Source organism: Rissa tridactyla, chromosome 1 (assembly GCF_028500815.1).
Source record: "Rissa tridactyla isolate bRisTri1 chromosome 1, bRisTri1.patW.cur.20221130, whole genome shotgun sequence".
In the NCBI taxonomy this organism is placed as follows: Eukaryota; Metazoa; Chordata; class Aves; order Charadriiformes; family Laridae; genus Rissa; species Rissa tridactyla.
The window spans coordinates 9,285,833-9,345,499 of NC_071466.1; the positions used below are offsets into that span (position 1 = coordinate 9,285,833).

At 64.1% G+C, this 59,667-nt stretch overlaps 2 protein-coding genes across 2 annotated transcripts in view; both read right to left on the bottom strand.

Moving 5' to 3' along the window:
• The window catches only part of ARRB1 (arrestin beta 1), an 8,278-nt gene extending 7,859 nt beyond the window's left edge, over positions 1 to 419 (bottom strand). Inside the window, exons 1-2 of the mRNA XM_054224832.1 lie at positions 394 to 419; positions 228 to 289 (exon numbers count right to left, since the gene is read on the bottom strand). Of these exons, the coding sequence (XP_054080807.1) occupies positions 228 to 289; positions 394 to 419 (88 nt within the window). The remainder of the gene's footprint in view (positions 1 to 227; positions 290 to 393) is intronic.
• Positions 420 to 21,775: 21,356 nt separating this feature from the next.
• Positions 21,776 to 59,420, bottom strand: PDE2A (phosphodiesterase 2A). Its single transcript, XM_054223046.1, is given in 31 exon segments — positions 21,776 to 22,011; positions 22,236 to 22,342; positions 23,082 to 23,120; positions 23,407 to 23,519; positions 23,703 to 23,802; positions 23,966 to 24,040; positions 24,168 to 24,215; positions 24,332 to 24,419; positions 24,524 to 24,612; positions 24,614 to 24,647; positions 24,754 to 24,824; positions 25,026 to 25,148; positions 25,376 to 25,453; positions 25,977 to 26,089; positions 27,960 to 28,137; positions 28,263 to 28,341; positions 28,476 to 28,539; positions 31,625 to 31,664; positions 31,750 to 31,861; positions 32,086 to 32,216; positions 32,364 to 32,432; positions 32,532 to 32,573; positions 32,708 to 32,782; positions 33,336 to 33,388; positions 33,488 to 33,647; positions 33,737 to 33,796; positions 33,881 to 33,936; positions 35,802 to 35,911; positions 36,619 to 36,707; positions 40,545 to 40,634; positions 59,273 to 59,420. Coding segments are annotated over 31 exon segments (2,820 nt in total). The 5' UTR covers positions 59,384 to 59,420; the 3' UTR covers positions 21,776 to 21,788.
• Between the last annotated feature and the right edge of the window lie 247 nt (positions 59,421 to 59,667).

Below are 59,667 nucleotides of genomic sequence, written 5' to 3' on the forward strand. Positions count from 1 at the left end.
GGGGGACAGGACATGCCAGCGGGGTGAAGGGGATGTGGCAGCAGGACAGGGGCGGGGGGACAACCAGCGGATAGGGACATCCCCGGAGCATCTCCCGGCGGCCCCCTGCCCCCCCAAAACCCCTTCCTCCTGCGGCCTCGAGCTACTCCACCCACCCCAGCACCTGTGTGTCCGTGTCCCCCCCCCCGAGATTGTGTCATCGTCGTCCCCACCCCGACCCCACGTACCCACGGGGTCCACCACGTCGATGTGATCCACGAAATCCCTCTTCCCCAGGTAGACGGTGGAGCTGTGGGGAGGGACCAGGGTGGCGGGGGGTCAGGGATACCCCAGAGCCCTCCCCCCCCGCCAGGCTCCGAGCTCAGGGTGGGGGGTGTCCTGGGGTCCCCCCACCCGGTCCCCACCCCCACCGTCCCCATGTGCCACCCCCATCACTGCGGCACCCAAAAGCCAGTGGCAGCCCAAAAAGCCTGGACCGCCCCCCACCCCGCCACACCCCCCTCCCAAAGACATTTGGGTCCAGGTGCAGCCCCAGCTGTGCCCCCCCCCCCCGCCATGGGCTTGTCCCCGTGGGTCTTAGCGGTGGGGCAGGGCTGAGCCCCACGGCGTCACGCTCCCGGCTGTCTCCCGCTGGGGAAACTGAGGCACGGGGCGCAGGAGCGTCACCTAAGGGTGAGCGGGAGCACCCTCCCTGGGCGGAGAGGGACACCAGTTCCAAACTGGGAGCCAGCCCCGGTGGCGGTGCACGCTGCCACCGGCTGGGACGGTCACCGGGTCCTGAGACACCGAATGGGACTTGCCCCCCCGGCCCATCCCCAACCCTGCTGTGGCCTCAGTTTCCCCTCCTGCTGGCGTGGCAGGACGCTCAGGCAGCTCGCAGGGCATCTCTGGGGTCTCCTAAGAGTCTGTGTGTGTCCCCCCCCCCAGCTGTGATGGTGGGATTTGGGGGGGTGGTGGCCGGTGGGTCACCCCAAGAAGTACCATCTCCCCCCCACTCTCCCCCCCCCTGCCATCTCCCCGGCCGCCCCCTTACCTTCCCGTTGGGGCTGGCTTTCTTAAACACCCTGCAAAAGAGCAAAGGGGGGGGGGGGGGGGGTGGGATTAGCGGCTGGGGCACCCATGGGTGCTGCAGGATGCGTTTGCACTGCGCCAGGGCAGCACCGGGCAGCTGATGGGACCAGACCCCTGTACGGCACGGGACCCACGGTGCCCAGCCCCATACAGCGCTGTGGGGCACAGACTGAAGGCACCTGACCCTGTAGAACACGGGGGGGCACAGAGACCCTATTCCTCGCCCCCTATGGCACTGGGGAGCACAGATATTGCACCCTGACTCCGTAACGCAGCAGCAGCCCCAGCCCCGTGCCTCAGTTTCCCCCCATCCCAGGCGGCACGTTGGGGCTGGGAGGGGGCCGGATCCCTGCCCGCGGCACCGTTACGCCCGGGAGGGGTTTGACCCTTGCTGCGGTCCCAGCGGCTCCGAGCCGGGGTGGGTCGGCCATGGGGGGGCTGCGCGTGCAAGGTGCCGGGTCCACGTCCGTGCAAGGCGCCCGTGCGAAGGTTTGCCACGCAAAGTGCCATGCAAGGTGTCACGCAAGGCGCCGTTGCGAGGTGCCGGTGTCGTGCGAGGTGCCACACGAAGGGCCCCGGCATGCAACAGGCAACGCAGCGTTCCGCGCGAGGCGTCGCGCGAGGTGCCACGCAAAGGCCGTGCCATGCAAAGTGCCATGCAAGGTGTCGCGCGAGGTGCCGTGCAAAGGTCCTGCTGCGCGAGGCGTCGCGCAAGGTTCTGGTGCAAGATGCTGTGCCAGGTTCCGTGCAAGGCGCCGTGCAAGGCCCTGCCGCGCAAAGTGCCGTGCCAGGTGCCACGCAAAGTGCCGTGCAAAGGCCCCGCTGCGCGAAGCCAGGCTGTCTGCAGGCCAGGGACCAGCGTAGCAGAGGGGTAGCCCCTGGCACACGGCACAGACACACCCCCCCCCACCACCACCAAAGCACATGGCACAGCCCCCGGCACCCCGTACAGCCCCCCCAGCCCCACATACAGCCCCCCTGGCACCTCATACAGCCCCTGGCACATGGCACAGCCCCCTGGCACAAAGCACAGCCCCCATACAGCACACTCTACAGCCTCCCCGGCCCCCCATACAGCCCCCCTGGCACCCCATACAGCCCCCTTGGCTCCTCATACAGCCCCCTGGCACCCCATACAGCCCCCATACAGCACACTATACAGCCCCCCCAGTTCCCCATACAGCCCCCTTGGCTCCACATACAGCCCCCCGGCACCCCATACGTCCCCCTGGTACACGGCACAGCCCCCCCGGCACCCCATACAGCCCCAAAACCCCTCCGCGAGATCCCACAGGGGAAGGACGTGGGTCCAACACTCCACCGAGGTGATGTGAGTGCTGGGAAAGTTGGAGCATCCCCGGTCCCCCCCGCTGCAGGCAGGGACAGGCAGAGAGGAGGCAGGGACAGGCAGGGAGGAGGCAGGGAGAGGCAGGGACGGGCAGGGAGGAGGCAGGGACAGGCAGGGACAAGCAAGGAGGAGGCAGGGAGGAGGCAGGATGGGCAGGGAGAAGGCAGGAGGAGGGCCAGGGAGAAGGCAGGGACAGGCAGGGAGGAGGCAGGAGGAGGCAGGGACAAGCAAGGAGAAGGCAGGAGGAGGCAGGGGAGAAGGCAGGGACAGGCAGGGAGGAGGCAGGGAGGAGGCAGCGCAGGCAGGGAGCAGGCAGGAGCAGGCAGGGCTCCCTCGCCCGGCGCTGCCTGCTTTCGGCGGCTGCTCAGAGCCTGCCCTGGCCCGAAGCCACCCGTAATGGGCTCTCCGCGGATAATCCCTCCGTGCCTTTAAATTCCATTAAAACCATCCGGGAAGATTAGCGCCGGGGCGGCTTCGGGAGCCGGGAAAAACAATTCCCGAGGCGGTTGCTGGGCTCTGCCGAAACCGACCCTCGTCCCATGGCCAAGAGGAGCTGCCTGCATCCCTGCCTGCATCCCTGCCTGCACCCTGCTGCCTGCATCCCCTGCCTGCACCCCGCTGCCTGCACCCCGCTGCCTGCACCTGCCTGCACCCTTCCAGCGAGGGAAGGAAACCGGAGCCAGGTCCAAGGGACGGTGCCCGGGATGGGGGTGACCGCAGCCTTGGTGACAGGGTGGGACGCAGGTGGCAGCGTCCCAGCGCGCTGGGGGACACGCGGGCACATGCCAGGGAGGGACCTGGCACGGCCACCACCGCTGGCTCGGTCCCCACACCGGGCACAGCCTTGATGGGAGCATCCGGGGACCTGCTGCGTGTGCCAGGGTGTCCCTTGTCCCCATTGCCCATGTGCCTGGGCCATCCTGACACCTACACCATGGTCACCCCTCACCCCCTGTGCCAGGGTGACGGTCACCTCTGGGCCTGGGGGCTGGGGGGACCCTCAGCCATGCCCATGTGCCATTATGACCCTCAGTCGCGTGCCCAGGGGCCAACAATGGCCCTCACCCCCATGTCCCCATGCCTGGGTGACCCACACAGCCATGCTGGGGTGACCCTCACCCCCGTGCCCATGTGCCAGGATGACCCTCAGCCCTGTGCCCGTGCGTTGGGGTGACCCTCACCCCCATGTCCACAAGCCAGGGTGACTGTCACCTCTGAGCCTGGGTGCTGGGGTGACCCCCACCACTGTGCCCGTATGCCTTGGCGACCCTCAGCCATGCCCACGTGCCATGGTGACCCTCAACCTGTGCCCACGTGCCGGGGTGACCCTCAGCCATGCCCACGTGCCATTCTGACCCTCAGCCGCCTGCCCACGTGCCACAAGGACCCTCACCCTTATGTCCCCATGCCTGGGTGACCCTCACCCCCATGTCCCCAGGCCTGGGTGACCCACACAGCCATGCTGGGGTGACCCTCACCCCCGTGCCCATGTGCCAGGATGACCTTCACCCCCTGTGCCCATGCGTTGGGGTGACCCTCCATCCCATGTCCACAAGCCAGGGTGACTCTCAACCCCATGCCCACATGCCATGGTGACCCTCAGCCCTGTACCAGGGTGACCCTCAGCCCCGTGCCCACGCACCAGGGTGGGCATCACCCCCATCCTTGCATGCCATGGTGGCCCTCACCCCTGTGCCCATGTGCCAGGGTGACCCTCGTCCCCATGCCCACATGCCTGGTGACCCTCAACCTGTGCCCACAGACCAGGGTGACCCTCAGCCGCGTGCCCACGTGCCACAATGTCCCTCACCCCCATGTCCCCATGCCTGGGTGACCCTCATAGACATGCTGGCATGACCATCACCCCTGTGCCCATGTGCCAGGGTGACCCTCGCCCACATGTAGCCCTGGCAGAAGGGACAGCAGTGCCGGGAGCGCTCCCCAGTGCCACCAAGCCCCAGCACCGGCCTCACTGGCCCAGCCCAGTGCCAGCGCTTGCCACGGCACAGCCCTGGGCTACAGAGGGACATCCAACCCCCTGCTCCCACCGTGCCGTGTCACCCAGCAGCCATCACCGCCAGCTCCCTGGGGACCCGAGCACCCCCATGGGAAAATGTGTGGGGAAAAAGGGGGATTGCTAAAATCCAGCATTTCCTGCGAGTGAAAACACCCGGATCTGTCAGGAAAGGGCCCTTCCTTCATCTGCTTCCAGCCCGGCTCCCACGGGCAGGAGGAGGAGGAGGGCAGGGTGCTGAGCGGGGCTGGAGGAAGGCAGGCGCTGAGCTGCTCCGCCAAACCCCCGGCATCACCCACCCCAGAAGCAGGAAGACGCTCCTCAGCCCCCTCGCCTTGCTGTGCCTCAGTTTCCCCATGTCCCCTGCTGCGGAAAAAAAGGTGGGAGTTACACCTGGAGGGGGCACGGGGAGAGCGCATGGACACCCCGGCGTGGAAAACCAGTGAGCAGAGGACATCGGGTCCCCCCAGGCCCCAGCAGGGCCCATGGCGGGGGAGGGGGGGGGGGGCAGCACAAGTGTCCCCACATCCCCATGTCCCAACGGCCCTGCGTCCCTGTGTCCCAGCATCGCTGCATCCCTGTATCCCCGTATCGCTGTGCCCCTGCATCCCCACATCTCTGCATCCCTGTGGTCCCTGCATCCCCACGTCTCTGCACCCTTGTCCCTGCATCCCTGTTGTCCCTGTATCCCTGCCTCCCTGTGTCCCCCACATCCCTGCATCTTTGCATCCCTGTGTCCCCGCATCCCCGTGTCCCCGCATCCCCGCATCTCTACATCCCTGTGTCCCCACATCCCCCATGTCATTGCATCCCTGTGTCTCCGCATCCCCACATCTCTGTGTCCCTGCATCCCTGCGTCCCACGTCTCTGCACCCTTGTCCCTGCATCCCTGTGTCCCCACATCTCTACATCCCTGTGTCCCTGCATCTCTACATCCTTATGTCCCTACATCCTTATGTCCCTACATCCTTGCATCCCTGCCTCCCTGTATCCCCACATCTCTGCATCCTGTGTCCCCGCATCCCTGTGTCATTGCATCCCTGTTTTCCTGCATCCCTGCATCTTTGCATCCCTGTGTCCCTGTATCCCACCCCTCAGACCCATGGGGCCCAGCCTGGCCTGCCCGAGCTCTGGCCAGGGACCGCAGCAGGATCGGGTCCGGCCATGGGGCGGCTGCCAAGGGGGGACCCGGGGGCGGGGGACCTGGAGGGGACCCAGCCTGCGCCACCACACTTATTCCCCTGCCCCCTAGATGAGCCCCAGGGTTTGCTGCCACCGCGGTCCCCGGGGTCAGAGCCGGCATTAACGAGAACGCTGCTGCGGCTTAATTAATTGGGGGGGGGGGGGGGAATAAAGGGTTAATCAGGGAAGGGCATGGCACCGTTATTCAGCATTTCCCCTTCCCCACAATTAATTAATTAATCGGTTTTTAAGGCCAAGGGGGTGAGCGAGGCATCCAGTCAGGGATGCGGGGGGGGGTGATGCCACCCACCCCCCCGCCCCGAGAGCCCGCAGGAGCCCCACAGAACCCCGTGCTATGGGTGCAGAAGCCTGGGGTGCCCCACAGTATGGGTGAAGGAGCCCCACACAGCCCCACAGCGGGTGGGCAGAAGCCTGGGGTGACCCCCCACGCCATGGGGACAGGAGCCCCACAGAGCCCGAGAGCCACTGCGCCCCCACACCATGAGTGCAGGAGCCCTACACACCCCATGCTATGGGTGCAGGAGCCCCACAGACCCCCATGCTGTGGGTGCAGGAGCCCCATAGAACCCCCACACCATGGGTGCAGGAGGCCCCACGCACACCCATGCTATGGGTGCAGAAGCCCCTAGAGTGCCACACTATGGGTGCAGGAGCCCCCCATAACAGCCCCACACAGCCCAAAACCCACACGGCCCCACACTATGGGTGCAGGAGCCCCATAGAGCCCCGCACACCCCCACGCTATGGGTGCAGAAGCCCCATAGAGCCCCACACTATGGATGCAGGAGCCCCATTAGAGTCCCACACAGCCAAAGACCCACATGGCTCCATGCTATGGGTCCAGGAGCCCTGTAGAGCCCCACAGCACGGGTGTAGGAGCCCCACACCCCCCATGCCATGGGTGCAGAAGCCCCACACACTCCCACGCTATGGGTGCAGGAGCCCTATAGAGCCCCACAGCACGGGTGCAGGAGCCCGGCTGCCCCCTAAACACCTCCACGGACGCCCATCCCTCCATCCAGCCCCATTCCAAAGCCCCCACGGGAGCAGGGCAGGGACAGGCGGGGACACGGTGGCCCCTGGATGCCGGCGGGGTTGCCGGGGGTGGGGGGGACACACGGGACCCTCGTCCCTCACCCCTCGCCGCTGCCGGATCCGGAGGGAGGGAAGGAGGAAGCGCGGAGCCTTCCCTCCCCCTCCAGCCCTTCCTGGTGGCGAAAGGCAGGAAACCACCACCGCTGCTGCCCATGGGTCATTGCCAACCCCCACGCCATGGGTCTGCAGCCCCACTGCCCCCCCCCTCACCCACGAGCCCCCCCCCCCAACATGCTCTTTGCCTTGGTACTCTCCATCCAGTACCTTAATGAGCTCGTTAGCCACACGTCGGGGGGTTAATGAGCTTTATTTGCTGGCTGATAATTGAGTGGGGTCCCTTTCGATCTCCCCGGGGGGCAGATTTATGAGGATTTGATTTGTGTGTCGTCGTCCCCCCCCCCCCTCCGGGGACATGGGAGCGGGGGGGTGACGGCCACCGCCAGCCATGGATGGCCTTTTGGACGTGGGGGTTCCGGGGTTTTGACGGGTTTTCTCCCCGCTAACGAGGCCGGCAGGCAGCTGGAATTAGCCAGCGGCGCGTTAGAAGGGAGCTGCAGGGATGACAGAGCCGCCGGGATAACGGAGCCGCTGGCAACCACATCACCCACTCCAGCGGGAACCCCCCGCGGTGGCGGCTGGTGGCTCCCGCCAGCCCCCGCCGGGATGAGCCCGCAGCAGCCGGCTGGCCGATCCCTAAAGCTGGAGCAGCCCACGGGCCGAACGCTGCATCCCGCATCCCCGCTGCATCCCTGCATCACATCCCCACTGCATCCTTGCATCCCCACTGCATCCTTGCATCCTCATGCATCCCTGCATCCTCATGCATCCCTGCATCCCACATCCCCCCATCCCCATGCATCCTGCATTCCCATGGTATCCCTGCATCCTGCATCCCGCATCCCTGCTGCATCCTGCATCCCGCATCCCACTGCATCTCTGCATCTCCCCATCCCTGCTGCATCCTCGCATACCCACTGCATCCCTGCATCCCGCATCCCAGCTGTATTCCTGCATCCCACATCCCCATTATATCCCTGCAGCATGCCTGTATCCTGCATCCCTACTGCATTCCTCGCATCCCGCATTCCCATTGCATCCCTGCATCATCCCTGCATCCCGCATCCCCACTGCATCCTGCATCCCTGCTGTATCCCTGCATCCCACATCCCCACTGCATCCCTGCATCTCCGCTGCATCTTGCATCCCATATCCCCACTGCACCCTGCATCTCTATTGCATCCCTGCATTCCGCATCCCCGCTGCATCCCTGCATCCCACATCCCCACTGGATCCCTGTATCCTCACTGCATCCCGCATTCCCATTGCATGCCTGCATCCCCACATCCCTGCTGCATCCCCGCATCCTGGCTGCATCGCTGCATCCTTGCATCCCCACTGCATCCCTGCATCTCGCATCCCTACTGCATCCCACATCCCAGTTGCATCCCGGCTGCATCCCCGGCATCCCCTGCCAGGCTCGACAGCAGCATCCCCCGGCCGGGTGGGAGCTTCGCCGGTTCCCTTGGCAAGGAAAGGCCTTGGCAGTGGGATGCGGGATGTGGCTGGATCCTGCCAGAGTTTGTTCTCCAAACCCCATGCAGGAAACGGGGAGTCTCCCCCTCCCGGGCCACCTTCCAAGGTTCTTCCCAGCGGAGATCCCTGCCCCGCTCCCGGAGCCTCCGGCTTCATCCGGAGGGATGCGGGGGATGCCGGGAGGATGCTGCGAGAGGGGCAGGATGGGCCCGTGGGGCCAGGGGAAGGGGTGGGCTCTGCCATACTGGGACCACCACGGCGCTTCCCCAGTCGCTCCAGTTGATCACTGGGAAAACCCCCCCCTCCCTGCTGCGTCTCTAAACCGCGGGCCACCTGCCAAGCATCCCACTGGCCCACGGAGGCACCCAGAAGCCACCCTGCCTGGGTGCTGGCGGGGGGGGGATGGGGGAGCTGGGGGGGGTGATGGATTTTTTTTTGGAGAAGCTGCAAATAATTAGGGCATGTGTTGGGCTGGGGAGGACCGAGACACCCCCCCAACCCCAGCACCAAACCCCGCGCGGGGGGGAGCACCCAGGGCCCCGCCAGGAGCAGGGTGACCCCAAACCTCACCACACCCAGGATGGTCGGACGTGGGGCAGTGACACCTCCCCCCCCCCCCCCCCCCCCAAAAAAAAAAAAGTGGGGGTGGCCCCACGCGGGCACTGGCGGAATCGGCACAAATGATGCTTTTGGGGTACCCAACGGTCCACAGCCGAACACCCCCCCCCAATCCCTCTCTGGTGGATCCAGGATGAATCCAAGAGGGTTTGGGGCTAAAAGGGAGATGGGGGGGGGGATTTGAAAGCCTAACTCCCGCCCGCCCCCCCCCCCCCCCCCCGGCTCCCTCCGTACGCGCTGCGTGGGCAGGGAGACGATCAGCTCCTGCCTCCCGCGGTGGCTGCCAGCCCACGGGCTCGCCCGCGCCCCTCCCCAGGCACCCAAAAATCCCCCCCCGAGGTGTGGGGGGGACACTCAATGGGTGCTCCAGCCCCGCAGTCCAAAAGTGGGGGATTTCCTCCCTCCCCAACCCCTCGATTCTGGGGGGCCTCCTCGCCCGCTCCGGGGGTGCCAAGCAGACGGTTGGCGAGAATTCGGGATGCTGAGCCAGGGGGATGTGGGTGCTGGTGGCCATGGCGGTCCCCCCGACACCAACACCCCCCCCCAGTGCTGGGGGGGGGGGGTCAGCGGGAGCCCCCAAATCCCATCCTGCCACCCCAAAACGCCACGGGGTTTCTGGAAGGTTCTGCCCAAAGCAGGGCCGGACCCCTACGTCCCCCTCTCCTGCCGTGGGGCACGGCGGTGGCATCGCCCGCACTGGGGACACCCAGCCCCAAAACCCCATGCTGGGGGGGGCCAAGGGGAGGGTAACGCCACACCCCCCACCTGCCTGCCGGTTTTGGGGGGGCAAGCGGGAGCGCCCCTCATTACTTGGGCCTAATTAATGAATGACGGGGAGCGTTAACCCCTTGGCCACCCTGCGGTGACAGCCAGGGGGTGTCACAGGACGGGGTGTCACGGGAGACACCCCCAGACACCCCCATGCATGGGCTGGCGGGGAGGGCGAGGGGCGGCTTTCCCGAGGTAGGCACAGCGGCGGGTCCATGGATTCGCCTCTGGGAAACGCCGGGTGGGGGGAGTCCCCCGTCCCCACGGCACTGGGGTCCCCGGGGGGGTGACAGCCACGGGAGCAGGACGTCGCGCGCCGTCATCGTCCCCACGTGCGCCCTGCCACCCCCCAAAGGCCACGAGGCGGGGGCCAGGGCCTGGGCCCCCGCGGTTGCTCCAGGCTCCCTCCCCTGTCACCAGCGGGGAAGAGCCGGGGTGACCCTCCCACCCCCACCCCCCCCCCCCCAAAAACCACCCAGGCTCTGGACGGGGTGGGAAGAGAGATGTAACGCTGCCAGCACCACGCTCGGACCCACGGCGGGGCTGTGGGGCGGGCAGGGGGCAGGCAGGGTTGTGGGCAGCGGTGAGGGCAGGGTACAGCCTGGGGTGAGGGCAAGGGGGCAGGCAGTGGTGAGGGCAGGGGGCAGGCAGGGGTGTGGGCAGCAGTGAGGGCAGGGGGCAGGCAGGGTGTGGGCAGGATGCAGAGGGGCGTGGGCAGGATGCAGGCAGCGGTGAGGGCAGGGAGCAGGCAGGGTGCAAACATGGGTGCGGGCAGGGGGGTGCAGGCAGGGGGCAGGCAGGGGTGAGGGCGGGGGACGCAGGCAGGGGGCAGAAACAGGTGTGGGCAGGGAGCAGGCAGGGTGAAGGCCGGGAGCAGGCAGGGGGTCAGACAGGGTGCAGGCAGGGCTGTGGGCCGGGGTGCAGGCAGGGTGTGCAAGTAGGATGAGGGCAGGGAGCAGGCAGGAGTGCAGGCAGGGGGGCAGACAGGATGCAGGCAGGGGTGAAGGTAAGGGGGCAGACAGGGTGCAAGCAGGGCTGTGGGCAGGGGGGCAGGCAGAGTGTGCAGGCAGGATGAGGGCAGGGAGCAGGCAGGGGTGAGGGCAGGGTGTGCAGGCAGGGAGCAGGCAGGGGTGCGAGCAGGGTGCAAGACATGGCTGCGGGCAAGGGGCTGCAGGCAGGGTGCAGGCAGGGTGAGGGCAGGGAGCAGGCAGGGGGGTAGACAAGCTGCAGGCAGGGCTGTGGGCAGGGGTGCAGGCAGGGGGGCAGACGAGGGCAGAAGAGGTGTGGGCAGGGGGGCAGGCGGGGTGTGGGCAGGGTGAGGCAGGGTGCAGGCAGGGGTGAGGGCTGGGGGGCAGGCAGGGGTGAGGCAAGGAGCAGGCAGGGTGCAGGCAGGCAGGGTGCAGGCAGGGTGCAGGCAGGGTGCAGGCAGGGTGCAGGCAGGGTGCAGGCAGGGGGGGTCAAGACCCGCTCCCCAAGGCCCCCCCCCACGTCCCCCTGGACCCCACCGGCCTCAAGCCCCGGGCCTGGCTGCAGACCCGCCCCCAACACCGAGGGGACCCGGGTGGCGACCCAGGGGACCCCCCCCCCCCCGCCAGCCCCGGGCAGCGGTGGCGAGATGTTGTACATCCCCCCCCCACCACCCCCCAACTTCTCCCGGGGGGGGTGGGCAGCCCCGGAGGGCTCGGTACCGGCAGCGCCGAGACGGGCAGCGGAGGCGTTCCGGGATCCCCCACCCCCACCCCCTCCGCCATCCCCGGGGCTGCCACCCCTGGGATGTCCCCGTGTCCCCCCTCCCCGCGGTCTCCAAACTCACCGGGTGCCTTTGTCTCCCATGGCCCCGCCGATCCTCCGGGGCGGCTCAACCGGGAAGCGCCGGGCGGGCTTGGAAAATTACTGGCTGGATGGCGGAGGGGAAAGGCGGCGGCGGGGCGGGCTCTGGGCTCGGTACGGCCCGGTACGGCCCGGTAAGGCTCCCTGCGGCTCCCTATAGACCCGCCCGGTACGGGTCGGTGCGGCCCGGTGCGATCCGGTAGGGCTCAATGTGGCTCGGTACCGCCCGGTAAAGCCCGGTAGGGCTCGGTATGGCCCGGTAAGGCTCCGTAAGGCTCGGTACGATACGGCTCGGTAATGCACGAACCGGGTCGGTGCAGCCCGATACAGCTCCGTACGGCCCGGTCCGGTCCGGTAGGGCTCGGTATGTCCCGGTAGGGCTCGTCCCGGCCCGTCTGGGCTCCGTTGCGGGCGCTGCCGAGCGCAGCCCCGCGGCGCCGCCGCTGCCGCCGCCGCCTCCGCCCGCCCCCGAGCGGCCCCGGGGCGGGGGGCGGTGGCACCAGCGGGGCCACACGCGGCGGAGGGGAAGGGGGGGTGGGGGGGGGGACGGGGACCGGCGGGGGGGAGGGGGGGGGGGGCGGACCGGGGAACCGGGGGGGGTGGTGATGGGGGGGGGGGGGGGGCGGGGGTGTGTGTGTGTGCACCGCCCTGCGCGCGCGCGGGGCCGCGGGAGGGGGAGGTGCGCCCCCCCGCGCATGCACGCGCAGTTGCACGAGGGGAGGGAGGGGTCGTGTGTGTGTGTGTGTGTGTGTGTCCCGTGTGCACACGCGTGTGAACACACGCACGTGAACACGCACGTGCGCGCACACACGTGAACACACGAGCACACACAAACATGTGAACACACACGAACACACGCGCGTGAGCGCACACGCGTGAACACGCACGTGTGAACACACAAAGGCCGACGAACACACGCACGCGCACGTGAGCACACACGCGTGAACACACACGCAGATGCACACACGTGTGAAAACACACACGTACGCACGCACGCAAACACACACACGCACACGTGTGCACACGCATGTGAACATACACGTGCACACACATGAGCACGCACGTGCGCGCACACACATGCACACACACGAGCACTCACACGTGAACACACATGTGCAAACACGCCCCCACTGCGCGTGCATCCTACGTGCGAACACCCCCCCATGTGTACACGCCCCCCCCGTGTGTAAACACCCCCATGTGTACACACACCCCCGTGTGTAAACACACCCCCCCATCTGCACGCTCACATCCATGTGCACACACCCCCATGTGTAAACACCCCCCCCTGTGCACACACAACCCCCTTGTGTGCACACCTGCATCCATGTGCACACACACACGTACACCCCCCCCATGTGCACACACACACGTACACCCGCCCATGTGCACACCCCCATGTGCACACGCACATGCACAACCCCCCCCCCATATGCACACACACACACCCCCCATGGCACACACCTGATGTGCGCACACCCCCCCCCCCCGCCGTGTGCACCCCCCCTCCACGTGCACACACCCCACATGCACACGTGCACGCACCCCCCCCCCATGTGCACACACCCCACGTGCACACGAACACACGTGTGCACACCCTCCCATGTGCACTCCCCCCCCCCTCCCCCCCCCCCCGAGCCCTGGCTGCCCCCCACCCCTGCACCGCTGGCCGCTGGCTCTGCGGTGGGGTCCCAACCTCCCCCTGGCGTCCCGCTATGGGGACCTGGGACCCCCCCCCCCCCCAGTGCTGGGCAGGGACTGGGGACACCCCGACATGGGACCTCAGGGGGAGGAGCAGGCAGGGACAGGCAGGAGGAGGCAGGGACAGGCAGGAGCAGGCAGGGCCCCACGGTGGGGGTGTGACATTTCCCACCTGCAGCTTCGCAACCCCGAGGTCCCCTGCGGGCAGGAGCGGGCAGGAGCGGGCAGGAGAGTGGGACCATGGGGCCAGCGGGGCCACGGGGGGCTGGCAGTGAGCTGCGGGGCAGTGCTGCGCGGTGGGGCGCGGTGTGGGGCGGTGCAGCGCGGCGCTGTGCAGGTGCAGTGTGGTGCACCGATGCTGTGCGGTGGGACGCGGTGCAGTGCTGTGCAGTGCTGTGCAGTGCGGTCCAGTGAGGTGCAGCGTGGTTGGGTACGGCGCGGTGCGGTGCAGTGCGGCCCTGCGCAGTGCAGTGCGGTGCAGTGGGGCGCTGTGGCGTGGCGTGGTTTGGTGCAGTGCGGTGCTGTGCAGTGCCGTGCGGTGCAGTGTGGTGCCGCGCCGTTCAGTGGGGCGCAGTGCGGTGCAGCGCTGTCATCTGTGGTGCTGCGGGGCGCCGGGCAGTGAGGTGCGGCGCTGTGCAGTGCATGGCTGCGCCGTGCAGCGTGGTTTGCTGCGGTGCTGCGCAGTGTGGTGCGGTGCTGTGCGATGTGATACGGTGCGGTGCAGCGCGGTGCAGTGCAATGTGGTGCGGTGCGGTGCGGTGCAGTGCGATGCGGTACTGTGCAGTGCAGTGCAGTGCAGTGTGACACGGTGCGGTGCAGCGCGGTGCGGTGCAGTGTGGTGCGCTGTGGTGCTGTGCAGTGCGGTGTGGTGCTGTGCAATGTGGTACTGTGCAGTGCGGTGCGGTGCAGTGCAGTGTGATGTGGTGCCATGCAGTGCTGTGTAGTGCAGTGTGCTGCGGTGCGGTGCGGTGCAGTGCAGCGCAGTGCGATGTGGTACTGTGCAGTGCAGTGCAGTGCGTTGTGGTGCTGTGCAGCGTGGTGCAGTGCACTGTGGTACTGTGCACTGCGGTGTAGTGCAGTGCAATGCGGTACTGTGCAGTGCTGTGCAGTGCAGTGCGGTGCGGTGCGGTGCTGTGCAATGCAGTACTGTGCAGCGCGGTGCAGTGCGGTGTGATGCGGTGCGATGCGGTGCTGTGTGGTGCGATGCGGTGCTGTGCAGTGCAGTGCTGTGCGGCGGGACGTGGTGCTGTGCACTGTTGTGCAGTGCAGTGCGGTGCTGTGCGGTGCGCTGTGGTGCTGTGCAGTGCGGTGCAGTGCGGAGCCAGTTGCTGGAACTGGACCCGAGTCGCACAGCTCGGCACAGGGCCAGGGCGCAGCAGCCCCGGGACACTGCACCTGCGCGTGGGCAGGCTCCAGTGCTGCCTGCCCCACTGCCTGCCCCACTGCCCGCCCCGCTGCCTGCCCAGTGCCAGGCAGAGCCCCGGGTCAAACGAGGACCCCGGGGACCCCCTGCTGCCCCCATGGGTGCCCAGCACCTCGCTGCCAGGCTGCTTTGATGGGGTGACCCCAATCCGTGGGGCAAACCCCACGGGTGCTGTTTGGTGAGGGGGATGCTGAGGCTGCCCGGTCGGGGGGCACCCAGCGGCCAGCCACCCCCCCCCAAACCCCCCACCCACCCAAACGCACCCAAACTCCTGTGGGGAGTCCAGCACTAGAGGCACTGGGGGCACTGGGGGCACTGGTTTTGCCCCCAGCGTGGCCACTGTACAGGCAGCAGGTGCCATCTAGTGCCGGTGGCCACCCAAAGCTGCCCGCTGTAGGCAGGGACCCCCCCACCTGCCCGGGGACCCAGGGCTGGGGCTGGGGACACCACAGGGGACCGGACTGGCACGGGGCAGTGGGACAGGGACGGGGACGGGGACAGGGACGGGTCCCAAAACCCATGCTGGCTCCGGGGGGGGGGGGGCTGACCTGAAGGTGGGGGACGCGCTGGACCCTTACTTGGGGGACACTCAAGTGGGGTGCCCAAGGGACACTCGCACCCAGCCCAGAGGACACCTGCACCGCATGGGGACACCTGCACCCCACACAAGGGACACCTACACCTATCCCAGGGGACACCTGCACCCCATGGGGACACCTATGCCCCATGGGGACACCTGCACCCATCCCAGGGAACACCTGCACCCCATGGGGACACCTGCACCCCACAAAAGGGACACCTGCACCTATCCCAGGGGACACCTGCACCCCATGGGGACACCTACGCCCCATGGGGACACCTGCACCCATCCCAGGGGACACCTGCACCCCATGGGGACAATGCTGCGTGGGGCACGGGCACCCACCCCAGCACCCTCCTGAGGCCACCCAGGCAGCGGGGACAGGGTGGTGACAGCTGGAGGGACAGACGGGGACAGAGGGACAGACAGAACGCGCTGGCTGAGACACACAGAGGGACAGGCCCGAGGCCGGGGTGAGGGGCAAGACAGGTGGCACGTAGCCGTGGCACCCCACATGTCCCCCCCAGGATGGCAAAGGGACGTCACCAAGGGCACGGGAGCCATCGGTGGGGCTGGGGGCCCCCAAATGCTGCTGGTGTCCCCTGGGTGGGGGTGTAGGTGTCCCCTGAGCTCTGGAGACTTGCTGGGATTTAATCCCGGGATTCCTCCCCGTGGCCGGGAGCAGCGCGGGATGGGGTGGGATGGTGGCAGCTGGGGGGGGGGAGGCACTTGGCAGTTTTTGCAGTTTTTCCCCCCAATTTTCGGCAGCTCGCCCAGGGTCGGCGCTTGCCAGCGGCCAGGTCCCCGGGGATTTTCCCTCCGGCATCAAAGGCCGCTGGCTGGGATGAAGCCCTCAGCTCCGGCCGGGATGAAAGCGTTGCATTGATCCCGGGTAATAAATTGCTCGTTAGCGGCGGGGGCTCGTTAGGCCGGGAGCTGGAGTGAAGCCCCAGCCCTGATGCCAAGGGGATGGGCAGAGCCAAGCTGCTCGGATCCTGCACCCCCGGGTGACTTGGAGCATCACGGCGTGACCCACGGCTATGGCGGGGGGGTGGGGGGGGTCCTGGTCTGGCTGGATCCTGCCCCCACCCCCCAGGCTGAGGGATCCCAGTAGCGGTGGGATCCTGGGTGGTGGGAGGGCTGGGAATCGTGTCCTAGTGGGGTCCATTGTATCCCGGGATGGGTACGGAGGGATCCCAACTGGGGCCAGATCATGACCCAGTATCAGTCATGGGGGGGGGGTCCCAGCCAGTCCTGCCCCCCAGTCCCAGCACAGCTGGGGGGAGGTCTTGTCCCGGGCCAGATCCTGCTCTAATCCCAGTCCAGATGTGGAGGGGGCGGTTTTATTATGGGCCAGATCCTGCCCCCAGCCCAGCCCAGGTGTGGAGGGATCCCGGCACGGGCCTTATCCTGCATCCCAGCCCAGGATCCCGCTGCTGTCCCAGTCTAGGATGGATCCTGCCCTGGCCCAGCTCCAGCTGGATGGGGCGGGGGGTTTCCCAATGCAGCCCCTTCCTGGGCACATGGGGGGCCCCCCTGACACATGGGGCTTGGGGCTGGGGCCGGGGGGGTGGGGGTTGGAGCATTCCTAGGGGCTGGAGCATCCCGGGATGGGGCAAAGCATCCTTGGGGGGCTGGAGAATTCCAGAGGTTGGAGTATCCGACCAGGGATTGGTGCATCTGGGGAGGTCCGGAGCACCCCAGGGGATCAGAGCATTCTGGGATATCCTCCCCCTCCTTCAGCATCACTGCGTGACTGGGGCATCCCAGGGGTCTGGAGCATCCCAGGGGACTGGAGTCTGGAACATTCCGGGAGAGAACAAGGCACTGGGGGGAACCGGAGCATCCTGAGGGACTGGAGCATCCCAGGGGACTGAAGCAGAGTTGGGGGTCGGAGCATCTCGGGAGGGGGGGACTGGAGCATCCTGGGGGGCTGGAGCATCCCAGGGGACTGAAGCAGAGTTGGGGTCGGAGCATCTCGGGGGGGGACTGGAGCATCCCAGGGGGCTGGAGCATCCCAGGGCACTGGAGCATCCCAGGGGACTGAAGCTTAGTGGGGGATCAGAGCATTTGGGGGGGGTTGGAGGGGTCTGGAGCATCCTGGGGGGCTGGAACACCCTAGGGGGGTCAGAGCCTCCTGGCCTGACCCGGAGTCCCCCCCGGAGGGCAGTTTTGGGGTGTGTAGGTCTCAGCTGGAGCCACCCAGTCCCCAGCGGAGCCATGAAGGGGGTTGGGGGGGCAGGAACACCCCCCCCCTCCCCGCACCCCCAAACCGTGCTGTCCCCATGCCGGCCGTGCCAGCTGCACCCACCTCGCACAGCTCACGCACGGGCAGGGTCCTCCCCAAACACAAGTTGTCCCTCCCTGGTGCCACTGCGCATCCTTGGGGACCCCCCTCCTGCTTTGGAGCATCCTCCAGGAGACCTGACACGAGGCACCCACTGACCCTCCGCGGGGAGATCGACGTATGAAATTTATTTAGGAAAACCAAACCCACCAGAAAAAAAAATAATAAAGAAGGAGAAGAAGGAGGAGTAGAAGAAGAAGATGGAGGAGGAGGACGAGGAGGAGGAGAACAAGAAGAAGAAGAAGAAGGAGGAGAAGGAGGAGGAGAAGAAGAAGAGGGAGAAGGAGAAGAAAAAGAAGGAGAAGAGAAAGGAGAAGAAGAAGAAGGAGGAGGAGAAGAAGAAGGAGGAGAAGAAGAAGAGGAAGAAGGAGAAGAAAAAAGGAGAAGGAGGAGGAGAAGATGAAGAAAGAAGAGGAAGAAGAAAAAGGAGAAGAAGGAGGAGGGGGAGGAGAAGCAGGAGAAGGAGAAGGGAAAAAGGTGAAGAAGAAAGGAGAAGAAGGAGAAGAAGAAGGAGGAGGAGGAGAAGAAGGAGGAGGAGAAGGAGAAGAAGAAGGAGGAGGAGAAGGAGAAGAAGAAGAGGAAGAAGAAGGAGAAGAAGAAGAGGAAGAAGAAGAAGAAAAGGGAGAAGAAGGAGAAGGAGAAGCAGAAGAGGAGGAGGAGGAAGAAGAAGAAGAAGAAGAAGAAGAAGAGGAAGAAGAAGAAGAAGAAGAAGAAGAGGAAGAAGAAGAAGAAGAAGAAGAAGAAGAAGAAGAAGAAGAAGAAGAAGAAGAAGAAGAAGAAGAAGAAGGAGAAGAAGAAGAAGAAGAAGGAGAAGAGTTGTCTCCTCCTTGGGCTCTGACGGAGCCCAGAACAACCAGCGTGGCGAGAGGGGGAGACAGAGAAGCCGGAGGAGGTTTTGCACGGCCGCGCACGCCCGGGCACCCGCGTGGGCGAGCGGGGCTGGGTGCCGGCCGCGCTCCCCAGTATCCATGGGGGTATGTACAGGGGCGGGAGCCGGGAAAGCATTGACCACCTACTCACACCAGCGGCGGGGGCTGGAAAAGTGGGATACAGCTGGGAAACGGGCATCCCTGCGTGGTACCCTGTACGCGGCACCCCAGTGCAGGACCCAACCCGCATTCATCGGCACCAGCGAGACCCCCACATGGCCAGGCCCCCCCCCCCCAGCTTGGCACCAGGCTACAGGTACCAGTTGGGAGTGGTGGAGCCCAATGGCACGTTGGTGGCATGGCCAGCATCACGCCGGGGATGGAGCCCATTGGCACGGTGGTGGCACGGCCAGCATCACGCCGGGGATGGAGTGATGCAGTTTCTCCCCTGATGGAATGATGCAGATCCTCCTCTCGCAGTTTGGGGGTTTGCTGCCTTCTGGGACCGTCCCTGCCCCACCTCGTGGCATGGGGAGGGGGGAGAAGGGTTTGAAGGCGGGGGGGGGGGGTGTCTCATAGGCGAAGCCATGGGCCAGCAGCCAGACACGGTCACCAGGCGCATCCTACCGGGGTTTGGGCAAAGCGTCTCGCTAAAGGCATCTCCGAGTAGGTAAGGCAAAAGGAATTCAGTTCACTTCGTCCTGGGGAGCAGCTTGGCTTTGGGGTGTCCCCGTTGCTCCCGCAGACACACGTGCTCCGCGTACCCCGAGAAGTGTCGCTTCCAGACGAGACGACGAGAGGAGCGGCTGCCCTGTAGCCCAGATCCGGGAGGGAGCCATCGCGCCATGCTGTGGGGACCCGATGCGGCATCGCCAGGGCTCGGCGCAGGGATGGTGCCGTGGGATGCTGTGGTGGAGCGGGGATGGGGTGGTGAATGGCCCCATGGCTGCACCCGGGCTGCCCTTGACCCTGGTGGGACCAACTCTGGTGGGACCAACCCCAATGGGACTGACCCCAGTGGGACCGATGCTGGTAGGGCTGACACTGGTGGGACTGACCTTGGTGGGACCAACCCCAACAGAACCAACCCTGGTGGGACCAACCCCAATGGGACCGACCCTGGTGGGACCGACCCTGGTGGGACCAACCCTGGTGGCATCGACCCCAGTGGGACCAACCTTGGCAGCACCAGGATTTCACCGTGCCACTTCCATCACCTTCCCCTGCCGTGATGGTGAACCCACCAGCTCCCATGAGCCAGGTGATGCAGCCAGGGGGGGCTCAGCACCCACCCTCATCCCCGAACCACTCCCTTCGGCTCAACCCCGGCAAGGCGAGCTGCTCACCAGGGCTCACCCTGCCCTGGTCCCCCTGCTTATGGGTGTTTCGGGTGGCTTTGTTTGGGGTGACAAAGACCTGGGTCATGCACAGCTGGAAGGACCATGCTCGTTGAGCAGAGTCCCCGGGGCTGAGGGGGTCCACACATGTTGGGTTGTGAGACTGGAGGGACCATGGGGAGTCCGGCATAGTCCATGCATGGTGGTCTGTATGACCAGAGGGACCATGGGAGGATGGCAGGGTCCATGAATGGTGGTCGGTAGGACAAGAGGGACCACAGGCGGCCATCACCATCCATGCATGGTGGTCAGTAGGATCAGAAGGACCACAGGAGGATGTCAGGGTCTATGCACGGTGGTTGGTAAAACAGGATAGACCACAGGTGGCCATCACCAGCCATGCATGGTGGTCTGTAGGACCAGAGGGACCATAGGAGGATGGCAGGGTCCATGCGTGGCAGTCAGCAGGGCAGGAAGGATGGTGGGAAACCAGCAGGGTCCATGCATGGACAGAGGGACTGCAGAGAGGCCAGTGGGATCCATGCATGGTGCTCAGTAGGACCGGAGGGACTGCAGGAGGCCATCACTGTCCATGCATGGTGGTCTGTAGGACCAGAGGAACTACAGGAGGCCATCACAGGAGGTCCATGGGAGGATGGTGAGATCCATGCATGGCAGTCAGCGGGACAAGAGGGACCACAGGAGGATGGCAGGATCCATGCATGGCAGTTGATGGGACCAGAAGGACCACAAGAGATCATCAGGGTTCATGCATGGTGCACTGGAGGACCAGAGGGACCACAGGAGACCATCAAGGTCTATGCATGGTGGCCTGCAGGATCAGAGGGGCCATGGGACACTGTTAGGGTCAATGCATGGCAGTCAACAGGATTGGAGGGACCACAGGAGACCATCAGGGTCCATGCATGGTGGTCTGTAGGACCAGAGGGACCACAGGAGACCATCAGGGTCCACGCAGGTTGGTCAGTATGGCAGACATCATGAAGCCACTGCAAGCTGGGGATGCTCATGGACAAGTTGGTCACCGGTGCAGCCGCTGGCAGAGAGGAGGCTCCTGGGTGGACACCACAGTACCAAGCCAGAGAAACACCCATGTGCTGGGGACAAGGTGGGGACACGGTGGGGACCGGACTCGCTGCAGTGTCCCTGTGGGAGCGCAGCCCCCCCGGTACGTGCAAGCCAGGAGCAGGACACCCCCCCGGCCCTGGCGCTCGTGTAGCCCTTGCAGGGGACGTGGCCTCGTGGGACAGGGCTGGGACGAGGGACACGAGTCCTTCATGTCTGGGGGTCCCGGAGGGGGACATTTAACCAAGGGGTGCTGGGCGGGAGCTGGTTCTCCAGCGTGGGTGGGGTCCAGTCTGGTGGGATCCAGCAGAGCATCCCCGTGGCCATCCCGCTCCGGGTGCCTCTTCCCTTCTCCAGCCGGGGCCTCCTTCCGTGGGCCTGATCCTGACCCCTCTGTCCTCAGCCTCCTCTCCCACAGCCCCATGTCCCCCTCTGAGGTCCCCACGCACCCCCTGCAGCCCACCCCCACCAGCACTCCCACTGCCCCTCGCCGTCCTGCCCCACGCCGTCCCGCTCCGTGCTGCTGACCCCACCAGACCCAGTTCAGGGGGACGACCCCTCTGGGGGTGCTTCCACCAAGGACACCGTCCCCATTGTCACCCCGCGGGGACAGGACCTGCAGCCTTAAGGCAATTTAAAGCACATCCATCCCCCCAGCCCCGTGGTGGCCCTCCCCACTCCCTGGTGACCCTGGCCACCAAGGCAAGAGTCCCAGCAAAGAGGGGTCTGGGGGCCACCGGGTGGAGGGGACACCCGAATCCCTGCCCTGGAAGGAGGGGACAGTCACCCACCGGTGGGGGAAGGACCGACAGCGGGTGCTGGCAGGGCGCAGACCTCACCGCGGTGGTCCAGAGTCACTGATGTCCCCCCAAACCTCCTCCCGAGGGGCTGGGGGGGACAAGGGTTGGGGATGCTCCTGGTCCCCATGGCCCTCCCCCCCCCGCCTCCCCACCTCATGGCCCCCATCACTCGGCCCCCGCCTCAGGCTGCCCCCCCTCGGGCTCCAGGCAGCCGTTGAGCTGGGGGTCGGGGGCCTGTGGGTCGTATTCTTCATCCAGAAAGTCCAGGGAGTTGTTACTGGGCAAACCCCGGATGGTGAATTTGTGGGAGACCTTGGTCCACTGCTCCCGGTTACTGGCCACCCTCTCGTAGAGCTCCGCCGCTTTGGGGAAGAGGTCCTGCAGCAACCTGGCGGGGGGGGGGGGGGGGGGAGACCCCATCAGCACCCCCTTAGTTGGGTGCAATCCTGCTCCCCACCTCCCCGCTGCTTGGAAACCCACCACCACCACCACCACCATCTACAAGACCCCCCAGCCCTGCACCCCCCCATCCCACCCTGGCATGGTAAAGTGTGGGGGGGTGGGGGGGTGATGGGAGAGCCCCCCCCACCGATGCCAGCCCTGGGGGCTCACTTGTAGATGGGCATGGCGATGTGCTCCATGAAGCTGATCTGCAGCTCGGGGATGTAGGCTTTCTCCCGGTCCATCATCTCCAGCGGGCGGTTGCCCATGGCCTTCTCCTGTGGCAGTGGCAAGTGGGGGGGTCAATGCTGGTGGCCATCCCCATCCCACCCCATCTCCATCCCCATCCCATCCCCATCCCATCCCATCCCCATCCCATCTCCACCCTATCCCTTCCTCTTCCCCATCCCCATCCCCTTGCCCATCCCCATCTCCATCCCATCCCCATCCTATCCCCATCTCCATCCCCATCTCCATCCCATCCCCATCTCCATCCCATCCCCATCCTACCCTTCCTCTTCCCCATCCCATCCCCACCCCACCCCATTCCCATCCCCATCTCCATCCCATCCCATCCTCATCCCATCCCATCTCCATCCCCATCTCTATCCCATCCTGATCTTCATCCCTTCCTCATCCCCATCCCATCCCCATCCTGCTCCATCCCCATCCCATCCCCATCCCATCCCCATCCCACCCCATTCTAATCCCATCTCCATCCCATCCCATCTCCATCCACATCCCCATCCCCATCTCCATCCCATCCCAGTCTTCATCCCTTCCTCATCCCCATCCCATCCCATCCCATATCTATCCCATCCCCATCCCACCCCCATCTCTATCCCATCCCCATCCCATCCCCATCCCTTCCTCATCCCCATCCCATCCCACCTCCATCCCATCCCCATTCCCAGGCCAAACCTCCCTGCCTATGTCCCCCTCCCCACCAACCTCATCCAAGCCCTCCCAAGAGTGTTGGCCAAGCCCAACCTTGCACCAAGCCCTGGGGCTACCTACCAGGTCACCCTGGGAGAAGAACTCCTTGTAGATCAGCTCCTGCAAGGGACAGGCTGTCAGTGAGGGGGGGGTGCATGCCTGGGGTGACCCCCCCCCACGCCCCACCTGCCCTCCAGGCCCCTCTCAACGGCTGCAGGAGAATGGCTCTACATGGGGAGCTGCTGGGTGGTCTGGGGGGTCCCTGCGTGGAGGGACCACCTCCATGGGGCACAATGCCACTGCAGGATGCTGGTCCCCGGCACCTGGGGACACAGGGGTGTCCCAGGGGGGGCGGTGGGTGGTGGGGTGGCATTCGGGGGGGTTAGCCCCACGGCGTGGCACTCACCGCGATCTTCCTGGTGGTCTTCCAGCCCTTGGTCTGGTCGGAGAGGTCGCAGGACGTCATGAGCAGGCAGAGCAAAAGGCTGCGGTGCTGCTTGTTCTTGGGGTCGTAGCCCACTGCCGGGCAAGGAGGGGGGCAGGAGTTGGGGTGGGGGGGCTCGGGAAGGAGCCCCACAACCCCCATCACCCCCCAACACGAGGACTTTGAGGACATCCAGGACCTGCCATGCCACCTCCCAGCTTTGGCGGGATGAGTTCCCACCACCCCACCACCCCCACCCCCAAGGGCAGGAGCTTCACCTTCTGCCATCTTCTGGAGGTCCTTGAAGATACGCAAGTGGTGGGCCAGGTCGGTGGCCAAGATGATGTCCCTCATGAGGTCCAGCATGCGCTGGTAGTCCTGCAGCGGGGGGGTGGTGTCATCAGCTCCGTGCCCCTGCCAAGCCCTGCATCCCAAGGGCCGGAACCAGGGATGGGGAGTTGGGGGTCCAAGAGGGGATGAAGGGGCTCAGCCCGGGCATGGAGGGGGTGGCATGGGAGAGGTACCAAGGCTGGGGGCTCACCTTGCGGGAGAAGTGGTCAAAGATGTTGCAGCCCTGGCTGTTGAGGATGGCGATGGCTTGGGCGAAGTGGTGCCTCTGCGGGAGACGCCGGGGACCGTGGGTGCAGGCAGGGTGCAGGCAGGGGGCAGGCAGGGGTGCTGCCCCCCAGGCCGAGGACCGGCGAGATGGACAGGGGGAGGTTTTGGAAGGGTGGGGATCTTACCTCCATGACGGAACCCTCCGAGCTGTACAGCGCGGCCAGGACTGATTTCTGCAAGGCAGAGCGGCCGGAGTCACGGAGTTATGGTGGTGAAGACCCTCCCCCCGGCGCCATCCCAGTGCCCGTCCCCCCCACCCATACACATCCCAGCGCTGGGCTCGGCTCACCGAGGCCACCTGGAAGGAGTTATTAGTGCCTCTGTGGTCCAGGTCGTGGCACATGCAGGAGATGAAGAGGGCAAAGATCTCGATGTCCCTGGCGGGGGGAAAGGAGGGAAACTGAGGCAGGCAGGAGGGCAGGGAGCACCCCGGTGGGGCCGGGGGGATGGGGACAGGGACAGGGATGGTGCCTGGCCTTACTCCAGGTAGTTGACCAGCTCCAGGTTCTTGTAGAGCAAGTAGCAGAAGTGGGAGACGGAGAAGGCATGCATCCAGTTGTGGTAGGGGGGGGTCGCGGTAGCCCTTCTTCACCATCAGGCAGAACCTGGCGGGGGTGACGGGGACATGAGTAGGGGGGTTTTGCCCCTCCGGGGACCCCCACTTACCCAGGGGTCCCATAGGTGACCATGGGGACAGGGACGGGGACCCACCTGGTGAGCGTCTGGCGGTCCATCTTGTAGTTGTTGATGAAGTTCATGTCCTGCAGCATGCTCAGGATGGCCTGCAGAGGGGACAGGGTGGGTGGCAGGGGGGTGACAATGCCCAGCAGGGTCCTCCCTGTGCCACCCCTGCCTGGGTGATGCTCGGGGTGCAGCCACATCCCCCCATCCTAGCCCCCCACCACCCTGGGGTTGGGGTAGACAACCTGACCGAGGGCAGGTAGGGGACAGTCGCAGTTGGGGACCGTCCCCGTCATCCTCACCATGGAGGTGTCGTCCTCGGGCAGCGAGCGCGGGGTGTAGGTGAAGCTGGCGAAGTTGGGGTCGATGGTTGACACGGGCTGGATGCCCTCGCTCAGCAGCTTGGTGTACTCGTCGTCCGACACCTGCGGGAGCCATTGCCAGTGGCCCACGCTGTGACCAGGTTCCCAGTGTGTCCCCAAGCTGTCCCCTGGGCCACATCAGCTCCATGGAGAGCAGAGAGCCCCGGGGTGTCACCGCCACCCCACCACGCCACCACCACGGGGTGGAGTGTGGGGGCACCATGCTGGCAGTGGGGGTGCCAGCTCATGTCCCTGTCCCTGTCCCTGTCACCGTCTCCATGCCACCTCACCTTCATGTGGTACATCATCATCTCGTTGGCCAGGTGGCTGCGGTACTGCGCCTCATTCACCTTCTTGTAGAGCAGCGACTGCGGGGCAGGATGGGGGTATGGGAGTGCCGGGGGTGGGCAGACCCCTCCCAAACCCCGAAACATCCCTGCTCCCCGTGTGTGCCCTCCCCATCCCATCCCATCCCATCCCCTTCTCCATCCCCATCTCATCCCATCTCCATCCCATCTCCATCCCATCCCCATCCCATCTCCATCCCATCTCCATCTCCATGCCATCCCATCTCCATCCCGTCCCCATCTCCATCCCCATCCCATCCCTTCCTCATTCCCATCCCCATCCCACCCCCATCCCAATCCCCACCCTCATCCTCATCCCATCCCATCCCCATCCCATTGTATCCTATCCCATCCCCATCCCATCCCTATCCCATTGCATCCCATCCCATCCCTATTCCCCATCCCATTGCCACCACCGCTTGTCCCCAAGGAACAGGGACCGCATACACGTCCCTCCGTCCCTCTGTGCTGTGGCCAGCTGTGGGGCAGAGTGGTGGGGTCCCCCTCGCCCCCCCACCCCGGGTTGGGCCCCCCGGGTGCATACGTGGGCGATGCTGATGCCGCAGTAGATGGAGAAGGCGGTGGCCAAGTCCTCGTCGAACTTGCTGAACCAGGGGCCGTTGATCTTGTTGACAAGCTCCGCCACCCCGATGACCTCTGGGAGCAGAGTTGGGGGGACAGGGGACAGGATCAGGCCCCTGTGCTGGGGACAGGATCGTGCCTATGTGCTGGGGACAGTGCTGTGTCCGTCCATGGGGGGACAGGAGCATGCCCAGGGACAGTGCTGTGCCTGTGTGTTGGGGACAGGATTGTGCCCATGTGCTGGGGACAGTGCTGTGCCCATGTAGTGAGGGACAGGATCGTGCCCACGTGCTGGGGACAGCAGTGTGCCTGTGTGCTGGGGACAGGATGGTGCCCAGATGCTGGGGACAGGATTGTGCCTGTGTTCTACGGCCATACCACCCTGAGAACGCCCCATCTCGTCTGATCTTGGAAGCTGTGATTCTGGGGACAGGGTCGTGCCCACATAACAGGGACAGCATCATGCCCATGGGATGGGGACAGGATTGTGCCCATGTACTGGGGACATCGCTGTGTCTGTCTGCAGTGGGACAGGATCACACCCAGGGACAGTGCTGTGCCCCTGTGCTGGGGACAGGATGGTGCCCAGATGCTGGGGACAGTATCATGCCCATGTTCTGGGGACAGGATGGTGCCCACATGCTGGGGACAGTGCTGTGTCTGTCTGTGGGGGGACAGGATCGGGCCCAGGCACCCAGGGACAGTGCTGTGCCTGTGTGCTGGGGACAGGATGGTGCCCAGATGCTGGGGACAGGATTGCGCCTGTGTTCTGGGGACAGGATCGTGCCCACGTACTGGGGACATCACTGTGTCTGCCTGCGGTGGGACAGGATCACACCCAGGGACAGCGCTGTGCCCCTGTGCTGGGGACAGGATGGTGCCCAGATGCTGGGGACAGGATTGTGCCCGTGTGCTGGGAACCGGATCGTGCCCATGTGCTGGGGACAGGGTTGTGCCCACATAACAGGGACAGTATTGTGCCCATGTTCTGGGGACAGGATGGTGCCCACGTGCTGGGGACAGTGCTGTGTCTGTCTGTGGGGGAACAGGATCGTGCCCAAGTGCCCAGGGACAATGCTGTGCCTGTGTGCTGGGGACAGGATGGTGCCCATGTGCTGGGGACACTATCATGCCCATGTTCTGGGGACAGGATGGTGCCCACGTGCTGGGGACAGTGCTGTGTTTGTCTGTGGGGGGACAGGATCGGGCCCAGGTGCCCAGGGACAGCGCTGTGCCCCTGTGCTGGGGACAGGATGGTGCCCAGATGCTGGGGACAGGATCGTGCCCACATGCTGGGGACAGTGCTGGGTCTGTCTGTGGGGGGACAGGATCGCGCCCAAGTGCCCAGGGACAATGCTGTGCCTGTGTGCTGGGGACAGGATGGTGCCCAGATGCTGGGGACAGGATTGTGCCCGTGTTCTGGGAACCGGATCGTGCCCACGTACTGGGGACATCGCTGTGTCTGCCTGCGGTGGGACAGGATCACACCCAGGGACAGTGCTGTGCCCCTGTGCTGGGGACAGGATGGTGCCCACATGCTGGGGACAGTGCTGTGTCTGTCTGGGGGAGGGGACAGGATCGGGCCCAGGTGCCCAGGGACGGCGCTGTGCCTGTGTGCTGGGGACAGGATGGTGCCCAGATGCTGGGGACAGGATTGTGCCCGTGTGCTGGGGACAGGGTCGTGCCCACATAACAGGGACAGGATCGTGCCCATGGGACGGGGACAGGATTGTGCCCATGTACTGGGGACATCGCTGTGTCTGCCTGCAGTGGGACAGGATCACACCCAGGGACAGCGCTGTGCCCCCGTGCTGGGGTCAGGATGGTGCCCGAGTACCAGGAACAGGCTTCCCGTCGGAAGGACACCAAGTTTTGGGACCCGGTGCCACCTCCACGCGCTGGGGGACAGCGTGGCCCGTTGGGTGACAACCCCGCGTCCCCTCACCCTGGCTCTCGTTCTTGATGGGGAAGCAGAGGATGTTGCGGGTGCGGAAGCCGGTGCTGTCGTCCACCCCGCGGTAGAAGAGCGGGTGGGAGTAGGCGTCCTTGATGTTCAGGATCTTGCCCGTGGTGGCCACATGCCCAGCGATGCCTTGGTCCGCGGGGATGCGGATCTCGTAGCTCTGGGGGCAAGAAAGGATGGCGGGGGGGGGGGGGGGGGGGTGTCACCCCCATGTGTGTCATCCCCCCCCCACTTAGGATTCTCCCCCAAAACTCCTTCCTCTCGCCCCCCCCCGCCCGCGCTCACCTCGTCGTCCACCACGCCGCCATCGAAGACCTTGGCCACCAGCTCGTGGCTGAGGCGGTCCAGCAGGAAGACGGAGCAGCTGCAAGAGATGCCACCACCCCGCTCGCACCCACGGGGGTCCCACCACCCCCTCAGCACCCCCCCACCCCCGGTGCACACTTATGTGTCGTCGTGTCCCCCATCCACCCGCCCACGCCGGGGTCACCCACTCACATCTCGGCGTTGCTGAGGTTTCGGGCCTCGGTGATGATCTCCTGCAGCAGGACCGAGACGTCGTCTGGGGAGGGGGGGGAGAGGGTGAGGGACCCCCCCCCCGCGACCGCCCGCCTGGGCTGCCCCACTCGTGCGATGAAAGCAGGGGGGGCTCAGCCGGCAGCGCACGGCAAGGCGGGGGCGGGGGGGTGAGCACAACGGGCTGGGGAGCGCAGGGGGAGCGGGCTGCACGGAGCGTGGGCATGCGTGTGCAGGCGTGTGCGTACGCACGTGTGCATCCACATGTGTGCATGCGTGTGCAGGCATGCAGGCGTGTGTGTATGCACATGTGCGTGTGTGTGCAGGCATGCATGTGTGTGTATGCACATGTACATGCGTGTGCGGGCATGTGTGTATTCACATGTGCATATATGTGCAGGCGTGCAGGCGCGTGTGTATGCACATGTGCATGTGTGTGCAGGCATGCAGGATTGTATGCACATGTGCATGTGTGTGCAGGTGTGCGTCGTGTGTGCATGCACGTGCAGGCATGCAGGATTGTATGCACATGTGCAGGCATGTGTATGTACTTGTGCATGCATGTGCAGGCATGCAGGCACGTATCTATGCACATGTGCATGTGTGTGCAGGCGTGCATGTGTGTGTATGCACATGTGCATGCGTGTCCAGGCGTGCAGGCAAGTGTGTATGCACACGTGCATGTGTGTGCAGGCGTGCATGTGCATACAATTGTGTGCATGCATGTGCAGGTGTGCAGGCATGTGTATGCACATGTGCATGTGTGTGCAGGCGTGCATGTGTGTGTATGCACATGTGCATGCGTGTTCAGACGTGCATGTGTGTGCATGTGTGTACAGGCATGCATGCGTGTGTATATACACATGTGCATGTGTGCGTGTGCATACACGTGTGTGCATGCATGTGCAGGCATGCAGACATGTGTATGCACATGTACATGCATGTGCAGGCGTGCAGGCGTGTGTATACACTTGTGCATGCATGTGCAGGCATGCAGGCATGTGTGTATGCACATGTGCATGTGTGTGCAGGCGTGCATGTGCATAAATGCACGTGCATGTGTGTGCAGGTGTGCACGTGTGTGCATGTGTGTGCAGGTGTGCGTGTGCATACACGTGTGTGCATGCATCTGCAGGCATGCAGGCATGTGTATGCACATGTGCATTCATGTGCAGGCGTGCAGGCGTGTGTATGCACTTGTGCATGCATGTGCAGGCATGTGTGTATGCACGTGTGCATGCATGCACAGGCCTGCATGTGCATACACGTGTGTGCATGCATGTGCAGGCGTGCACGTGTGTGCATGTGTGTGCAAGCATGCATGCATGTGTGTATACACTTGTGCATGTATGTGCAGGCGTGCGTGTGCATACACGTGTGTGCATGTGTGTGCAGACGTGCAGGCGTGTGTGTGTATGCACACATACATGCATGTGCAGGCGTGCATGTGTGCATATACACATGTGCATATGTGTGCAGGTGTGTGTGTGCATGCACGTGTGTGCATGTGTGTGCAGGCGTGCCTGTGTGTGCATGCACATGTGCATGCGTGTGCAGCCGTGCATGTGTGTGCAGGCGTGTGTGTATACACATGTACATGTGTTTGCAGGTGTGCATGTGCATACACGTGTGTGCGTGCGTGTGCAAGTGTGCAGGCGTGTGTGTATGCACACGTGCATGCATGTGCAGGCACGCAGGTGTGCGTATGCACATGTGCACATGTGTGCAGGCGTGTGTGCATACAAATGTGTGCACATGCGCCTGCACATGTGTGCATGTGTGTGTGTGCGCGCGTGTGGGTGCATGTGTGTGCCTGTGCGTGTGTGTGTTCATGCGCACGTGTGTGTGTGTATGCATGTGTGTGCATGTGCCTGCATGTGTGCATCTGCGCGTGTGCATGCATTTCGGGAGGGGTGGTGGTGTGTCTGCATGTGCGTGTGCATGCATGTGCGTGTGTGCATATGTGCATGCGTGTGCATGCGTGCACATGGAGCAGCGACGCCACTTGTGTAAGCAGGGCCACAGCACACGCGGTGCAGCAGGGTGCTTGTGTGTGGTGCACGGCAGCTGCGCGGCAGGGGTGTGTGCAGCAGTGCATGTGCTCCTGCAGCAGCGTGCGTGTGTGCTCGGGTGTGCAGGGGTGCACGTGTGTGTGTGTGTCTGCAGGGGTGCATGCGTGTGCACAGCAACGCAGGCCTGCCCGCAGCACTGCGTGTGCATGTAGCAGAATGTGTGCAGCACTGCGTGTGTGTGCGCAGCTGCGTGTGCGTGCAGCTGTGTGTGTGCGTGCACGCAGCAGCGCGTACCTGTGTGCAGCAATGTGTGTGCAGCACTGCATGCCTGCAGCAGTGCATACATGCGTGCAGCCGTGCATGTGTGCGTGCAGCCTTGCATGTGTGCATGCAGCCGTGCATGTATGCAGCAGTGCGCACATGCCTGCAGCAGCGTGTGTGCACGCAGCAGTACACGCATGCAGCAGTGCATGCACATGTGCAGCAGTGTGTGTGCCTGCAGCAGTGCATGCATGCAGCCATGAGTGCATGCATGCAGGAACGGGTACATGTGTGCAGCGGCGTGTGCATGCAGGCAGCAGTATGTGCGTGCCTGCAGCAGTGCGTGCCTGCCGCAGTGTGTACATGTGCGCAGCAGTGTGTGCACGCCTGCAGCAGTACGTAGGTGCAGCAATGAGTGCATGCGTGCAGCAGTGCACGCATGCAGCAGTGCATGCACATGTGCAGCAGTGTGTGTGCCTGCAGCAGCGCAGGCATGCAGCCGTGAGTACATGCAGGCAGGAATGGGTACATGCATGTAGCAGTGTGTCCGTGCCTGCAACAGCACGTGTGCATGCAGCAGTACATGCATGCAGCACTGCGTGCGTGCATGCAGGAATGGGTGCGTGCGTGCTGCAGTGCATGTGTGCCTGCAGCGGTACCTGCATGCAGCAGGGAGTACATGCGTGCAGCAGCGTGTACGCAGCAAATGCATGTGCGCCCACAGCGTTACGCGCACGGCAGCGCAGGGGACAAGGTCCCCACGGGCTGGGGACCCCCCTGCCACCGTTCCCCGGGGCTGCGCATGGCGGGGTCCGTCCCCCAACCAGGCCACGGGCGCTGCCTGCAGCGGCCACCTACCCAAGTGCGTGAAGAGGTTCTTCGCCACCTGCAGCAGGGCCTGGGGGGGACAGAGGGGGACGCCGTCAGTCACGGGGGGGGGGACCACGTGCACGTGCGTGCCCCGGCGTGACGCGGGCGCTCACCTGGCACTCGCACTTCAGCTTCTGCTCCTTCTGGAAGGCCAAGGTGCTGGTGAGCACCGTGGAGGTGTAGCAGAAGCAGTGCTGGATCTTGTGCTCGTCCGCCTCCGTGTAGCTGGGGGGGGGGGACACGACAACATGACCCCACGGGGAGGGGGACATGACACCTCTCAGTCCCCCGTCCCCACTGGTCCCCACGCCACGCCTGCCCCCCGCTTTCACCGTGATGGAGATGCTCCATCACCCCCAAAGGCAGACCCAACGTGGGGCAGAGGGGAAGGGGGTGGGGGACAGATCCTGTGTGTCTGTCCCCCGCCCCGAAGCAAAGCCACTCCTCACCTGTCCCCGCTCAGCTTGTTGAAGGCGCAGGCCAGTGCCACCACCTGGGAGGTGGCCCGGCTGATGACGGGGACGCAGAGCATGGAGGTGACCTCGCAGCCCAACATGCTGCTCAGCTGCTTGTGCTCCTCCTGCAGGGGGGAGGAGATGGGGCAGGATTTTACCTCCAACAGCATCCCCCCCCCACCGGGAAGCCCCGTGGGACACAGAGGAAAGGGGACAGCATGCCCCCGGGTGCAGGGAGGAGGGGATGGTCCCCATCCAAGGCTGGTACCCACCTCGCTGATGTCCTTCAAGGTGATGGACTTCTTGTCCTCCACCACCTGTCCCAGGCGCCCGAAGGTGAGCTGTGGGTGGAGGGGACGGGTGAGCCCGTGGGGACCTGCTGCCCACCCCCCCATCCAGTGTGTCCCCCCTCCCCGGGCACCCCCCCACCCCGCGCTCACCGAAAAGCTGATCTCCTCCTCGAGGACGTGGTCCCCCACCACCTGGAAGAGATGGAAGGGGGGGGTGAGCTGCCATGGGATGGCGGCCAAGCCCCCTGGGGGGCGTGCAATGGGACCCACTGGCCCCAACGTGGGGGGGGGGTCGGGGTGCGGGGGGTCAGCCCAGTGGCACCCACCTGGCAGAAGAGCTGGTGGTTGTCCTCGGAGACGAGCAGGAGGCAGCAGCAGAGCGACTGGGTCTCCTGCTTCAGCTGGGGGGGTGAGGATGGGGGTCAGCACCTCAGCCTGCCCCGACCCCCGCCAGGGACCCCTCCTCCGCGTCCCCCTGCCCAGGGCACCCCCACATGTGCACCAGGTGGCCCCCTAAACTTCTTCCCTGGGGCTGATTGGGTTCACTCTGGAGACTACTGATGGCGAGGGCAAGGGCAAGGCTGTTCCCTCTGGACACTACTGACGGCGAGAGCAAAGCTGTTCACTCTGGACACTACTGATGGCAGGGGCAAGGCTGTTCACTCTGGACACTACTGAGGGTTGTGTACAGGACGCTAGGGAGCAGGAGGGGGACCCATAAGTTCCCCCTCAGCGTTTGTGTGGCTACAGTGGCACTGTTAACTCTGGCGACTACTGATGGTTAGGACAAGGCTGTTCACTCTGGTCACCACTGACGGCTGTGCAGCTGATGCTTGAGGCTTTTCTTTACTTTGGGGGATTGTCTTCTTTTTTTGGGAAATAAAACGGGGCTCCCTGGTGTGTCCTGGAGCTGGGGGTGAGGGGGGGTGACGGGGCGGGGGGGCGACTACTCACATAGTTGACGACCTTGAGCTGGAGCGAGGCCGCATCCAGGTCGTACAGCTCACCTACGCGAGGCGAGAGCGGCGTGAGGGGCTCAGCCCCCTGGCTTCACCCTGCCTGTGTGCCCCCCCCCCGGTGTGTGTGTCCCCCCCTGCCAGCCTCACCGCAGAGCTGCAGGATCTTGCAGTCCAGGTCGCTGTAGCCGCTGTCAGGCGCCTTCTCGGGCTTGGCCAGGGAGTTCTGGGAGGAGCTGGTGGAGAGGCTGACCTGGGGCCAGGGCTGCAGCTTCTGCAGGGCTTGCAGGCGCCGGTACGCCACCAGGGTCTGCGAGGGACAAGGGACAGGAGGGATGGGGGACGGGGGTGGCAGGTCCCCCAGGTGGCAGGTCCCACGGCTGACCCAGGGTCACTCACGTGTCTCTCCAGTGCACGCAGGTTCTGCTCGTCCGAGTCACTCAGCTGGCCGCAGTGTACCTGGGAGGGGGCTGTGGCATGAGGACCCCAGTGTCCAGGCCCTGTCCCCGTCCCCCAGAGCCTGGCACATGTCCCCACACTCACCAGGATGACGCACACCACGGCCCCGCTGTCCTTGTCCACCAGCGGGATGATGAGCACTGCAAGCCAGAGAGGGTTGATCCCGAGTGGGCACCGGGGAAACGCCGGGCTGTGACACTGAGCCCTCGGGGTCCATGTCCCCACCATGTCCCCATGTGTCACCCACCCACCCACCTGGCCATCCATCCATCCTCCTATCCATAGAATCACAGAAGGATTTGGGTGGGAAGGGACCTTTAAAGTCATCTAGTCCAACTTCTGCCCTGGGCAGGGACATCTTCAACTAGACCAGGTTGCTCAGAGCCCCGTCCAATCCGGCCTGGAGTGTTTCCAGGGATGGGGCATCTCCCACCTCTCTGGGCAACCTGGACATCCATCCACTCACCCATCCATCCATCCATCCATCCATCCATCCATCCATCCATCCATCTCCATGCCTACTTGTCTCCCAGGGACCCCTCAGTCCCAATACCCCCCCGTCCCTCACCTCTCCATCCTGCTTCCATCCAGTTGTATGTGCACCCATCCACCCACCTGCATGCCATCTTGTCCCGTCCACCCACCCACCAGTCTGCCCACCCACCCACATACTGACTCTCCTGCCCATCTACCCACCCACCCATCCACCAAGACTCACATCTATCCATACATATATCCACCCACCACCAACTCTCCAATCCATCCATTCACTCACCCACCCACCTACCAACTCTCACGCCCATCAACCAACTCATCCATCAGCCGATCACCCACCCACCAAGCCATCCATCTACCCGCCCAAACATCCACCCACCCACCAACCCATCCACCTACTCGCCCATCCATCCACCCAGCCACCCGTCCGTCCGTCCGTCCGTCCGTCCGTCCATCCATCCATCCATCCATCCACTGACCCATCCATCCACCAACCCACCCACCAACCCATCCATCTATGCACCCATCCATCTACCCGCCCGTCCATCTACCCACTCATCCACCCACCAACCCATCCATCCACTCATCCAGCCACCCACCAATCCATCCATCCATCCATCCATCCATCCATCCATCCACCTACACACTCACCCACCGATCCACCCACCAATCCATCCACCCACCAACCCATCCACCAACCCGTCCACCAACCCATCCATCTACCCACCCAGCCAGCCACCCAGCCACCCACCTCCCAACCCATCCATCCATCCATCCATCCATCCATCCATCCATCCATCCACCTACACACTCACCCACACATCCACCCACCCACCAACCCATCCATCCATCCATCCACTTACCCATCCGTCCGTCCGTCCATCCATCCATCCATCCACCCATCCATCCATCCATCCATCCATCCATCCATCCACCCGCCCACCCACCCACCCATCCACCAACCCATCCACCAACCCATCCACCTACCCACCCAGCCAGCCACCCAGCCACCCACCTCCCAACCCATCCATCCATCCATCCATCCATCCATCCATCCATCCATCCATCCATCCATCCATCCACCTACACACTCACCCACACATCCACCCACCCACCAACCCATCCATCCATCCATCCATCCATCCACTTACCCATCCGTCAGTCCGTCCATCCATCCATCCGTCCATCCATCCATCCACCCACCCACCCACCCATCCACTTACCCATCCGTCTGTCCATCCATCCATCCATCCATCCACCCACCCATCCATCCATCCATCCACCCATCCATCTACCCACCCATCCATACACACACCCACCAACCCACTCACCCACCCACCCATTCACTTACCCACCATCTACCCCCCCATCTACCCACTCCTTCACCCACCCACCCACTCACCCACCCACCCATCCACACCTATGCCCACCCAATCTCCCACGCACGCACCCACCCACCCACCCACCCATATTGCCTCCCCCCACCCCATTATTCCCCCCCCAGCCCCACCTTGCGTGCCGGGGGCCAGGGGTGCTGCCAGGGGCCCCAGCTGCCGACCAGGGAGCTCAGCGGGGGGCAGCCCCCCGCATTCCAGCCGCTTCTGCCTCCGCACCACATCCCTGCGGGGACAGGGATGGGGACAGGGACACCCTGAGCCACCACCCCGGGGGAGGACACCAACAGCCCCCCGGGCAGGGGAATCCCCCCGGGGAAGGGGACCTGCATGCTCGGGGAGGGACAGGCCACCAGGACTGCGCAGCACATGTGGGAAAGGATGAGGATGAGGATGGAGATGGAGATGATGGAGATGATGGAGATGGAGATGGATACAGGAAAGGGAAAGGGGATGAGGATGGGGACAGGGATGGGAATGGAATGAGGATGGGATGGGGGACAGGGATGGGAATGGAGATGAGGATGAGGATGGAGGTGGGGATGGGGAAGAGAAAAAGGATGGGGATGGGATGAGGATGAGGATGGAGATGGAGATGGGGAAGGGACAGGGGAGGGGATGGGGATGGGGATGAGGATGGACATGAGGAAGGGAAAAGGGATGGGGATAGGGACAGAATGAGGATGGAGACAGGATGAGGAGGAGGAGGAGCAGGCTGAGGATGGAGATGAGGATGGGGAAGGAGAAGAGGATGTGGATGGGGACAGGGATGGGGACGAGGATGGAAGAGGATGAGGATGGGGATGAGAGTGGAGCCACCAGCCGTGTCCCCTGGGAAACCTCACGCCCACCGTGCACACGCGTGTGCGTGCATCCACGCCAGGCCACAGGCGTGTGCACACACGGCGGGGCGGGGGGGGGGGGCAGGCTCACCTGAGCTTCCCCTCGGACGGCAGCTCGTGGGGGGGGTCGTCGCAGATCAGCCGGGTGTCCCCGTCCAGCAGGTAGATGTAGACGTGCTCCTGGAGGGGGACGGGCAGCGCTGAGGGATGGCGACACCCCGGGACCCCCCAGACCCCCCCCAGACTCCCCTGGATTCCCCCCCCCCCCACCACCGGCTCTGCAGGGAGCGGGGAGGTGCTGCGTGCCTCAGTTTCCCCAGGTGCGGGGGGGCTTTGCTGGGCAAGAGACGCGGCACCCCACGCACGAACACATGCGCACAGGCACACGGGTATGTACGCACAGGTACACCCCCACGCATCCACACGCGTACGCACCCACACGTAAACACACATGCACACCCACCCATGTACAAAAACACACGTACAAACCCACACGTGTGTGTAAACACAGGTACACACCCACACATAAACACACGTACACACCCACACGTGTGTGTAAACACATGTACACACTCACACATAAACACACGTACACACCCACACATGTATGTAAACACAGGTACACACTCACACATAAACACACGTACACACCCACACATGTATGTAAACACAGGTACACACTCACACATAAACACACGTACACACCCACACATGTATGTAAACACATGTACACACACATAAACACACGTACACATCCACACATGTATGTAAACACATGTACACACACATAAACACACGTACACATCCACACATGTATGTAAACACAAATGCACACCCACCCATGTACAAAACCACACGTACACACCCATGCATGTATGTAAACACATGTACACACCCACATATCAACACATGTACACACCCACACAGGTGCAAAAACACACGTATGCAGTCACATGTGCATAAACACATGGACAAACCCACACATGTATGTAAACACATGTGCACACCCACACGTGCATAAACACATGTACACAGTCACACATAAACACACATACACACCCACACATGTGCAAAACACATGTACACACTCACACATAGACACACGTACACACCCACACATGTATGTAAACACACGTATGCAGTCACATGTGCATAAACACACGTACACACCCACACATGTACGTAAAGACGTGCACACAGTCACACATGTGCATAAACACACGTACACACCCACACATAAACACATGTACACACCCACATATGTGTATAATCACACATGCACACCCACACATGTATGTAAACACGTGTAAATACCCACATATAAACACACGTACACACTCACACATGCATACACACGTACACACCCACGCATGTATGTAACCCATGTAAACACACGTACACACCCACACATGCATAAACACACGTACACACCCACGCATGTATGTAACCCATGTAAACACACGTACACACCCACACATGTATGTAAACATAGGTACATACCCACACATAAAGACACGGATGCACCACCCCACGTGTACATAAAAACACACACACAGCCACACATGTATGTAAACACATGTACACCCCCGTGTATAAACACACGTACACACTCGTGCCTGTGCATCCACACACGCACATACCACACACGCACATAAACACGTGCGCACACTCACCCAGGTACGTGAACAGGTGCACACAGGCACACGTGTGCATGAACGCATGCGCACACAAGCACATAGGCACACACATGTACCTAAACACTGGCGCACCCCCACACATGTATGTAAACACATGTACACACCCACACATAAACACATGTACACACCCACACATGTATGTAAACACATGTACACACCCACACATAAACACATGTACACACCCACACATGTATGTAAAACACATGTAAATACCCACACATAAACACATGTACACCCCCACACATATATGTAAACACATGTACACACCCACACATAAACACACGTACACACCCACACATGTATGTAAACACATGTACACACCCACACATAAACACACGTACACACCCACACATGTATGTAAACACATGTACACACCCACACATAAACACACATACGCACCCACACATGTATGTAAACACATGTACACACCCACACATAAACACACATACGCACCCACACATGTGCATAAACACACGTACACACCCACACATGTATGTAAACACATGTACACACTCACACATAAACACACGTACACACCCACACATGTATGTAAACACATGTACACAGTCACTTGTGTGCATAAACACACATACACACCCACACATGTATGTAAACACATGTACACCCGCTCACATGTACAAAACCACATGTACACACCCACACATGTATGTAAACACATGTACACACACATAAACACATGTACACACCCACACATGTATGTAAAACACATGTACACACCCACACATGTACATAAACACACATACACACCCACACATGTATGTAACCACATGTACACACTCACACATAAACACACATACGCACCCACACATGTGCATAAACACATGTACACGCTCACACATGTATGTAAAACACATGTACATGCACACACATGTATGTAAACACACATACACCTCCTCACATGTACAAAACCACATGTACACACCCACACATGTATGTAAACACATGTACACACACACATAAACACACATACACACCCACACATGTATGTAAAACACATGTACACACCCACACATGTATGTAAACACATGAACACACCCACACATAAACACACGTACACACCCACACATGTATGTAAAACACATGTACACACCCACACATGTATGTAAACACATGAACACACCCACACATAAACACACGTACACACACATGTGCATAAACACATGTACACACCCACACATATGTAACCACATGTACACACTCACACATAAACACACGTACACACCCACACATGTACGTAAACAACACCCGTACGCACCCACACATGTGCGTAAACACACGTGCACACCCACACGTGTACACAATCCCGCACACGAACGCGCACCTGTACGTACGCGGACACAGACACGAACACTGACCCTCACGCACACGCTCCGGGGTCACCAGCACCGCAGGGCCACCACTGGCACCAGCATCACCAGCACCCTGGGGCCACCACCAGCACCAGGGTCACCGGCGCTGCAGGGCCACCACTGGCATCAAGGTCACCAGCAGCCCAGGGCCACCACCAGCACCAGGGTCATTAGCACACCAGGGCCACCACCAGCACCCTGGGGCCACCAGCACCCCAGGGCCACCACCAGCACCAAGGCCACCACTGGCAGCACAGTCACCAGCAGCACCAGGATGACCAGCACCCCAGGGCCACCACTGGTACCAGGGTCAGTAGCACCCCAGGGCCACCACCAGCACCCCAGGGCCACCACCAGCACCAAGGCCACCACTGGTGGCACAGTCACCACCAGCATGAGGATCACCAGCACCCCAGGGCCACCACTGGTACCAGGGTCACCACTGGTACCAGAGCCACCAGCACACCAGGGCCACCAGCATCCTGGGGCCACCACCAGCACCAGGGCCACCACTGGTACCAGGTTCACCAGCACACCAGGGTCACCAGGACACCAGGGCCACCACAGGCACCAGGGCCACAACTGGTGCCAGGGTCACCGCTAGTACCAAGGTCACCAGCAGCACCTAGACCACCAGCACCCCAGGGCCACCACTGGCACCAGGGCCACGACTGGCGCTCTGGGGCCACCACTGGTACCAAGGTCACCAGCACCCCGGGGCCAGGAGGACATTAAGGGTTCCACAGCTCCTGGCAAGGAGGCGGCCAGTGACACTCAACCCAAGAGCGATGTCACACGGGGTGTTGGCCGCCGGTGACACGTGGCCCATATGTGGGAGGACATGGAGGTGGGCCGGGTGGGGGGGAAGAGGGGACATTCCCCCTCCCCCCTGCCCTGAGCTCAACCTTGGTACAAGCCACCAGCGAGTCCCCCGCGCGGTCCCCACCTACCGCAGCGGGCAGCAGGGCCAGCAGGCCATGGCGGAGGGCATCCCGTAGCCCGGCGGCATCGATGGCGGCCCCTAGGCTCAGCAGGGCATCCTGGGGAGAGAGCAAAGGGGTCAGGGGACCGTCCCGCGTCACCTCCCCCGGTCACCCGGCCACCCCCCCGCAGCACCGCGCCCACAGCCCTTCTGGGCTCAGAATGTCCCTTTTTGGTCAATGGCTGTCGGGGAGTGGGGGGGGGGAGCTCTGGGCATACTGGGAGCACTGGGATGGAGAGCCGGCACCAGCGGGGTGGCGTCCCCAAGGACACCTGGGCTTGCAGGGACATGGCCCCGAAGCCACACGTGGGGACGCACAATCCTGCGCTAGCCACACCAGTAGCTGTGCTAGCCACGCCGACATCCGCGTAAGCCACGCCAGTGCCTGCACCAGGCAGCCAAACACCGTGCCAGCAACTGCACTAGCCCAGATACCAACAGCGCTAGCCACGCCAATGCCTGCACTAGCCAAGCCACTGCCAGTGCTAAGCCACACCAATGCCTGCACTAGCAAAGCCACCCCCGGCTCTAGTTCCACCAACACCTGCACTAGCCACACCAATGCCTGCACTAGCCATGCCACCCCAGTGCTGGCCACACCAATGCCTGCACTAGCCACATCAATGCCTGCACCAGCCACGCCACCCCCAGCACTAGCTCCACCAATACTTGCACTAGCCATGCTAATACCTGCATTAGCCATGCCAGCATCTGCACTAGCCACACCAGCACCTGTGCTAGCCATGTCAATGCCTGTACCAGCCACAGCACCTCCAGCACTAGCTCCACCAGTACCTGCACTAGCCACGCTAATACCTGTCTTAGCCGTGCCAGCATCTGCACAAGCCATGCCACCCCCAGCGCTAGCCAGACCGACACCTATGCTAGTGTCATGGTCAGGACAGCTAGCCACACCACCCCCAGTGCTAGCCACACCAATGCCTGCACTAGCCAAGCCACTGCCAGCATTAGCCATGCCAGTGCCTGCATTAGCCACACCACCCCCAATGCTATCCATGCCATATACCTGCACTAGCCATGACAGCCCCAGTGATAGTCATGCCAATACCTGCACTAGCCATGCCAATACCTGCGCTAGCCATGCCAGCACCTGCAAAAGCCACACAAACACAGGCGCTAGCCATGTCAATGCTTGCACTAGGCATGCTACCTCCAGTGCTAGCCACGGCAATGACTGCGCTAGCCTGCCACCCTCAGGACTAACCATGCCAGCGCCTGCGCTAGTCATACCAATGCCTGCACTAGCCATGTCAATGCCTGCACTAGCCACGCCAGCACCCGCAAAAGCCACATCAACATGTGTACTAGCCATGTGAATGCCTGCACTAGCCATGTCAATGCCTGCACTAGCCATGCCTATGTCTGTGCTAGCCACAACCACCACACTAGCCATGCCACCTCTAGCGCTAGCCACACCAACGCCTGCAACTAACCATGTCAGTGCCTGCTCTAGCCATGCTATCTCCAGTGCTAGCCACACCAATACCTGCACTAGCCATGCCTATGTCTGTACTAGCCATGTCAATGCCTGCACTAGCCATGCCAGTACTTGCACTAGCTACATCAATACCTGTGCTAGCCACGTCAATGCCTGCACTAGCTACGCCACTCCCAGTGCTAGCCACGCCATTGCCTGTACTAGCCACGCTGACACCTCGTCTCCGACGGGGCAGGCAGGGCTTGGGACAGGCAGGGCAGGCAGGGCAGAGAAGGAAGGCAGGGCTCAGTGCAGGCAGGGCAGGCAGAGTGAGCAGGGCAGGCAGTGAAAGGCAGGCAGGGCAGGCAGGGTGGGTAAGGCAGGCAGCACAGGCAGGGCAGGCAGGGCCTAGGGCAGGCAGGGCAGGCAGCACAGGCAGGGCAGGCAGGGCAGGCAGGACCCAGCGCAGGCAGGGTGGGCAGGGCAGGCAACCTAGGCAGGGCAGGCAGGGCTCCATGCAGGCAGGGTCCAGTGCAGGCAGGGCAGGCAGGGCAGGCAGCGCAGGCAGGGCCCAGTGCAGGCAGGGCAGGCAGGGCAGGCAGCCTAGGCAGGGCAGGCAGGACTCCATGCAGGCAGGGCCCAGTGCAGGCAGGGCAGGCAGGGCAGGCAGGTCTGGCACGGCAGGCAGGGCAGGCAGGGCAGGCAGCGCAGGCAGGGCAGCAAACCTGGCTCCCCTCCCCTTAAATATTCGAGTCGGTGCCGGTTCCTTTGCATTAATACACGGGGGCCACCCCGGACCTGTCCCCGCTCCCCACCCCACGCCCCTCCTGGGCACCCAGAGGGTGCAGGGGCCGGGGGGGGGGGGCACCCTGGGTCTGCCGCAGGGTGCCAGGTGAGCCGTGGCCACCGCCGTGGCTCCCGCCAGCCGCCCCCCCCGCCCAGGGAGCCCCGCGGGCAGGAGGATTCCTGCCGTTCCCCTGCCAGCGCCGCCATAAATCCCCCGGGAGAAAGCTCGCAGGCGCCCGACGTCGGCCATCCCCAGTGCCACGGCGGGGACCCTGCGGGGACCGTCCCCAAGCCGGTGGCAGCCCCTCGGCCGGGGCCGGCGGCGAGGGCGCTTCCAGCTGAAGACATGGGCACCGGTTTTATTCCAACAGGGCCGCATCTCCAGTCGCTTACTCACACTGGAGACACATGCACTGTAGAATACAGCCAGGCCTCGGCCGGGTGGCCGTCCTGCCGTCCCTCTGTCCCTCCGGTCCCTCCGGGGGGGCTCGGCATCCCCGCCGTGTGCTGAGGGGGAGACGGGGCAGAGCCCGAGCGGGACGCCCACCCCCCCACCCCGGGGCTGTTGGGAGCATCGAATGGCGGCGGCACGCTGGGCGCGGGGACGGACAGGTGGCAGCTGGAGGCGGGTGATGGGTGTAATGGGGCTGGGAATTCGGGTCCGTCCCCGGAGTGGGTGGAAAAAGCTGCAGGAGCTAAAAAAAACCCATCCCCACGCTGAGGAGAGAGCGGCGGAGGCAGGCGGCGGGGCGCGGCTGCACGGGAGGGCATCCCGCTCATCCCGCTCATCCCACCCATCCTGCTTGTCCCACTCATCCCACTCATCCCGCTTGTCCCACTCATCCCGCTTGTCCCACTCATCCCACTAATCCCGCTCATCCCACTCATCCTGCTCATCCCAGTTGTTCCACTCATCCCCCTCATCGCCCTGTCCCACTCATCCCATTCATCCCACTCATCCCACTCCACTCATTTGTCCCGCTCATCCCACTCGTCCCTCTCATGTCACTCATCCCACTTGATCCATTCATCCCACTCATCCTGCTCATCCCACTCAACCCACTCCTTCCTCTATCCCACTCATCCTGTTCATTCCACTCATCTCGCTATCCCACTCATCCTGCTCATCCCACTTGTCCCCCTCATCCCCCTCATCCCACTAATCCCAATCATCCCTGTATCCCACTCAGCCCATTCATTCCACTCATCCCGTTATCCCACTCAACCTGCTGATCCCACTCGTCATGCTTGTCCCACTCATCCTGCTTATCCTGCTCATGTCACTCATCCTGCTTGTCCCACTCATCTCCCTCATCCCATTCATCCCAATCATCCCTCTCATCCCACTCAACCCACTCATCCCATTCATTCCACTCATCCCACTCCACTCATTTGTCCCGCTCATCCCACTCGTCCCTCTCATGCCACTCATCCCACTTGATCCATTCATCTCGCTCATCCCACCCATTCCCCTTGATCCACTTATCCCACTTATCCCACTCATCTTGCTCAACCTGCTCATCCCCCTCATCCCTCTATCCCACTCATCCCGTTCATCCCACTTATCTCACTATCCCACTCATCCTGCTCATCCCACTCGTCCCACTCATCTCGCTCATCCCCTTCATCCTGCTCATCCCACTCGACCCATTCATCCCACTCATCCCCCTCGTCCCTCTATCCCCCTCATCCCCCTCATCCCACTCAACCCACTCATTGTGCCCATCCCGCTCCCATACCAACTTCCCCCTGCCATGCCGGCAGTATTCCCGGTTGCTTATCCCGGGATGCCATAGCTGCGGCCGCGCTCTGTACCCTCCCGTGCGCATCCCATGGGACGCTGGGCCGGGAGCCCTGGGCACGGAGCCCACGGGCCACCCGCCCCCCTCCCGGTTTTAGCCATAAATAGCCTTTCCCGAGGCCCCGCTGGGGCCCCGCTGTCAGCTCTGTTTATGGCTTTTATTTAATGACCCCCCCTCGGGAGCTGGAGCGGCGCCCGGGACACTGGGAGAGCCAGGAGCCACGGGGTGGGGGGGGGGGGGCTCCCCTAATTCCTGCTGGGGAAGAGGGATGTGGGTGATGTGCCGGGTCCCCGCGTTCGCCGGGGGGGTGACGAGCATCCTGGGGCCACCGTGCAAAGGGGTTGGGGGGGGGGCACGGAACCCCCCCCAGAAGCCCCTTTCCTGCCCCATCCGCAGCGGGATGCTCTGGCACCCGACGATGAGACGGGGCCACCGGCCACCCCGTCCCTGTCCCCGGGGATGTCACCCATCCGCAGCGGGTGGCAGGGTGCGGGTGGCACCTCCCGGTACCCATCGGGATGCGGGGGGACATAGGACCCGGCGCTGGGTGTCACTGACAACGCCGGGAGCTGAGGGCGCTGCTCCTGAAGAGCAGGATAGAGGAGGGGAGCAGTGCCATGTCCCTGTCCCTGTCCCCCTCCCTGTCCCTCTCCCTGTCCTTGTCCCTCTCCCTCTCCCTGTCCCCCTCCCTGTCCCTGTCCCCCTCCCTGTCCCTCTCCCTGTCCCCCTCCCTGTCCCTCTCCCTGTCCCTTTTGCTCTCCCTCTCCCTGTCCCCCTTCCCGTCTCTCTCCCTCTCCCTCTCCCTGTCCCCCTCCCCCTCCCTGTCCCTGTCCCCCTCCCTCTCCCTCTCCCTGTCCCCCTCCCCCTCCCTGTCCCTGTCCCCCTCCCTGTCCCCCTCCCTCTCCCTCTCCCTGTCCCCCTCCCTGTCATCCCTGTCCCTCTCTCTGTCCCTGTGCTGGTCCTCGTGCTCAGACAGCATCCATGGCCCCATGGGACCGTCACCCTGGGACCAAGTGTCCCCTGGGAGGATGGGGACACCGGCCTCTGCGTCGGGACTGGGTGACACATGCCACACTGTCCCCATGGGACCAGGGCTGGCACATGCCAGAGCCGTTATCTGCCTCAAATATTTCCCACCGGAGCCGCCAGGGTGATTAATGAATCAGCTCATTAGAGTAAGCAATTTGTCTTCGGCCCCCTCCCCTCCACGAGCCAGGGCACGGCGAGGCCCCGCATGGCACAAAAACCTTCGGAAAACCCAAAAACCTTCGGAAAGCACAAAAACCTTCGGAAAGCCAAACCTCACAGCGGCCCTGCCCTCTTCCCCATGGAAAATTGCACCTTTTTATTCCCCCCCTCCCCCTCCCCATTTTTTTCCCCACTTTTTTCCTTCCAGAGAGCAGCGGCAGCATCCCCCCCACGCCAGGCTCCGACAGACCCCGCTGGGATGGAAAACCATCTTTTCCAGCGGAGGGAATTCACCTGCAGCAAAAGTGAGGTGGGTTTGGGGGTTTTTTTTTCCAGGGAGGGAGGGGGTTTCTGGGACAGATCCATCCCCATGCTAAGCCCCGCCAGCCGCGGCAGCTGGGGCTGTCCCCCCCACCTCCCCCCCCAGCCCCAAACAACCCCCACACACACCCCGGCAGCCTGTCTGGATGTTTATGGAATAGAGAAATCCCATCCTGGCCAGCTTCCTCTCCGGAAAGGCTCCTCTCACGCTTGCTGTGGGGAGGGAGGGGGGACAGGTTGGGGACGGGGGTCCCGCTTCCCCGCCCCCCCCCCAGCACCCGCGCTCGCTGGGTCTCGCACCTCATGGCTTGGGGATAGAGACGGTTTTTCCCCCATGGGGGAGCTCAGGGGTGATGCTGCCCCATCCAGAGCCCCCCCAGCATGAGGGGTATCCCCCCCGCTTCCGGAGCAGGCAGAGGCCGGATCCAAGGCAGCGAGGGTCCTGCTGGGATGCTCAGCCCCCTGGAAGATGGGGTTCCTCTCGGGGGGCGGCGGGGGGGGGGGGGCACTCAGGCGCTTGGCAAGTGGAGTTAGCACCCAAAGAGCTCAAATCCAGGACCTGCCGCCCACCAGGCTCGGCTCTAACCCGGGGGAAACTGAGGCACGGGAAGGGAGGCAGCAGTACGCGGCGCCTGGGAGCATCCTGCTGCCGGAGGGATGCGGAGCTGGGGTGCAGGGCGCCCCACCCTGCCTCGTAAAAGCGGGGGGACAACAAGGGCTGGGCGTCCTGCCCGGCTCCCAACCCGAGGACAGGGGTGCTGGGCTGAGGGAAACCAGACCCACAGCCTGGCTGCGCCCTGCCACGGCTGCGGGGGCACCCATGGGTGCTGGCCCTGAGGCGGGGCTGGGCTGGGGGCGGCGGGGGGAATGCTGGCATCATCCCAGGCTTCGGCAACAGCCCCTGCCCGCTGCGGGGCCGAGGAACCTCGAGGAAATGAATCATCTCCCAGCCCGCCTTCGCCCTAAAAACTCCAAGGAAATTATTTGACCGCCCGCCACCCTTGGAGCTCGGAGGCGTCCAGCTCCCCGCAAACCCTCCCAGCCCGGCTCCTGCCCCTCCCGCGGGATTTTATCCACCTGGGAACCGCGAGGGAAATGATCCCAATTAATTCTGTAAGTGGATTAGTGTGTTAACGCCAACCCCCCCCCCCCCCCCCCAGCCCCGGCGTGAGCGATCGCCTTGGGGATGAAGCCGGACATCGCTCCGTCTGGAAGGAGTTCATCCCCCGCCCCGAGCTGGGGCACCCAAATCAAATCAGAGCATCCCAGATGCTGAGTACGCAGATCTCCGTGCCCACGGGCATCACTTCCCCCCCACCAACCCCCACCCCACCCCCCCAGTAGCCACCTCCCGCGGGTACCGTCCCCATCCCTGCCCCATGCCTTTGCCAAGCTGCTGGATTGGGATGCAAAGGGATGGGGATGCTTGAGAGCCCGGCGTACAGCGAGGCAGGGAGGGTCTAGGGAAGGGAAAAGCCCCCCCATCACCCCATTTAGCACCTCTCCGGCAGCAGATGGGGTGAGAGATGTCAGCCCTGAAACCGGCAGACCCCCAGGGCAGCCAGGACCCCCCCGCCACCCCCCAGCTCCTCTCACACCACCCCCACTGCCTCTCCCAGGAGCACCTCTCAGTGCCCGGCTGGGGTTGTCACCCCACGGCGGTCCCACAGAGACAGGGTTGGGGACCCGGCACCCTCCCACCTTGGGTTTGTCCCATGGGATGCATTTTTAGCCGGCGCTGGCTCGGCCGCAGCCGCCAGCCTCTGGATCTCGTTCCGATCCCCCGTCTGACAGGCAAAAAGCAAATCGCATTTGTATTCCTGCCGCCCGCTCGCTGCCATCTGGGAGGCAGCCGGTCTCCCTGTGCCCGTTCCCGTGTCCCCAGCATGGGGACACCCGGCCGCTCGGGTCACCTTCCCTTGGCCAGGGCAGCCCCAGGGGCTCCCTGCCTGGCCCTAAACCTGCAGGCAGGGACACTCAGTTCCCCCTCCCCAAGCCACAGCTTTGGCTTTCCCCATCACTTTCCCCTCTCCAGGGCACTTTCTCCTCTCTGCAGAGGAAGATGCTGGTCCAGGACCCCCTTTCTGCCCCCACCGATTGCCCCCAAGGTGCCCCCCAGGACATGGGGACAGACATCCCTGCTCTTGCCACACCGTCCAGGGTGTAACGTCAGGGTGCCAACACCACGCCTGCACCCCAGGATGGGCACCCCCAGCTCCCGGGGGAGCAGCCGAGCCCCGTATCCCCCCCACCCCCAACAGGACCCCCAAGCTGAGCCCCAGCAGCCGGCGGCTGGAAGCAAACCCCCCTTCCCCGGTGCCCGCGCCGCCCTGCCCAAGCATTTGCCGAGCAATCTGGCCGGGTATAAAAATATCCCCGAGCTGTGATTCATCCTCCTCTCCCGCCTCCCCCTCGCCTCCGGCAATACCGAGCCCCCCAGTCCTGCTCCCATCCCTGGGGGGGCTGCTCTCCTGTCACACACACACACACACACACACCCCTGCTCCGGCTGCACGGCCCCGTGCTCCGGCCGCGGTGGTTAAATATAGCCAAGCTCTGGCTGTGTGTTAGCAACGCCGAGCTGACAACACGCAGGCAGGGCCGGGCAGGAGCCCTGCGCAGGCAGAGAGCACGGCCCGGCTGAAACACCGCAAGTGGGGAAACTGAGGCAGGGAGTTGGGAAGCGACTCTCCTGAAGGCAGCGGGTCCCCACCGCTTTGCTGTCCCCTCCAGCCAGCTCTGAGTGACAGCGCTGAGGTCCCTGTCACCCTGTCTTTGTCCCTGCACTGCCTCAGGATCCCCAGCCCCACGGCCACCATTCCCCAGGGAACGCCCTCCATCGGGGTGGGGATATGGAGGCAGCATCCCCCATGCCCCCAGCAGCCTCCCCGATACCCCCCAGCCGCATTCCTGACACCCCCAGCCACAACCCTGACACCCCCAGCCACATCCCTGATGCCCCCAGGGCAGCATCCCTGATACCACCCAGCAGCGTCCCTGATTCTGCCCCCCCAGCAACATCCCTGATACCCCCCCAGCTGCATCCCTGACACCCCCAGGGCAGCATCCCTGATACCCCCCAGCAACATCCCTGATTCTCCCCCCCAGCAACATCCCTGATACCCCCCCAGCTGCATCCCTGATACCCCCCCAGCTGCATCCCCGACACCTCCCAGCAGCATCCCCGACACCTCCCAGCAGCATCCCCAATACCCCCAGGGCAGCATCGCCGATACCGCCCCCCCCAGCAGCATCCCTGACACCACCTAGCATGATCCCAAATATGCACCCAGCAGCATCCCTGATACCTGCTGGGGCAGCATCCCTGATACCCCCCAGAAACATTCCTGATTCTCCCCCCCAACAGCATCCCTGATACCTGCTGGGGCAGCATCCCTGATACCCCCCAGAAACATTCCTGATTCTCCCCCCCAACAGCATCCCTGACACCCTCCAGCCACATCCCTGACATAGCCCAGCAGCAACCCAGATACCCCCCAGCAGCAACCCAGGTACCCCGCAGCAACATCCCTGACACCCCCAGGGCAGCATCCCTGATTCTCCCGCCGCAGCAACATCCCTGACACCCCCAGGGCAGCATCCCTGACACCCCTCCACAGCATCCCCGATACCCTCCAGCAGCATCCCTGACACCCCTCCACAGCATCCCCGATACCCTCCAGCAGCATCCCTGACACCCCCAGGGCAGCATCCCTGATTCTCCCCCCCGCAACAGCATCCCTGATACCCTCCCAGCAGCATCCCTGGGACAAGGTCCAGGGCATCAGAGGACAGAGGGATGGACAGACAGAGAGCAGCTCTGCCCAGCCCCGGCCGGGAAGCCATCCATCACCTCCCAGCCTGCCCATCCCGGATTAGAGCACTGCTTTCGCTCCCAAATTACATTGCTTTAATCTAATCAGGCAGCAACAACCTGTAACCCGAGGTAGCTCCTTAATTACCTCATCTTTTATAGGGGGATAATGAGCGTAAACGGGAAGGAAACACTTCTGGGATATCTCTTGCCTCCCCACGGTCATTTGCCCGGGCTCCTGTTGCAGCAGATGGATGAGGAGCAGGGGCTGGCACAGAGTCACCCTGGCATGCAGCAACACTGGGATAAGGATGCCCATGGGTGGGGGGATGCCAGCCTCCAGCGCCAGCCACCCCCAAAAAAACCCACACTGGGACCCCTCCATGCCCGCTCCTGCCTCAGTTTCCCTGGGTGTGCAGGGTGGCAGGCGTGCAGGACCGGCTCGGAGAGGCGCTGGGGTTGGGAAGGGGCTGTGCTGAGCCCCCCAGCGCCGAGCCCGGAGCTCAGCGCATCCCTCCACCGCGTCCTCCTCGCCCCCGCACTGCCCGCGCTTAACCACAGCCGTAACCACAGCCGTAACCAGCGCCTAGCAGGCACAAAGAGCCCCAGCGTGAGCTCTTCGCTTCTCCTTAAATCATAGAATCAGAGAATCTTCATGGTTGGAAAGGACCTTTGAGATCATCGAGTCCAACCATACACACACCAAAAAAAAAAACAAGCAAAAAAAAAACCAAAACCACCAAAAAAAAAAATATCGCACTTTTCCGAGTCATTTCAGGTGCTGGTGCTCCATCGGCGAGTTCCAGCCCAGGAGGATGCAATGGAATCGCAGCGGCCAGCAAGGCATCGCCCGGCTGGGGACAGGAGTCGGTGCTGGGGGGGCTGCACCCGGCGGGGGGCTGCACAGGATCTTCTGGTGGAGCAGGGCCAGAGGAGGCCCCGGAGATGATCCAAGGGCTGGAGCCCCTCTGCTGGGAGGACGGGCTGAGAGAGTTGGGGGGGTTCAGCCTGGAGAAGAGAAAGCTCCGCGGAGACCTTGGAGCCCCTTCCAGTCCCTCAAGGGGCTCCAGGAAAGCTGGGGAGGGACTCTGGATGAGGGAGGGGAGCCATGGGACGAGGGGGAAGGGTTTTCCACTGCAAGAGGGGAGATTGAGCTGAGATCTGAGGCAGAAATTCTTGGCTGTGAGGGCGGTGAGCCCCTGGCCCAGGTTGCCCAGAGAAGCTGTGGCTGCCCCATCCCTGGAGGGGTTCAAGGCCAGGTTGGCCGGGGCTTGGAGCAAGCTGGGCTGGTGGGAGGTGTCCCTGCCCAGGGCAGGGGGTGGCACTGGGTGGCCTTTAAGGTCCCTTCCCACCCAAACCATCCCGTGATTCCGTGATTTGCACGGAGTGCTGTGCACGGGGCCATTGCACAGCTAGTGCCAACCATCCGCCCAGTCCGAGGCCAGCTGGACCGACGCTCCCTGGGGACACCGCACTCTCCCAGCGGGGGATGTCAAATATTCCAAGCAAAATTTTCCAACCTGCCTCATCGTCCGAGACCTTGGGGGATGCTCCCCGGGTCTGTCCCCGTCCCCGTCCCCCCCCACCCATCCCAGCCTTGCTGATGGAACGGGGCCGGAGTCAAGGTCGCTTCCTGTTGATGTGCCTTTGTTGGGCAGGACAAACGGCCGGGACCGCGGCCGTCCTCCTCAAGGATTTCCCGTCCCCAAGAACATCGCGGCCTTCTTGGAACGGCAGTCCCCGGCCGGGCTGGCTAAACGATTTGCCGCTAATTAGTTGTTGATAAGAGCGGAGCTGGAAAAGGCAGGGGTCTCTCCCGCCGGGAAGGGAAGGACCTTGTTATTTCGGTGGGAAACAAATGGCAAGGAGCAGGAAAGTGGTTGGTCCCCTGCACCATGGGGACCCCCAGGTCCCCTGTCCGTGGCCCCTCCAGACCCCCATCCGTGTCCCCCGGGATCCCCCGTGCACCTCGTAGCCAGGGCAGGGGGGCTGCTGCCTGCAACACTGCCCACACACTGGGGACATGGACCCCACTCAGCCCCATGTCACTTGTCCCTAACCCATGTCCCGTGGTGGGGACAGGGACAAGGACCCTGCTCAGCCCCATGTCACTTGTCCCTAGCCCATGTCCCATGGCAGGGAGGGGACAAGGACCCTGCTCAGCCCCATGTCACTTGTCCCTAATCCATGTACCCTGGCAGCGAAGGGGACATCAACCCCTCTCAGCTCCATGTCACCTGCCCCTAACCCATGTCCCATGGTGGGGACGGGGACAATGACCCCTCTCAGCCCCATGTCACTTGTCCCAACCCATGTCCCATGGCAGGGAGGGGACGAGGACCCTGCTCAGCCCCATGTCACTTGTCCCTAATCCACGTACCCTGGCAGCGAAGGGGACATCAACACCTCTCAGCCTCATGTCACTTGTCCCAACCCATGTCCCATGGCAGGGAGAGGGACAAGGACCCCTCTCAGCCCCGTGTCACCTGCCCCAGCCCATTTCAGGGCTGCAGCGGTACTGCGGTGACACCCTGGCATCCCTGGGAAGGGACTTGACCCCGCTGCCCTTCTGTTCCCAGCAGGGAGCTGCCACCCCGCAAGGCTGCGGTGCCCATAAATAACGTGCCGGAGGATGGGGACAGGCGGGGACAGTGGGGGGCACAGGCCCAGCTGTGGGGTACACGAGGCCAGGGGGGTGCCCGGACCCGGAGAGGACAATCCCATGGATGGGCTGGGGGTTTCCATCCTGCAAACTCAGGGTAGAAAACAGCCGAGCATCCGCTCGGACCACTGGCCGCATCCCGGCAGGCGATGACAGCTCCTGCCAGGGCTCGGGGGCCACCTGGGCACATAGAGGGCGAAGGCACCCGAAAACCCACATCCCTAAAACCCTCCTCTCGTCCCACGGGCACCCCACGCCCTCCCCGCGCCCCAGCCCCCGAGCCCTCTCCATCCTCCCCAGGCGGCCGCAGGGAAACTGCTCCATCATTAGGAGTATCCCTGGTACCCGACAGTTGTCACCCCGAGGGACAGGGACATTTATAGCCGCCGCCGTGCTGGCACCCAGCTGTGATGGGTGGCCGGTGCCATCCCTTTGGCGCTGGCAGCTGCGACAGAGCCGGGCATGGGGCCGAGCGACGTTTCAGGCAGTGCTGGAGGGGAGCTGGCACCACGCACGTCCCCAGGACACGGCATTCCTGGAAGGCTTTCCCTGGCACATGGTCCCCTTCCTGTCCCCGCCGGCCACCAGCACCTCCCGGCTGGGTTTTTAGGATATTCCTAGATGTTTTCTGGCGGATTGGCTGTGCCCAGGCTCCGCTGGCCTGGCTCGGCTCGGGAGCATCGTGGCGTTCCAGGGATGCGGATGGAGAGGGGCTCGGGAACACAGGGAAAAGCCGTGTCCCATGGGAAGGGGGACTCGGAGCGGTGGGATGGGAAGGGGAGACGCAGCGTTCCTGCATCCTCTCCTGGCACGGCCGGCGCTAATGGGATCTGCAGGGTGATTAGGGGGATCGTTTATCAGCCTCTGATGGGATCTGGGAAAATTGAATTCCCGGCCATCTGCAGCTGAGGAGGAATTCAATCTGGGGCAGAGCTTCGGAGCAGGGCCCCGGGCGGCCGGGGGGCTGGCAGAGCCGCCTCCCTCAGAGTGGGGGGTGGGGGTCGCTCCTTAGGCATCTGGACCTCTTTTATTTTCCATATATAAGAGGGTTTGGTGACGGGATCCAGCTCCCAGCCGTCGGGGAGGGGTCTGGGAATGGCGGGGGGGGGGGGGGGGCGGTGTCTCATTACTCAGATGGGGAAACTGAGGCACAGCCAGGGGAGGCCCAAAGCCACCCGTTAAATGGTTCCCAACGCGGGAAGGTTTAGAGAACTGGTGTTTAATGGATCGGCACCCATCCGGGCAGCAGCAGCACCCAGCCGGGGGTCCCATCTCCAACCCCCTTTTCTATGGCCCGTCCCAAAGCCATGCCCAGGGCACCCAAAGGTGCCGGGCTCCATGCGCCCGCCAGAGACGTGGGTGGCAGAGGGATGCACCTTGCGAGGACCTGCCTGAGCCAAAAAAACAGGGAGAAAATCCCCACTCTGGCTGACACGCAGCTGCCAGGGAGGATTTGCTCCCGGGTTTGGCAGCATCCCTACGGAGCCGGGCTGGGAGCAGCGATCCCCTCTCCTGCGCCAAGAACAGGGAGTCTCAGGAACCAGCCTTGCGCCCCATCTGCTCCCCCCTCCCCCCCAGCATCCATCTCCCTCCCCACACACCCTCTTCGGGGCAGCTCTTCCCTTCCCATGGGATAGGGATGCGACCGGATCCGGCTGCAAAGATCCAGCAGCTCCAGATCCCAGCCCAGTCCCTAAATCCATGGACTCACCTCCGAGAGGGTCGCCTCGGAGCTGGTTTGGCTCCTCAGCCCTGGAGTTTTGGGGACGAGCCTCCCCACGGCTGTGGATGCTCCGCGGGGGGGGCTTAGGTGAGACCTGGGTTCAGCCCTCCCCAGTAACCCCCCGACCATCACACCAGTATGGGATGAGTGAGAAGACCCCGCTGAATTCACCCCTCTCCCCGCCCTGCACTGCCAGCGATGCCATTGTCCCCACAACAAGACAGCGAGTGCCCGAGCCACCCCCTGCCGCAGGCCGAGGGGGGGGCGGTCTCTGCCATCACCTCCCCGCAAAATGTCTCAGCTCGGCTCCAAAAAACCAAGGGTGGCAGCGGCGGCGGTGCCCATCGTGGCTGGGAGGACGACGCTGCGATGCCGGACCCGGCGCGAGAAATTCCTCCCCTCCAGCAAACACCGAAGGTCAAACCAAACCCCCCCCCCGGCCCAGCGCTGGCTACCCCCCACCCGACGCTGCATCTCCCAGCACCGGTGCCTGCACGCAGCCCCCCTGCCCAGTTTGCACCGGGAGCACCCGCATCCTGCTCCTCCATCCTTGGGGTGCACCAGGAGTACCCACATCCTGCTCCTCCATCCTTGGGGTGCACCAGGAGCAACCACACTCCAGCTCCTCCATCCTTGGGATGCACCGGGAGCACCCACACTTGGCTCCTCTGTCCCTGGGGGGCACCAGGAGCACCCACATCCTGCTCCTCCATCCTTGGGATGCACCGGGAGCACCCACACCTGGCTCCTCTGTCCCTGGGGGGCACCAGGAGCACCCACACCCCAGTTCCTCCATCCTTGGGATGCACCAGGAGCACCCACACTTGGCTCCTCTATCACTGGGATGCACCAGCAGCACCCACATCCTGCTCCTCCGTCCTTGGGACGCACCAGGAGCACCCACACCTGGCTCCTCTGTCCCTGGGGGGCACCAGGAGCACCCACATCCTACTCATCCATCCTTGGGATGCACCAGGAGCACCCACATTCTGCTCATCCAACTCTAGGATGCAGCAGGAGCACCCACACCCGAGCTCCTCCATCCTTGGGATGCACCGGGAACACCCACACCCCGGCTCTTCCACCTCTGGGATGCACCAGGAGCACCCACACCTTGCTCCTCCATCACCGGGGGTGCAGCAGGAGCACCCACATCCTGCTCATCCAACTCTAGGGTGCAGCAGGAACACCCCCACCCCAGCTCCTCTGCCTCTGGGGTACCCCAGAAGCATCCCCACCCTGGCTCCTCCATCCTTGGGATGCACCAGGAGTACCCACATCCTGCTCTTCCATCACCGGGGTGCACCGGGAGCACCCACGCCCGGCTCCTCCATCCCTGGGGTTCCCCAGGAGCACCCACACCCCAGTGTCTGGGCTCTCCGTGCAGCCCCCCCGGCCGGTGCAGAGCTGTGTCACCGCGACCAGGCCATTTCTGCACCCCAGCCCCATTTCCACATCCCCAGAGGTGGCCACGAGCCCGGTGCGATACACCGTGGGGCACGAGGGGGCCGGGACCCACAGCCCCAAAGTGCCCGGGCACACGCAATGCCGACAGGGGCTCATCCGGCACCCGCAAGCACCCGCTCCTCGGAGCGGCCGGACAGGAAGAGCTTTTGCCAGCGGGGATCCTTAGGGCTGGGGGCCACTGGGGTGCCCCCACCCCCCGCTCTGGCCTGGGGGTCCCGCTCTGCCCCCCGGGCCCCTGCAGGGTGGGGGAAGGAAGCCGGCCCTGCCCCGCGTCATGGAAAGAAGCGCCCCGGCCCTTTCCTCCGCTTTATTGCCCTGCTGATGTGTTTGTGTCCGTTGGAGGAAACGCCGGGACAAACGCCCACGGGCGCGTTGTCCCCACGCCGCCACCCCCCCCCCCCCCCCCAACGCGTTCCCCCGCGTGGGGAAACTGAGGCAGGAGCAGCCCCCCCACCCCCAGCATAGAATGGGGAGCAATAGGAGGAGGGGGTGGGGGGGGCAGCACCCGAGCGTGGCCCCCACAGCCTCTGGGTGCAGCGTGGGGCCCCCTCCCAGGCCCTGGGCACTGTGTGCCCCCCCCCCCCGCCCCCTCCCAGCTCCTTCCTGCTCAGCCAGGCTGCGAACGCGTCTCAATTAGGGTTTGATTCATGGGCCAGGCAGCGGGTAATTGCATTGGGGCCGGCGGCTGGGAGGGAGGGAGAGGAGGCACAGCCATCTTCAGCCTCACCCCACAGCGGGGCGGTCGGGGGGAGTCCAGCGGAGGGGGGGGAATAAAGCCCCAAGTCCTATATATATATCCCCTATACACCCCCCCCCACCCCGGGCTTGGGGATGGGGGTCATGAACGTGGCCAGCACCCAGGGCACCGCCCAGGATAGGGGGCCCTGGACCATTTTGGGAGTGGGGGGGGGAGCTGTTTCTTGCCCACCCCCGCAGGATTTGTCCCCCGCCACCCATCCCTCACATGTCACCCGTCCCTGGTCGTGTCCCTTTGCTCCATGCCACTGTGGCATCGCACGATGGGTATGGCTGGGGGGGGGCAGCTTTGCCCCATCACACGTGCCCACCCCCCCCCCCCCCCGGTGCCACCCCAGCAGTCCCCAGACCGGTCCAGGTTAAAGCCAGCCCCATCCTGCATCTGGGTGGCTTTTGACCCGCCAGGACGAGGGGTTGTGGCTCCCTTCCAGGTCCCCCCACACCTCTGGGTCCCCTCGGGGGGGGGGGGGGGGACGGGACACGGACGGACGGGACTGCAGCCCACCCAGCCCACCCAGCCCCAGACAGGGCTAGTTGGGTGCTGGCGGGTCTGGCACCCGCGGGGACCCCCACACCACAGAAAGGGCCGCTTGCCCTGACCAGTACGGAGCCACACGTCCTGTCCCTGAGCCGGGTGACAGCTCTGATGTCCCCAAGCTTCACCCTGCCCCTCCGGGGGGGGGCTCAATGCACCCCATGCCCCCCCCCCCCCCCGCCCCTCCATGGCTGAGCTCCTTTCTCTCCGTCAGCAGCTTTTGGCTGTTTCCCGGCGAGCGTTTCCTTCCCTTCATTTCCCAGTCCCTGCCTCGCTCCGGCCTTGAACCCGGAGCCACCCAGAGCCCACCGGAGCAGGGCAGAGGGGCTGTGCCCCCCAGTCAGACCCTGGCCATGCCGGGGGGGGGGGGGGGGGAGTGGGGGGGAGGGGGAACACCACGGCCACGACTCTCGCACCCAAAACCATGGGTGCTGCCCAGCACTGGGGTCAGGGATCCGACACAGCTGGATGGCGAGATGGGGTGGGAGCGCTCCGGGCTGGGGCGAATCCCTTCAGGACCACCCCCCCCACCCCCTTCCCCAAATTTGGATGCGTTGACGGCGCAGGAGCACAATGGACCAACCATTTTCCCATCCCTATACTGGGGTGCAGCCTTTCCCCCTTCCCCCCCTCCCCCAAAATGGACAACTTGCGCAAAGAGGGTGGGGAGGACTTGGGGCAGGGAGCTATTGGGGTCCTCCCCTTCCCAGCATGACACCCCCCCCCCCCCGAGGACTTTGCCCCACGGAGGGGGCACGCTGAGGAGCTTTTGGGGCGAGCGGAGCAGGGCAGGGGGACACGGGGGAGCGGGGACCCCGACAGAGAGAGGGGACCCGCATTCCCTGGCACTCCCAAAAGCATGGCACCCCCAAAACCCTCACCACACGAGGGACCCCCGGACGCATGGCACCCCCCCCTAAAGCCCCCCCGCCACCACCACCCACCCCGGGGGTCGCTCACATTGTCCTGGAGGGTGCCCATGGCGCGGCCCCGGCTGCCGGCTCGGCTGCGGGAGGGCGCTGCGGGGCCGCCGGGATCGGAGCCGGGATCGGGGCCGGGATCGGGATCGGGGCCGCCCGGTCCAGCCCATTTCCTCCGGGATCCGCACACCCGCCTCCCCCCCGCCCGCCACCGCCTCCTTCCTGCGTGGCTGCGGGGGGGACACCGAGCCCAGCGCGTCCCCAAGGCCCGGGGACACCCCCCCCCCCCCACCCCGTGCCGGGGACACCCGCCAGCCCCCCAACCCCGGGAACCCCCGCCCCGGACGGCTCCATGCACTCGGTGAGCGCCCCCCCACAGCTGCAGGAGGGGGTGTGGGAGGTAACGGGGCGGGGGGGCACGACAGCCCTTTGCCCGCTCTCCCCGGTGCTCCCCATCCCGGCCAGCCCCCCCTGCCCCGGGGCCGCTCACGCAGCTCCGTGCCTCAGTTTCCCCTCCCGGCAGGAGCCTGTCCCCGGCTCTCCCGAGCCCCGCCGCCAAGGAGGAGGCGGGGTAAGCGGGATGGAGAAAGCCCCCCCCGCCAACCCGGTGTGGGGTGGGGGGGTCCCGCACGCCCCTGTCCCGCCGCACCCCGATCCCGTGCAGTGCCGAGCACGGCGGGTCGGCAGCCCAGGCTCCTCCGTGTCCCCCCCCCGCCAGCGCTCCCGGTGTCGTGCTCCCCGCCCCCAGCATAAACCGGGAGCCCCCCAGCACCCCCGGGAGCGGGTGGGGAGTGGGCTCTGCCCCAGCCCCCGCTTCCCCGGGTTCCGGATGGGAGGGGATGAGGTTGGGATGGGGGTCCCCGGTGGGGGGGAGGTGGGTCGGGGGTCTTGGGTGGGGGGAAAGGTGGGTTAGGGGAGTCTCGGGTAGGAAAAGAGGTAGGTCGGGGGTGTCGGGTGGAGGGGAGGAGGTTGGGATGGGGGTCCCGAGTCGCGGGGGAAGGTGGATTGGGGGGGTCTCAGGTGGGAAGGGAGGTGAGTCGGGGGTGTCGGTGGAGGGGGGGAGGTTGGGATGGGGGTCCCGAGTCGGGGGGGAAGGTGGATTGGGGGGTGTCGGGTGGGAAGGGAGGCGGGTCGGGGGTCCCGACTGGGAGGGAAGGATGGCTAGGGGTCCCGGGGGGGATAGGAGGCGGTTGGGATGGGGGTCCCGCGTGGGTAGGGAGCGCGGGGGGACCCGAGGGGACACCCCTGGGGGTGTGAGGAGGGTGGGGGTCCCTCCGTCCCTACCTGTAGCGCCTCGGAGCCGGGTACGGCGTCCTCCACCTTCAGGAAAACCTGCTGGCCCCGTCTGAAAAACCGGAGGAGGGCGGTGAGGAGATGCTGCAGCCCCAGCACCATGCCGGCTGCCGGCCCGCCGCTCCCCGGCTCCTCACGGCCCGGCCCGGCCCGGCCCCCTCTCTCCCCCCCGCCCCCGGGCAGGGGCTGCGGGCCCCGCCGCTCCCCGCCCCGCTCCGCCCCGCTCCGCTCCGCTCCGCACCTGCTGCTCGCCGGCTCCGCGGGGCAGCATCGGCGGCGGGGGGTGGGGGGGGGTGGGAGAAAGGGTCAGGGTATTCCCCCGGAGGTGGGGGGTGGGGGTCGGGGTGAGGGTCCCGGTGTGGGGTGGGTGTCCGGGTATCGGTCCC